At 38.4% G+C, this 72,089-nt stretch overlaps 3 protein-coding genes and 1 long non-coding RNA gene across 4 annotated transcripts; 2 read left to right on the top strand and 2 right to left on the bottom strand.

Annotated features, from left to right (window-relative positions):
• The first annotated feature begins 3,167 nt into the window (after nt 1-3,167).
• LOC108675010 (muskelin) lies at nt 3,168-15,005 on the top strand. Its single transcript, XM_018163002.2, has 19 exons — nt 3,168-3,418; nt 4,954-5,023; nt 5,296-5,438; nt 5,634-5,733; nt 6,049-6,147; nt 6,490-6,682; nt 6,937-7,076; nt 7,372-7,482; nt 7,771-7,884; nt 8,133-8,305; nt 8,718-8,857; nt 8,979-9,190; nt 9,789-9,860; nt 10,412-10,645; nt 11,137-11,213; nt 11,413-11,515; nt 12,298-12,437; nt 13,035-13,128; nt 13,375-15,005. Exons 1-19 carry the CDS (start codon nt 3,333-3,335, stop codon nt 13,807-13,809), a joined length of 2,736 nt encoding a protein of 911 aa, XP_018018491.1. The 5' UTR covers nt 3,168-3,332; the 3' UTR covers nt 13,810-15,005.
• Nucleotides 15,006-46,249: 31,244 nt separating this feature from the next.
• Nucleotides 46,250-62,131, top strand: LOC108675004 (pyrokinin-1 receptor). The gene is made up of 9 exons (XM_047881728.1): nt 46,250-46,383; nt 46,880-47,270; nt 51,489-51,665; nt 51,983-52,249; nt 53,971-54,178; nt 54,958-55,049; nt 55,508-55,621; nt 56,644-56,704; nt 59,353-62,131. The coding sequence occupies exons 2-9, from the start codon at nt 47,196-47,198 to the stop codon at nt 59,397-59,399; spliced, it is 1,041 nt and encodes a 346-aa protein (XP_047737684.1). The 5' UTR covers nt 46,250-46,383; nt 46,880-47,195; the 3' UTR covers nt 59,400-62,131.
• Nucleotides 62,111-65,671, bottom strand: LOC108675002. The gene has a single exon (XM_018162992.1). The coding sequence runs from the start codon at nt 65,669-65,671 to the stop codon at nt 62,111-62,113; it is 3,561 nt and encodes a 1,186-aa protein (XP_018018481.1).
• Nucleotides 65,672-67,803: 2,132 nt separating this feature from the next.
• LOC125178300 lies at nt 67,804-68,421 on the bottom strand. Its single transcript, XR_007156854.1, has 2 exons — nt 68,086-68,421; nt 67,804-67,899 (listed from the first exon to the last, which is right to left on the bottom strand). It is a non-coding gene; the product is annotated as an uncharacterized LOC125178300 (long non-coding RNA).
• Nucleotides 68,422-72,089: the final 3,668 nt, after the last annotated feature.

Below are 72,089 nucleotides of genomic sequence, written 5' to 3' on the forward strand. Positions count from 1 at the left end.
CAGTCAACGATCTCATCGCCGATCATGAATGCCTTTATTTCAAATGGGAGGTATATAGTAGCTCCACTTTATTTTATTCCGTTGAAGGGCAGGCTAAATGTAATTAAAATATAATTATTCACAATAATGTAGTATTTAAAAGTTAAGAACGTGAAGATAAATTTATGTTTCGTGCATTTACTTCCACGCAAAGTCGTACGGAAAAATACATGCACAAGTGTTGACCAGTTTATCAGACGAATCATTATCAACCTAACATTCTAGATAGAAGCTTTTTTTTGGCAATATCAAATTCATGATAATAATGCATTTATTAACGTTTGCCTTAGGATAACGAACCATTAAATCGAGTTTCAACCCTGTTTACGGAAATGTTTCGTGCGAAACACTCGATAAAAAAAAGCCCGCTCAAGCGAGCGTGTGATCATCACATGGAGCCTGCAGCACCAGCCACTAGAGGGCGCTGCGGTGCTGCATGCTCTACAGACACTCGGTCATGCATCAGCACCAAGACAAGCTCAACACGTGCTCATTTGTTTCTTTAATAACCTCCTCTGCTCTCTCTCTATATATATGTATCTATATATGCATGATTATATGATGTATGCATGCGGTTATTAATTATGCATGAGTGCGTGATGTTAAAGTCGATGAACTTATATCGTTGCGAAATATATTCAATGAAGCGCCGGTGATACTTCAATGGGTCAAGTAAATTTCGGATGTTTACGCTTGTGTTTTTACGCTCTTCGTAGACGAAATAAAATATCCGAGATGGAAAAAAGTACCACATACAAGCATAAAAGTTATCAAAACAATACTTAGAAGTTTAAAAAAACAAGGATTTTTACGTGTGAAAATTAAGTCTATGAGGATTCCCGAGAGATAAAAGCATTCCATGAAGAAAAAGCTTTTGTTGAGCATTAACGAATCATTTCGCTACCATTTCAAACGCAACGTAAAATATAAGCTATTGTAATGACACGAATCTTTTTAAAAAACGCTCACAAGATTTTTGTGTTATCGTTTATTATAGAAAATTTGATTTCTTCAGTGGCAAAAAATGACTTTATAGGTCCTAAGTTTCTTTCGTTTTTTCCGATTTTCCACAATAAATGTAGTAATTTAGTATTAATCATGGCAAATACTCGCCTTCTTAGTTGGAAAATGCTCTAATTAATAAGCTCCTTCGAAAATTGTGCTGTCTCGGCAGACTAACTCAACCTTCTAAATATAATTAACTCTCGGTACAAATTTCTCACAATCAAACATCAATGGGAATTTTCAAGAACACAATTTCACCATTGCAAGAAAACTTTTTCATTTAGGTATTTTTTAGCAAATCGTACCTACTATTTCACGCTGCAGCAATAATTATGCTAGAGTCAAATGGTGCGATCTGCATTACAGCATTAGTTTCAAATTGAGTTATTTGAGTGCAATTTGAGTGCATTCAAATTATGTTCATTGCACGAACAGTGCATTCCGTTAAAAATCGGCATTTTATGTAAGAACTTTAAGTACAACTATTCAACAGGATACATCCCTGCAGTGTATATCATATATTGTATAGTTTAATGTATATTATACATTACAACGCTAAACCTCTTTCTCATAAGACTTATAACAACTAGCCGTTATGACTAATACAAATTATCCTCTTTTTGAAATAATTATGACCTTCGCGAAGAGAGCTGATAATTTTTTCTATCAGATTTTAATATACCGACATGTCCTCAGTATGCAATTAATCTGATAGATTCACCAATAAGCTGCGTTGAAAGTATAAGTAAAGAACTTCCGAGATGTTCATACATAATAAATAATTATTTCTGATAATATCTGTAGAAACAAGCACCACAATTTGATGCAAATTTGAGGGAAGGTCACGAAAAGCCTCCTCCATTTGCTGAAGAAGCATACAGGTCTAGACGGGTGACATTAATAAAACACGGTCCTGTGGTTACAGTTCAGAGAACCAAGCTTGAAGTAGAGAGTACCGGTTAAACCCCACCCAGCTCTGTGCGCCAGTTTCTTGTCAGAATCGGCGAGGAGACCGGGCGGTTAAACATAGCAAAATAGTAGCTGTGAGCCGTGTGTTCGAGACCCGCAACAAGCGCAAGTGAATGTTATGCGATGTTAAGAATAGTCGACAGTCCTACCGCTTAATGAACCATGAAATCGCTATTTAGAGCTCGAAAAAGACAGATGCCAAAAACGAAAAAAAAATAGATTTCGGATTAGCTTAGGTTAACCGAAAAGTTGAGAATATTAGAACTGTGAAAATTTTCTGGTCAGAAAACTGTGAAAATTTCGGTCAAAGTCAGCAAGGTAACAAGTAGTTAAGAATTGGCGAAAGGTTGATGCAGATAGATTAAAAAAGGCACCACTTTAATATTATCAGTGGATGATTGTGAGTCCCTTCTGTCGAGGAGTCTTGTTGTGAGGAGCCGAGCAGGCCCATGGCCTGCTCGGCAACAGGCCATGGGCCTATTTCTTCAGGGCCGACACTTCAATTCAAGTCTATTCTAAACATTGGGCACATAAGGACAATTAAAAAAAATTCCATCAAGAAATTTAGATCCAATCAAATTTAGCACGTTCATGAAATGATTATATGAGACATTTGTAAACCTTTACCCTCAAGTTCGTGTCATTTTGTATCACAGAAAATTTTCAAAATTTATGGTACATAGAATCGTCGAAAAACTTACAAGAACCTTAATTGAAAAACAAATTGGATTAATATTCAGCATGGTGTGCATCATTTTTTTCACCTGTTCATAGGCATAATTCATTATGGATTTGGATCATGTTTGTCTGCATTAATATTATATTTATTATGTTTATTTCCAGACGACCATCCAATCTTCAGGGTTTTCGTATATGCGGATAGAGAGCCTTGTTTTGCTTGATCCGGTAACACAATTTCGCTGATTCGCTCTTCCTCTGAGGAGTTGGAAAACGGACTTCGTCGAAGACGGACGTACGTGAGTAGCTCTCTTTAAACTAATCAATCTTGTATCTGATTCGATAGTTTGTAGGTTACTTTCACTTAACTTGGGAATAGGAAGATGGGGAAGGGGAAACGTAGAAAAAAAAGTAATAGCCATTCATCTGGATCGACTGATGACGATGTAGACTCAGACATGTCTCAGAGAGGGACTTCTGGAACAGCCAAATCCCCCTGCAGACGTGGAGCTACATGGATGCGTCTCCAAAGCTCCAATAAGCATCAAACAAACAAACAAACAATCTTCCTCTGAGTGAAATCTGGTGCATTTATGCAAATAACATGTTAATTAACAAAAAATTTCCCAATTTCTACATCAATGGAGCTTCTACATTCTCATTCTACTGTTAAATTGGCATATACCATTCAAAAGTATTCCAGCTTCTCCTCAAAATTTGCCCCTGAGTAAGTAGGAATGGCTTCGCTTTTTCTCAACTCATTTGTAGTTTTTTAGCCCAATTAGTATGTAATAGGACCAACTGCACCAAATTGTGTTGGCTAATAAAATTTGGCAATTTAAGTTCTTATTGTACTAGTATTGTACTCATTCTTCTTGATCCACATCCATTCTGTAATTTCAGGCATAATTTTCTTATTTTCAGGAAGTTGTGGAGAAAAAGAATTGTTTCATATGGGTGATTTAAAAAATCTTTGATAATTATATACCTTTTTCTTAATTTACATAAGAAAAATTAAACAGGGGCCATAGAAATACATTAAATTATCCTCAACCATAAGCATTTTTATTGGATTCATAGGTGGCTTCTGCCTGACATTCCAATTTGCATTTTGGTTATGGATACCCATGATAATAATGCTAAAATTAAAAACTTCCAGAAAACACCTATGAATGAGATAAAAACAGACATGCATACCATTTATTTCACATGGTCCTATAGTATTTGACATTCTTCAGTAAAAATTTAGAAAAATGGCTTATTCAGTACAGTATGCCTTTAATTATCTTTCAATAATATATGATTTTTCTTGATACGGAAATTTGGTGAATAAGAAATCTAGAACTTTATTTTAGAAGAAATTTTCTCCAAAGTCATATGGCAACACTGAACACCTACACCGTCTGTTTACATTTCGTATGTATAATAGCCGCAGTTTACGATTACCGTCCGTTCCGTATCCGACAAGGCGGACAAGCGGAAGAGTCAGAAGTAACCCAGACATGTCTTACATTTTATTATTGTCAGTTCGACTCGCGTAGTCAATATACTCGAGTATATTGTCGACTAAAATAGTAGAACTATTTTAGCTTTCTAAAGTACGGTGCATGGCACATTTTTTTACCAGCATAGTACGGCGCACCGCGCAGGTCGTCAAAATGACAAAATAAATTCCCGCGCACCTGGCACATCTTCCTGACCATGGCATCACACATATAATATACAGTTAAAGCTCTAATCTCATATTCTAAACAAATTAAATCTTCCCACATTGTAAACAAATTAAACATTAGTAGCTTTATTATTGCCTTTGTTTTATCATTACCTAGTCTGCTCAAGTTGCAAGTTCACCAAGTATAAAAAAAGAAAAAAAATTTTTTTTTTGCTCATAAATTCTTGATAAAAAATTCTTGAATGAAATATTATTGGTTATAACTTATAATTCCTGAGCAAAATTAGCAATTCACTAGGATATTATTGATATAAACTCAGCGTTAATAAAAGTGTTCATGACGCAAACAATGTAATTTATGTACGGTATTCAAGAGCTAATAACTTTGTTCGTTATGACTGCAAAATTTATAGATTTTCTTGCTACAAGAATTCAGGTGATGCTTGAAAAGAAGATTTGTTTATCAGTAATCACTCAACTGCTGTAATTTCTTCTCTCAAAAGTCTTGAGCAAAATATTTTTGTATGAATTTACTCCTAGTTTGATTTTTGTTTAGAACCCTCCTTTTTATACATTTTTTTGTTTTCCAGAAATATCTTGGTGGACAATCCCCAGGATCAGACTTCACGATGGTCTTCAGACTCCCATGTTCCGCCACAGGTGCTGAACCCTTACTTCCAACTATGAATAAATGAATTAACTGTGTGATGAATTTCAATGTCTAGAAAACAAAATGACTAGAAATTTATGATGTATAAAATTGCTATGAATACAAACATTGAATTTTGATATTATTTTATTAGTTTTTATTTCTCTGTCTAAATATTGATTTAAGTGAATTTTGTCACTTGCACAATTTTTTGCATCAAAAATTTCTCATTAAAAAGTTGTAATTTTCTCCAAAAAATTTATTAAAATTTAAAAACTTTCAGTTTCTTGTAATGAAGCTGGAGAGCCCTGCAATTGTGACAAGCATTACATTTGGTAAATATGAGAAGAGCCATGTTTGCAATGTGAAAAAGCTTCAAGTATGGGGAGGCCTCACTGAAGATCACATGATGCTTCTCTTTGATGGGCAAGTATTATTAATAACTCCCTTGTTAATGATTTGTGCTTAATATAAATCATTTTTTGGATAAATTTAATATCTATATCATTTTCAGTATATTAGTTACATTTAATGTCAATGAATGTGTCCCTATATATTATGTTCTGAATGTACATATCATGCTTTCCTTAAAAAATTATTTCTAAATCTTTCATCACTCAGTGGCCTGAAGAATGACCCACACCCTGAGACTTTTAGCTTGAAGCACACCGTTGCTGATATGCCCTTCCCAGTTCGTTACATCAAACTCCTACCCCTGCAGGTGAGGTAGTACATGTTATGAAGAATATTGTTGGAAAATTTTGTTGATACTAGAAATTTTTTATTGTCATGTATACAAGCAGTTCTATTAAATATATTTAGGTATTAACAATTTGAGTCTTCAATGTATATTCTCATAAAAAAATAAAGGTTTGTTGAAGCATTCTTCTGAAAAGCGTAGCTGAGCATAGTCCTTAACAATAAAAAATAATTTTTCTTCAACCGTAAACAAAAATCATATCCATTTGTAGTTCTCATTGCAGATGCAATTTGCATTAAATAAATGACCAATACCGTATTTACTACACCTTTTCAGGCCTGGGGATCAACATTCAACTTCAGTATTTGGCACGTGGCTCTCTCAGGCTGTCCAGACCCTGCTTTGGTTCGGCGCTGCATCCACACGTACACGCTTGTGAGCTCAGTTGCCCAGATTTAACTTGCTGCAGTGTTGTCACTCAATAATGAGTGTTTCAATTGCCATTTTGAGTTAAGTTTATCGAAATTGACATCAAATGTAAAATTCAATGCTTCAAACAGATCTCCTAGTCTAATACTGAAACTTAGTCTAATCTTAGTCTAATACTCATGAATGTTTTCATTCAAAATAAATTCACTATTTATTTACTTTCTTTCCTGTCCAAGAGATGCATGCTACTTATTTTAGGCATCATTGCTGCATTGCCAGTGTGTAGTTTGTCTTCCACTAGCATTTAATGAATCACGGTGTTATCAAACTCAATTCTGTTATTGGCAGCACTGCGAGCGTGAAGCCCTGAGAGTGTGCTTGAAACACCTCCGTCACAACCGTTACATAGAAGCCTTCACTGCTCTGTCGAGAGAAGCCAACACCCGCCTAGAGCACCCTGTGCTGACGCGACTGTACCAGGCGTGTACAGAGCATGACGGCACTGAGCTTGTTGAGAACCTTATCTCTAGAGCCCTTCAAAGTAAGTATTACTCTAATTATACAATCATTATTACTACCAGCTAACTTTTTCTTACTCTTCATTAGGCTCTCTACATTCAGAATGAATTTATCAGCTCAGAATCAAAATTTACTTTGAAGTAATTTTGCTTTGTAGGATTGTCATTTCAGCAATTAATTTGCTTTCCAAATTTATGTTACTGAACTGCATATGGTAGCAAAATATATACTCTGTGAAAGAGTGGGAATAATATGGGTGACTAAAACATTCCGCAGGCGGTCTTTTTAATGAATATTTGAGTGGCCAGCCGCTGGCACCTGTGTGGCGCCAGCTCATACCGCCGCCTGGAGCTGCTCCAAACACCTCGCCCGGCATGAGGGGCGGCCACCAGCTCTGCTGTGATACCCAGACTCAGGTGAGGGGCGGCCACTCGCCGGTAGTTGTTTTTCTGATTGGTTTTGTTGGTTTCTCATTTATGGAAAAAAAGGCGCTATTCTGCTCTTCATGTCCGTCCGTCTGTCTGTCTGTCCGTCCGTGACTTCACGTTTTCGTAGACGAGAAAATGCGCTCTCTGTCACTCACTGCAATGAGTACTGAGTTATATTTTTTTAGATTGACTCCTTAAATTGTGACTGGTAACTTCAATCGCAACTTCTCATTTTATAATTTGGTTGTATTCATAGAATAACAAGGTTGTGGTTGTGTTGCAGAGCATTTATCTCTTCGGCGGTTGGGATGGCCAGGAAGACCTCAGCGACTTATGGTGCTATAATATCCCTGCCAACGAGTGGTCCTGCATTTCTCCCGACACTCGGATCCAGGTATTCCAACCCCATTTTTAACTTTTTTTCAAATAATTTTAGTCGTCAGGTACTTTGGTAATCTATTTGTCTTTTGCAACTAAACATTTGCCTGAGCTGGCACTCGTGAATCTGATATCAAGGCAGCTAATTACATCCGGATCTTGTGTTTCGTAAAATCAACATATTAAATGTCAAAAATGAAAGTCCAGTCTGCATTTTTGGTACTTTCGACCTTTTTGTGACTTGTTTCACGTAGAAAAATAATAAAGTGCTTGATTTTCAAATAACCAAACGATTGTACCTCAGGGTGGTCCGAGCCCCCGTTCTTGCCACAAGCTCTGCCTGGACTCAGAGCGTCGTCAGCTCTTCACGCTCGGCCGCTACGTTGACAGCAAAATGCGCACCGCTGACAACCTCAAGGTAAATTTTTCTCTTATTTACCGGCTCAAGTATTCACTTATCTGTCTACATGATCGGCATTGTTGGTAATAACATGCAGACCTCATTAATATGTTAACAGATATTTACTCTCATGAATGTTGCATGGCACTTCCATCAGTCGCAGTGAGAAATTTATGTCTATTAATCTATTTCATTTTCTAGTTGAACTTGGTGTGCACGTAAGAAAATATGGCAGTTTAATTTTTAACAATTTCACTGGTGGGCAGAGCGATTTTTATCTTTACGAGCTGGACAGCGGCCGATGGACCCTAATAACTGAAGATACCGCCGAAGTGGGTGGCCCTCGCCTCGTGTTTGACCACCAGATGGTCATGGACGCCGAGAAAAGAGTTATTTATGTTTTTGGTGGCCGAGTGTTGACGCAGTCGCGTTGGGAAGGGTGAGTTGATCAACTATTTTATTCTATTTTATAAGATATATCTGTAGATAGCTACACTCATTTCTGTTTTCTGAATTGTATGTAATTTGTTAAAGTAGCCCATATAGTTTCACTCGTTTTCAAGTGTTATGTATTCTCGTGCTATGGAAACGTTTTGTTACACGCTAATACCAATTCAATTCAATTCTTCTTTCAATTTCTTTTATATCTTAGTTTCAAGTTTATGCTGCTAGAAATTCTTTGTTTGTTCTTAACATGCAAATATTTTATCAACGGTGTTGGGACTACATTGGTACAATTGTGCCTACATTAGGTACGATTATAAGGATACATTTTTCAGTGTGGCGAATTTTAAAAATACGAGCCGTTGTCGAGTCATTAATGCATGCCTGCTTTGAACGTGTTCGCTCAGCGTGAGCCTGGAGAACGAGCGCTCGGTGAGCAGCAACGGCGGCTTCTCCCCCGCCGAGCTGCAGTTCTCAGGCCTCTACCGCTACGACGTCGCGACCAACACATGGACCTGCCTCAGGGAGGACGACCCTGCCCCTGCCCGTAAACCACGCTTAAATCAATATATTTTTATGAATAATCGCAAAGTGTTGTCAACTGTCTTTTATCATGCTCCCTCAATGAACATTTGCGATCAATTTTAAAACAATTCTTTCCATGTTAGGTTCAAGTACTGGTACTTTTACCGGCCGCGTGTCTGACATCAGCCGAGATGCTCCCGCATCGCCGTCAGTGTCAGCGGCTGTCGCTGCCTCGTCGTCGTCGCGGTCTCTCAACTCGTCTAATATTTCGTCGCCTTCAACGTCTTCGTCGTCATCGTCGTCAGGCAGCTCGTCGCTCAGGTCCCGCGTCGGACATTCAATGCTTTTTCACCCTGTAAGCCAGCTTCTCTTTTTACATCACTTCTCTTTAACTTCACTTCTTGTAGTTTGTTTGTCTGTCTGCTACAAATCTTATAATCGATATTTAAAACACTTCTACCTCTCCAAACGATCTGACATTTTGCACACTTGCGTAAAGTAGGAGACAATGCTTGAATCAATTGAGAGAATAAATAATTTTGAAAATATAATTTTTTTTAATATTTAAAAAATTTAAAATTGGATTTTTTTATCTTTGAAAATAGAATTAGAAATTCATTGTACATGTGTAACATCTAAGACATTAGATTCTTTAGATGGGTTGTCTTCAATAAGTAATTTTCGAACGCATATTATTACTTCAGTAATCGTGAAAACTTACTTTACGTCGGACAATCAATACTTCTTCATTCTTTAGGGCAACTTTTCTTATGACTCTATTACTCAGGACTGGGATTTAGTACGTTGTTTATATTGACTTGCAATATTATTGCAAAAGCTAGCCCCAAGTAGAGCGCCTTACATGTTGCGGTGATTGTGTCTCACTACAATTCAGGTGAATATTTTTTTGATTAGAAAGCATTGCTTGTGGTGACATATATTCTTACGTGCAGATCACTCGACAACTCTTCATATTGGCGGGCCAACGAAACAAGGAATACCTCACTGACTTCTTCACATATCAGGTGAGGCTTTTGCTTCTTGAGCCTAAACAGTTCCTCACATTTGTAGCAGAATTTTAAGCTAAAAAATTAATTGTTTATTATTATTATTATTATTATTATTTTGCATTATCATCTTACTATGTTTTTAATCCACTTGTGATCTAAATTTAGTTTTAACTTATTCTAAATCATTTTTCATTTACGTTGATATTTTCAAGTGATATTTTCATTCTATTTAGAAAATATTACAGATCACGTGCATCAACGTATAACTACTTGACCGTGCCTGAGCTTTAAACGAATGCGATCACATCCACAAATGTACAATTGTACTTGCCCGTGTCTCAGGTGGACACGGATGTAATCACGTGCATCAACGTATTATTTACTTGCCCGTGCCTCAGGTGGACACGGATGTCATCACGTGCATCACCGTATTATTTACTTGCCCGTGTCTCAGGTGGACACGGATGTCATCACGTGCATCACCGTATTATTTACTTGCCCGTGTCTCAGGTGGACACGGATGTCATCACGTGCATCACCGTATTATTTACTTGCTCGTGTCTCAGGTGGACACGGATGTCATCACGTGCATCAACGAGAAGAACTCCCCCCGAGGATGCGCCTCTATCAGCGCAGTGCGGCCCCCAGGCGTCGCGTCCTCAGCCCAGGGCCTGAACATCCTGGAGGGAGGGGCTCTTCTAGGGGCCTCCTTCCCGCCCCGTCACAGCGACGTCCCCCCTGCAGGCTTCACTCAGAAAGCTACCATTGATCCCGTACTTGAGGAAATTCATGTTCTGTCCGTGAGTGCAGGGTAGCAGTTTTTGTTGTAACCCGCGTCGCTTTTAGTGTACTTTTTAGGCGGGTTTGTATTTATATTTGTGTTGTTATTATGATGCTTTATTGTTATGCCCTTTTATGTATTGAAAACTTGTACATTAATAGAGATGGGGAGATGTGTTAAGTAATTATAGAGATGGGGATGTGTTAAGTAATTATAACTATATTAATAGAGATGGGGAGATGTGTTAAGTTACGTAATTGTTTATAAAGATTGATTCTGGGCTAATAGGTGAAATCGTCAGGTTATGTTTAGCGTGCGATAAAAACTAGAAATGCTGTTGAATATTTTCGAGTGTGTAAGAAGGCTTTTACAGCAAAGAATGATATGAAGGTTACTTTAACTTGCTATTTTACTATAAATCAACAATATTTGCCTTGCTACCAACGCATCCACTACAACGGCTGGATATGTTAGCATTTATATCCACCTTCATCTCGAGATTTCTTTCAGGGGCTCAGCAAGGAGAAAGACAAGCAAGATACGGTGTGCAATTCTTTTTGGGTGTACAGCATTCCTCATAACAAATGGTAAGGTCTTTCAAGAAGTAAATTTTTTATAATTTGTTGCCATTAGTCTAGCTAATATCAAGCTTCACTCGTTCAATTTATCGATTGTTATTTCCAACCATTTTAATTAATCATTATTGCTAAATCATTTCCCGTTTGTATACTTGTGCATGAATATGGTCGATGACAACCACAGCTAACAAATTTTATTTTCCGTCAGGTCCTGCATTTACCACAACGAACTTTCCGGCGACGGCCCAGATAACCGAGACGAACCTTGCCCTCGCTTTGCCCACCAGCTCGTGTACGACCACGTCAACAAGGTGAGTCAGGGAGAATATCTGCGAGCTGAAAGTGAGTCAGGAAGAGTATGTGCTAGCCAAAAGTGAGTCAGAGGGAGTAGCACTAGCTGCAGGCTAAAAGTGAGTCTAGGAGAATAGCTGGAAGCTGAAAGTGAGTCAGGGAGAGTAGCTGCTAGCCAAAAGTGAGTCTGAGAGAATAGCTGGAAGCTGAAAATGAGTCAGGGAGAGTAGCTGCTAGCTAAAAGTGAGTCAGAGAGAGTAGGTGCTAGCAAAAAGTGAGTCTGAGAGAGAATAGCTGGAAGCTGAAAGTGAGTCAGAGAGAGTAGCTGCCGGGTAAAAGTGAGTCAGGGAGAGTAGCTGCAGGCTAAAAGTGGAGCAAGAAGAGTAGCTGCGAGCTAAAAGTGAGTCGCGTAAAGTAGCTACAAGTTGAAAGTGAGTCAGGGAGTGTAGCTACAAGCTGAAAGTGAGTCAGGGAGAGTAGCTACAAGTTGAAAGTGAGTCAGGGAGTGTAGCTACAAGCTGAAAGTGAGTCAGGGAGAATACGTTATCAGGTTGGACGTAAATGAAGTATTACATGGGTTCAATGTGCCAGGGAAGAATAACTAAAAATTAGATACGAATGTGAAGAAAACAGCCGAAAATTTAATGTGTCAGAGAAGCATAGCTGCAAGATGAAGCGAATCAGGGCTGCATAGCTGCGAGTGACAATACTCTTGCCTGTGTCAAACCTTTAATCTTCCCGTGATACTTTTGTTGCGAAAGATACAAGTATATTTTGTTGTAGCACCTTTTTATTCGTGCAGATACATTACATGTTCGGCGGCAACCCAGGCCGACATCAGCAACCCAAGATGCGCCTCGATGACTTCTGGTCCCTGCAGCTCAGTCGACCAAGTCCAGAGAAGCTGTTGCAAGAAATCGTCTTCATAATCAGGAAAAGCTGGCAAGTATCAACTGGTTTGAACCGAGTTTATATAAAATCTCTATCAATAAGGAGTTCAAGTTCTTCTTTTTTATCGTTTTTAACTTTTCACATAACTCTTTTTAAAATCTGTTGTGGATACTGGATATCGACAACTATTGTTTCGTATCAATACGTTTGGCATAATTTTTGGGTCTGTCCCTCATTAATTTAAATCATTTTCTACATGCCCAACATTTAATTTTAATTCCATAATTATAGATACACTCGGTAGTCAGTACCGCATTTTCTTTAGATATCTCTGTCGTATACGTGTATCTGTATTTAATTAAGAATTTAAAATCAAAGAAAACCCAAATTAAATTATTAAATCAAACCATTTCTTCATCAAAAACGTTTTCGGTGCAAATATGGTGAATCTACTAGATGTTTTCTTTCTTTTTTAATTCATGGTTATAGTGTGATTTAATACTAATAATAATAGTGCTAATGAAGTGCGTATATATGTATTTGAAATGGCTGGCGGTGATTAGCGTAGTTATATTTGGTAACACATACCTGCAATGTATATATTATATATAATATATATATAGGTATTATATTTATATATCTACGCAGGTACGAAGAGCTCGCAGTTCGTGACTCGTCCGAAGCACTGCGCTACCTTCAGACGGAGCTGCATGAAGCTGTCGACCACAACAACCCTGAACAAGTGAGAGTAGAATTTTATTCCTGTAATTTGAGTAGAAATTAAGTAGCTGACCATAGCGTCGCCTCGACTAATTAGCAAGACTTGAGTTCATCTTGAAATTCAATCAAATTTCTGACATCATCAGCCTTTATTTTGCAAGTCCAAAAACCAAAATTTAAATAATGGGAATAATTTTCTTATTTAATTATTCAGCGAATCATGAATGTAAAAAGTATAATGCACAATGATTAATTGCCTCTTTCGCAGGTGACTGAACTGCAGCGCTTGGCTTGCACGCTCTTCCAGCCACCAGATCCTGAAATTTGTCAGCCGCCGCCTCTAACATCTCTTCCCCAACCTCCTCCCCAGAACCTCCCCCTCTTCTCTGATCTTCTTTCCCCTCAACTTCCTCCCAATCTCGATCTCCTCAATAGCGATGCCAGGGCTTCTGCATCCTCGTCTCCACTACTCATGGACATGAGTGGGAGTAATTCGCTAACGATGCAGGATAATTCATTAATGTTACCCGAAAATTCCTTAACTCTGCCGGAAATTTCGATGCCTGGTTCTCCCTCGTCCACGGAGCAGCTGATCGCCTGGCGTCACCGCCACCGCTCGGAACTCTTTAATGTTCTCACTAAATATTTTCCTGAAAACATGACGCAGCCAAAGACGAATCTGGTCGACCTCGTCACTTTATAACAGTCACTGACCGGTCGAAACTTCGAGTGCTGCCCTAACACCGCACCTTCTATCGCGCCCGGGTATAAAATTAGAAAATTTCTCCAATTGATGGTCATTCTAGTTTATTGGCGACTTTTCTCCGAATAATTTGAAACTATTATGGAAAAATTTATTTTACTTCTTTAATTTGTAAATTTCTTGCTCTGATATTATTATTCGTGTTATGTACATCTTCCAACCTGTTGTTTATTCCGAGCTACTTCATTGCACTCAAAATGTCAATGAATTTTATGCCGACATCCCATCACAGTTACATTGTCCGTCTACAGACCGTTTTTTCTCGATACCATCACCAGATTTAAGAACTCATTCCCCGCATGAGACTCCGCATCACATGGTTTTTAAGAACGTTTCTGAACCCTTGCCGGTATATTACAACCCTCCCATACGAATATCATCCCTCAGTTCATTTTCTCTTGAATCTTCTATGTCGGCACTCCGTTATTTTGCGGAAATTTTTCTAATTCAGGAATAATTTCATTTGCGCTCTCAAGTATACCAGATACGTCGCACGCGCAAAGCTTGCGGCGTGCCAGAATGTAAGAATAATTATTCTTTTGGACCAGAATTTAATATACTCTAATGCACGCGTCAGAATCGAGCGAACTCACTGATCCAATTCATAACAATGACCATATTAAGCGAGTTGTGTTCAAATGTTGGCGGCAGTACGATAACTTAATTCAAAATGTTACTTGGATAACTCAAGACAAAATTACGCTATCTCGGCCGCAAAATTTATTATCGATGTAAAACAATTGATCGTAATTTTTCACGCAAAATATATCATCTTCATTTTTTATTCACTAAAATTTACCGAGGCCATGTACTGATTCTTACTTGATTTGGAAAATAATTTCTGGCGCCGGTATTTAAAAGTTATAATTAAAACTTGGCGCTCTGAATATTTCGTGAGTGTCCTACTCAGTGATTTTTTATTTTGTTGAATTGAACATAAGTATTTTAAGACATCATTTTTATATTGTATAATTTGGCTGGTGCTTTAATCCCTCGTATGGCAGCTCGGTCTCTGAATGCTATTTCTACGTTTCTATTGGAAGCGACAGTTGATGTAAAGGTACACTTTATTTCTGCACAAAATTTTGCTTTGTTCTGAAATATTTTTTTAGCGCATTTTCTCATTTATGGAAAAAAGGCGCTATTTTGCTCGTCATGTCCGTCCGTCTGTCCGTGACCACGTTTTCGTCGACGAGAAAATGCGCTCTCTGTCACTCACTGCAGTGAGTACTGAGTTATATTTTTTTATATTTTGAGGTTCACTTGACTTAATTCAGCTTTATCTCTTATGAAATTCGCTGCTTTCCCTCGGTATTGGAATTTGTTATGAAATATTGTTCAATTTCCAGGATGCTAATCTCGCTCCCTAATCAAAACTGTTAGTTACTCTTGCTGTCCGATTTTATTGTTTACAAAATTTGATTCTAATATTTGACGCTTCAAATCAGAATAGACACACATAATCTGTAGAGCAAAGCCGATTCTTGTTTGTACATCCGATGTATTACTTACCTTATGTTCTTTAAGTAAACGTTATGGCGGCACTTCAGGCTTTACTTAATCCTCTACTCGGCAAATTTTTAAATGCAATCATTTTTTCTCAAATTTATAAATTGTAGTAGTATGTGAAGTATCCGCATTTTCCTGGTACAACAAACATATTCCTTGTAATACCCGTTTTCCGAACGTTCCTGAACATGCCGATGCAAAATACTAGGCAAACGAAGATTCATCTCCGTCGGTCATGGTGCCACACGCTCTTTGCGGTTGCTTCGATGGCCGTCATCTGCGGTGTGAGAATATCTATTAAAACCTGCATTGCGTTCCCATTAAGAAGAAACGCGCGGTGTTTCCGTCTATGATGGCCAGCGATCATTACGACTCTCCTCTCTAAATTGGCATCCGTTCTTCTCTGTCGGGAAAAAGTAGGAAGTGAGCAAGCACTTAGGTGCCCATAGCGTATTTTCCTGTTGCTGTGCTAGAGTATTGCTGTTGCTGTTCTGAAAGATACGCAAGTTTCATTTGGGAATTTGTGTACGAATTTTTCCGTCTGCTACAGTTATTGTTTAGTTGTGTAAAAGGAAAAATAAGCGTGGTCATCTGCGTAAACTGGGATGAGTAAATCAACGAAGTCAATTGATTACAATTTTTGCTATTCTATTGATAAATCGGAAATGTATTCGTAAATGCGTAATTATTAGAATATTTATTGAAAATTTAATGCTTCTGAGATCTCTATCGCTCTACTTTATTCATTAAATTGTTTGGTCCCCATGTTTGTGATCAGTTTAATCCTTTATGCGATACCTATTCCATGCTAATTCTAGATGAAAATTTACTACTGTGAAAATCCCTCAGCTCGATTCAGTTCCATTTTACAACACTTCTCTTTAACTTCATTTCTTGTTTTTCTGTCTGTATGTCTGTCTGTCTGCTACAAATCTTATAATCGAAAATTAGCACACTTCTACTTATCCTATCGATCTGAAATTTTGCACACTTGCGTAAAGTTGGAGGCAATGCAAGAATCAAATGACAAAATAAATGATTTAAAAATTTTAAATTATTATTTTTTCAATATTCCAAAAATTGAAAAAATAATTTTGTCTGCTACAAATCTTATAACTGATATTTGACACACTTTTACCTGTCCAATTAATCTGAAATTTTGCACACTTGTGTGAAGTCGGAGGCAATGCATGAATCAATTGACAGAATAAATAATTTTGAAAAAATTATATATTAAAAAATGTGAAAAAAATTATTTTTTTTTTAATATTCTAAAATAAAATGAGAAAGTCATTGTACATCTTTAATATTGGAGAAACTGTATTCTTAAAAAATGTTGTTTTTAAAAAGTAATTTTTAAACGTATATTATCATAACATAACAACAATAATAGTGATGTCGGCGCTGAAGTGTAGGCCTGATGTCGCCGATTCGTTTCCTTTTCGTACCTTGTTCACAGAAGATCAAAAATCGTGTCATTTGACCGGATCGTTTTAGACTAACCATAGTTTGAAAGAGCTACTAGACTTCCACCGGGTTCGATATGGTGCTTGGCATTTATGTGTTGTGTTAGAGTCAACAATTGGCTACTTGAACGTGCACGTCAGGATAACTTCAGTGTTGTGTTAGAACTATTTGAACAAAATAAGTCAGTTTATTAGAGAGATATTTTGACGTCTTTATCGTTGAGATGAAAGATGATTTTATCTACCACCTTGTTTTCACGAAATTTAATTAGTTTTCTTTATTATAAACGTGCAACGTCTCTTTGAGTCCATCCATCACGGGATAGCTTCTGGCTCATTAAGTTTCTTACGGCCTCCAGGTAACGGAATCCCCGATACAGAGGCTGTTTTAACGACCAAAAGCGAAAAATATTTCTTACAGCCAAGCCTGAAGGGTATAAAAATTCCAATTTCGTATTTTTTTCAGCGAACTAGTAACGGTGTACAGTACAACTCAATACATCACATTTAGAAACCCTTTTAATAATACACGAATTACAGTTAATATCGATAAAGTTCATTCCAAACTGTCTAGAAAAAATATTTATATTAGTACAATTTGGTGAACGATGCCGAAGCGCATAGGATTAATTAATCAAGGCTTCTCGTTTTTTATTCAAATATGCAAAAAGTTTAATCGTAAAACTTTGACGACACCTTATGTAATCTCTTAATTCTCAATTCGAACTCGTTGTTCACTATCATCTAAAACCATACAGAATTTTATTCCAGCGACATTTGTGCGATTTTTTCTGCAAATGTTATTCATTTCTCAATTAAATATCTGAAATTATAAACAAAGTTGTAAAAACAAGCGCAGGGGGAATCTAGTATATCGTAGGACTTTTTTTTGTTTTAGCCTCATACCAAGAAAAAATTAGCGTTGTTTTGTTTCACATCAATTAGACGGGGAATGAGTTGCGGCTGCAAATAACTGTTGTGCACTGTTCGGCATCTGTCTTTCCTGCATCATCTTTTCAATATTTGTACCTTGAATTAAAAAAAAATATGACGCCTAATTTCATCACATCTCCATCGAACGGTTTCGTATACAGTTCCGCTATCGTGTTATGTAAACATCAGTGAATACAACTTAAGTTCATAAAGAAATTTTTGTCTCTAGAAATGTATACAAAGAAATTACGCCGTAATTGCTTACTAAACGGAGTAAGGAACGAAAAATCAATCAACAATCAATCAATATCAATCAACAATTTCAATAACAACTGATAAAGTTGTTAAAGCAACTTCTTTCAATTTCTCGGTTAACTTGAGATTCAAGCAAATTTATGAAGTAAGCATTTGTTGATATCGTCGAGAAATGTTCATCACAGTGCATTACTTATTGCGTACAGGGCTTACATATTATTTTATATCGGCACTGAATGGATGCTAATTAAGGATATCACTTCGGATGGAAAATATGGTGCGATCAAAAGAGTGTTCCGCTAAATTGACAAGATAAAACAAAATGTCACGTGCTATAGCATTATTTTGTTGAGTGGTTATTAGTTTGGACAGAATAAGAAAATGCTTGAAACACTGGATGATATTTTTAACGCATTTTTTCATTTATGGAAAAAATGCACTATTGTGCTCGCCATGTCTGTCTGTCCGTCTGTCCGTCCGTCTGTCCGTCCGTCCGTGACCTCAAGTTTTCGTCGACGAGAAAATGCGCTCTCTGTCACTCACTGCAGTGAGTACTGAGTTACTATATTTTTTTATGTTTTCCACGGCAGAGAGCACCGAGTTTCCTCCTTGCAAAGTTCAGCTTTAATTTCCATGGATTTTAACTTTATTTCCCGGGATTTTAATTTTCTTTTAAAAGATTTTTTACTTTATTTACAAGAATTTAAACTTTATTCCCAGGAATTTAACTTTATTTCCCAGGATTTCAATTTTATTTCAAGGAATTTAATTTCGTTTAAAAGGATTTTCACTTTATTTCGATGGATATTAACTTTATTTCCAAGCATTTTTACTCCATTTTCAATGTTTTTAACTCTACTTCCATAATTATTAACTTCATTTCCTATTATTTTAACTTCATTTCAAAAGACCTTTTACTTTATTTTTAAAGGATTTTTGCTTTATTTTTAAGGAATTTTACCTTATTTCCAAGTTCAAGCTTCATAAAGTTGATGAATTCTGTCGTGCTCATACCGACATTCCTGCGCGCCCCCCAGGCGCCGGCTTAGCAATATTCTTCACAATTCCAGGACACTGCGCGCAGTGCCCACGTTAGTGGCGTTACTCGTAGTAAATCGGATCATTTATGAATTAGTTTCACGATGAAAAAGCGGGACGTTCACATTGTGCGGCTTTCCTTACAGCTTCTCAGAAACAGTTTTTTTAACCACTGTAAAGTATAAAAATTGACAATTGTTAGGCATTTTATTCATTATTGATGGTTAATGATGCTAATACCATACCTAAAATAATCGGACTAAAGAAGGAACGAAAAACGTTCCGAAATCAGTTTAAGCAATCATTTTGTTCAATAGATAAAAATTATTAGGCCGTCTTAAAATTATCAGCTCATAATATAGATAGCGTAACCCTAACTCAAATATTGAATCTAAGAGGTGGCACAAATCATCAGTACAAATCAAGAGCAAATTTATTTAGACTCCGGCGGCAGGGGGTATTGCTCGACTAAATACTCGAGCGGCAGCGAGTATTGATCGACTAAATACTCGAGCTGCAGGCAGTATTGCTCTAAAATACGGTGAGATTTCCTTGTAACGAGATTGCTCAAATGTTGCACGAGTCGTCATGTGTTGAAATCTAACCGTGTTTCTTTGGACCCAAGCTTAGGCATAAAACCTTGGCTCCTCTGGCGCAATTGGGATTGGTTTCGATTCCGGACGCAGAATTTTTGCCAGGTACGATTCCTCCACTACGTTGCATCGGCGGAATCAACAACAATTTTTCATTGTAAACATGGCACGCAGTATTTCTAATTCTAACTAAATAATTTCTTACTCCGCTTGATAAAAATTTAGTGGCTGTACTGAATTAAATTTGTTTATTGCATATTTAAAATTCTGAATAGTTAACATGAAGTCGAATACATTCAAATCACGATATGCCCCAACTTCACAATTTGTCTGAATTAATCGGCTTAAACGCTCGCTCGGCTAACGATATTCTTTTCTGAAAGCTTGCTCGTAAAATATACTCGAGTAACTGCAAGTGCACCTGCAGCTCTCGCCGTCCGACATAAGGTATATCAAGAACGCTAATGAATTAAAAAAATTTTCAAATATTATCTACAGCAATTTGTTACAAGCTACTATGTAACTACGTTTAGGCACTTAGATTTTATATTAATTTAGATAAATGGCACATAAAATTTAATTAATCCTGGGTTATTCTACACGAGAGCTTGAACGTGTGTTTACGCCATTAAATCTTCCTAATGGCCGCGGGAGTTTTTCTGTATTCGCAAATCACCATTCGTTATTTAGAAGGTGGAAGTCTCCTAAGTGTCTTAAAGTGTTATTCTGAGACAAGATTAATTTACGCTCCTTTAAAGTCCATTATAAATGATACCGCATATTTTACAAAAAAATTGAGCGCATTAATTAGCTTGTGGGTATGTTGCTTCCTACAACGTATTGAAAATGTGAGATTTTGTTAGATTATGTAACTTAACAAGAAATCTAGATAGATTGTACAATATTGCACACCAATCCTTCGAGATGCTCTACATGCGAATATGAATAAAATGTTTCTTTTTTAGAAGTCTTCAAATTGACCTTAGTTGTCCATAAGATTGCAGAATTTACACGCGCTAAATAAGCTAAACTGTAGACCGAGCGACACTTCATATTCGCTCGTAAACCTCGTCAATTGCAAAGACTAAACGCATTCAGAAGTAAGCCGCCGCATATCCCGATAAGCCGAGTTAATATCATGCCATCTGAGAAGTTCTCGATAAAACCTCTCAGTTGACGAGATTGGTAAAAGTTTTGATCAGAAGTCGTCTCGTGAGGCTCAGACATGATGCGAGTCATCATGTCGTGTAACGGAAACTTTATTTAGGCAAGCATTCTTCGAATATTTCCAATAAGCTCCATGTATGTGAACGATACAAAACGAAACCGAGACGGTTTCAGGAATGTATCTCAATACTGCCCAATATCTTTACAGATCTATTTATATACATTAGTAATGTCAAACCAAGCTAACTCAGCGCCGGTAAACTGCCAAAGTGTTTATAGCACAATTTTCACTCATTTGAATATTCTCCTAAATTATCTTACTTTATTAAATTCTAATAAACCACTTCCCCGATTACAATTAACCTAACTTGCTCGTTTTTTAATGCTCCCTTACATATAAAATTTCAATTTCGAAGACCAACACGATTTCAACCTAGTCGCAAAATATCGTTAGTCAGCTGGTATCCCAATTTATCATATCAGTAGAGGCGAAAGGGTTGAGTACAATTGATTGCTTATATTTAAATTTAATTTAACGAAGTAGGAACGCATTCTAATGTGGATAATTTTGTCGTTCAGCGTTGAACGGTGATTATAAAGTATCATATAACTAATTTCATTTTTTGGTAAGAATAATCACGAAACTTGGGAGTAAGATAGATATTCATTTCATACCTGTTAACTCACCTAGAGAAATAATATAAAGATTATTAATATAAATAACTCGCACCTCTCTAGACTTGGTTGGCTACAGCAGATCACCCGAGTATAAACTCTGATTTTGCTCGGCCTTATTTAGTTCATTAAAATTATCAGGGACAATAATATTTAGGCACTACAATCAACTTGAGACAAATACTCACTAATTTATAAAAGTGAACACTAATGAATTTGACAGAGACAAGTAGTGGAGCATGATGCGTGAATCCAATTACGTGAACGTTGTTTGATATCACATGCGGACACAGCATGAGCCTTTTCGTCGCTCACTCAAGTTTTTCTGGCAGAGAATAACTCGGTGACAAAAAATGCTTTCGTGACATCGATAAATGCTTAGTTACTCCGCTCCGTCAAATGACTTGAAATTTTGTGACGCCATAAAACACTGTAAATGAAAAATATATCAAAGGAATATTGATATATGTGGAACTTCCCTGAAAATTAAACTTTTGACACCAGGAATACTTTTCAAAATGTTGACTTCTCAACTCGATACGAAATAACTGTTTCGCTAGTCATTTTAGTGTTACTAAAATTCAGATTTTTCAAAATTGTGGCATAGTAAAGAATGGAAAATTAATTGGGTGTGTGCGCTAAATGAAATTGGCTGTGGTTACAAAAACATTTTAAATTTAAAATCGTTCATCAGCTCGTGCAATAAATTTTGGGCTACAATCTTACTCACAACCAGATTCCACAATATGAAGCTTTTAACATGAAGAAATATCAAGAATAGTCGTGTTGCTTCAAGCTTGTTTTAATGAATGAATAATTCTTTTGCGTTTTTCATACAAGCAATTATCCGGCCGAGTGATTGTATGACGATTTCAAATTACTTCAGCATTTTTACTCCTGTCAGAAGTTCATTGTGATTTAATGGCATTCTTATTTATCTTCGGAATATTTCATTACAAATCGTATAAAAGTTATTAACATTTTTAATTTAACCAATTTTAAGCCCGCGTTCGTGGTAAACTGTTATTTAGTTATAATATTTTAGGTTCTGTGCCGATACGCGCACACGAAATTAAAAAATCCGTAAAAACAAACCCCATCTCTGAACAAATATTTGTAAAGGTCAGGGAAATTTTTTATGCGGCCTAATTTTTTTATACGGCGTGAGCAAAATATTTCGTAGTCTCTTCGGGGAATACTGAGCCTTCATAATTTTGCACCGAGATTCCCTAATGGCTAATGGTACATAGCATGACCATTATTGTAGTTATTCGAGGCCGTCTTCTTCAAAAATCCCTCATCTCCTTCCTTGTGCATTACTGAACTGCCGCGCCAGGACACGTAATGACTTACGCTATGATCTGGGCTGAGCAAAATCCATGTATGAATAATCCTGTGAATGTGATAGAATAATCCTTTTACCGTCATATTTATTCGTTACTAATCGATTTTTCTGTTGTATTAATCCTGGGCCGAAATTTTCGAACTATAATTTAAAAGTGTCCGCAGCCATGTTTGTAATATAACAGTCCTTTTAAATGAAAATATTGGAAAATTAATTGACTCGACCATTTCAGGTCGACATAATATTTAACAGTATTTAAGTTCGCGTTTATGTTTTAGTACGAGATAAATTATTTTTAATTGTTCGAACGAGCCATTTTGAATCTCATTTATAATAAAATACACAGATTTTCTCAGGTAAAAATGGGTTATTGAGTAACGAAGCGAAGAGTAATGAAATACCTCGTCCCTCTAGTAAGCCTATAGTTAAGAATGAGCATCCTTACCGGCTCCATTCTCTGTAATAAAATCTACTCGTCCTTTTATTTGCGTCTCAAATATTCATATGTAAACTGCAGACGATGTAATTATTGCATATTTTATTTCAAACCACAAAAATATCCACAGTTGACGGAGAAAATAAGTACCGGAGGTCTAAAGGCCGAGGCCGGCAGTGTCCAAGATAGAGCACGGATCAAAAAGGATTGCTCCGCTGATATTCACGGCTTTATCTCAATTGGAGACGCCGTCTAATGGCTTTGAGCTCATGGTATCGCTGGATGACCTTAAGAGTGTTTTGCCTCGTGCCTTTATTAAGAGTGTTTGACGCCACAGAATGATGAACAACATTACCTACAAGGCAAATACATAGAAACTCTGCGACAATTTTTGCAACGCATCGACGATATAAGACTTGTTCGGTTAGGTCAGTGGTTCCCAAAGTGGGCTATATCGCCCCCTGGGGGGCGGTAAGGAAGAAGAGGGCGGTAGGGGGACGATAGGGGGACGGTAGTCCGAAGTCAATGTCAGAAATTCGAACACTTGTTTGACGATTTGTACACAACACGTGCAGCACATGACTCCCAGCAATGGTTCATCACAAGATGAGACTAAACGAGTAACTAAGCTGCACCTCAAGCAGCTACTGTATTTAAAGTGCTGGACAGCGAATTACCTCCTATCTAATTTGTTAAAGAACTCCCCCACTCTCCTCGATCCCTTTCATGATCTGTCCTGAACTCATAAATCAACATATAGAGATGGTAATAGTACCGTTGGATAGGGCAGAATGTCAGCTTTAAGATGAGTATAAAACCGAAAAACGCAAAATTTTAGACTAGTAGGGTACCGTAGGACCCCCCATTAAGGGCCGGACTCGCGGCCGGTCTCACGGCCAATTTCCAAATTCAATGATCAAGGAATATCTCTCAACCTAATGAACTTAATTAACTCGATGAAATTTGGTACACGTATTCATTAGGACCTAACAATAATGTTTTGCTCGAAAAAATTGTTTGAATTTTGCCATCGTTTGTTTTTTGCCATAGTTATATGGCAGTACGGGCCGAAATTCACAGTGATCAAGTAATTTCTTCGCGAAAAATTCGATTCGCGAGTTTTTTTTTTTTTCATTTCACCTTCATTGTGATTTAAACAGCAATACGTGCCTAAATTTGCTGTAATCAAGAAATTTTTTCCAAACTACTGAATAGATTTGAACGAAACTTAGTATTTAAATACCTACCCTCAGCAACGGTGATGTTTACAATCTTTTCGTTTTGCCTTCGTTTGCGAGTTAAACGGCTGTACGTACAAGAAGGCTCCTGATTAAACCGGCCCGCAGAAAAGCCGGTCGTTCCTCCTATATCTGTATAACTCGAGAACGAAAGCAAAATAGAAAAGAAAAATTGTCACGAGCTAAACATCACCGTTGAGAGGTTAGGTTATTTATACACAAAGTTTCGTTGAAATCTATTCTGTAGTTTAGAAGAAATTTCTTGATCGCCGCGAATTTAAGTGACAAATTACCCGGCGATTTAGGCCGAATATAAGGAAGTGTGAAATCAATAATGACGGTGAAAAAAAAACTCGCAAACGAAGGTAAAATCAAAAAAATGTTATAAGCTAAAAATCACCGTTTGGTAGTTAGGAATGTATATTCAAAATTTCGTTCAAATCTGTTCAATAGTTTGGAAGAAATTCTTTGATCACTGCGAATTTCGGCCTGTTTCGTTTCGCAATATTGTGTACGAATGATGAAGGTGTACGAGCTAAAAAAAATGTACGAGCTAAACATCACCGTTAGGTTCTGATGAATACGTGTTCCAAGTTTCATAGAGCTGCGTTCATTAGTTTGAGATATTACTTGATAATTGAATTAGGAGATTGGTCGTGAGACGGGCCGTCCGAGGCATTTAATTCAACCATGGTCCTAGGTATCTAGTGCTGAAACAGTTAAAACAGCTGAAAATATATTGGTTCACTAAATGGGGTTCTATTTGTGAAATACACATTTGTGTTTAACCTTTATCTTTTAAAATTGCAACGTACTAAATTTCAAGAAAGAGGCGTATGTCTGTGTGTTGGGGCGCTAGAAATTCACTAGGGAGCCAAAATTGGGCGCCAGCCTGAAAAAGTTTGGGAACCACTGGGTTAGGTGGTTGAAGACAGATTAACTAACTACTTGCATAACCTTCTTTCAAATCTCTGAAGTAGTAATAGTGGTCCAAAACATTTTTATAAACATTGCGTGTCTTAGGTAAATTTTATGTTGTAACAAGTTTTAACTAGCATCTATGTTCCAGTTTTTTCGAAATCCCACAAAGGTTTGGGTAGCGGATTTGTGCAGAGTAAAACAGGAAAATGTTTTCCCAGCTATAACGTAATGGCTGGTTGCACACCGGTGAGGTTGAAAACTAATATTGCACTCGGTGTAGCCCGAGCGGCCGAGCCCTGTCAGTCGCGTCAGTTCACCGGCGGCTGCAGTAGAGGGTGTAGCGCGGTGTGCTCAGCCCGCAAAGCCGCCTGAGTAACTTGTAATCGGTGCGTCTCTTCCCGCGCGATGCGCTAGGACTTGACCTTGAATAGAAGTTTTCAAGGTACTCGGATATGTGTTATCGCATAAAAATCAATTGAGTAAATATACTTGTTAACATATACACTATAATATATGTTGTATTACGGCCTGGTTTGCAGCATAAATTAAATAGAAACTGAAAGTTATTATTCTCATTTCTGCTCTAAAGCAATGAGAAAACAAAGCGATAATTAGGTTCGTGAGCTAGGCGTGCTGCAAAGCTTAGACGTGTGTGGCGATGGTAAGCATCACGGCGATATACCTTATGTAGGCGGGCCATCCCATGTAAATGATGTAAACAGTTAGTTCATTTGCAATGATCCCCCAAAAAGTATTCACTATATTACTTCGATGAAAATAAATTGACAAATTCCTAGCTCATTCAAAACAATCTACCAGCTACAACAATCTACCGTTTTAAGATTATGCTTCCTTTAAAATTGTCAGTATTTTAGAACAATTAAGGTATTGGTATATCAACACCCACAGACCGCTCTGTACCTATTTGGATCTCAATGAATACTATAGGAAAACTTCAAAGGTTTTTGTACCTAGATTCACTTGTGTTAAACGTGTTTTCTTATATTAAATCCAAATAATTTCTCCTATAAACAAAATTATTACTTGGCAACTGTACCCTTGTTAAGCAGTTTGACGGTCAAGACCTGTCAAGCTAATCTGTTCATAAAATTCTATCTCACTGATCATGCCTTGAATGCTTATATTTATATTATAGGTGTATTTTATCTTGATTCCTACATTGGTTTTAAGAATTGTCAAAATGGTATAAGAGTATCTCATAGTTCACAAATTATAATTTCGACTTTCAATACAATGTTATTTTCGACGAGATCAACTCAATGCTCGCCGGCATAATAATGAATACGTACACTTGCACTGTTGCTGTACCTGCACATGGCTTAGATAGCTCATGGTTGTACTTGTGTCCTGTGTCACTATGACATCAGCCAGCCACAAGTCTTCAAGAAAGAAATTAATTGAGGAGATGTGGGGCACGTTGGCTCAGGTTTGTGTAATGAGTGCCACAGCACAACAGCGATACAGTCGTGCGCTTCATCTCATACAAGCTCATGAAGGTAAATAAATACGCACCTAGTGATGACCATGACTGTCGCATCTCGCTAATGAACAATGAAGATACTTTCAATAAACATTACCAAAACTTGAGTGTTCGAAGGAACTTTTCTCTAATTTATGAGTTTGAGTTAGGACTTAATTTTAGACTTCATTCACGTTTGTAGATGTGGTTTCCGGTGCAGCATTACGATGGCCGTTCGCATGTAAGATTGGTCGTTCATACGCCTATCTCGTAATCATTCTCAAAGTTATATCGTACAAAATAAATTGATCGTCAATAATTACCTCTTTACGTGCAATATCATATCGTGGCTGTAGAAAACTCATTAACAAGTAAATAAACATCACTACGTGGGCTCGTTTAATTGAATTTCAATTAAAAATTTGATAGGCGCCATTAAACTCGGCCACACAAGCGCAATGCAAATTTTCAATCTTACCTTGCTAAGCGGGTGGCATAGCAATCAACTTCCCATTTGCACTCGGCGTTCGGGCTCCCTTGCCAGTAATTACATTTTTCTAGCAATATCCACCACAGCAGAACAGCTCGAGTTCGAGCTGAAGCAGTCGCACGTATTTGTTGTATCTGTGTCTTCGCTAGCCGCCAAGCCGCATGTGACAGCCACAACGCGTAACTTTTTGGCATGTGCATTTGGGCAACGTTTAAATACTGACGCACTTCACTCCTAACGAAAGACTTTCTGGCTAGTGAGCCTCTAATATTGGGAGCAACTTACGAGTTGAGTCGCACATTCTGTATCTATATTACTGGTTTATTGAACCTTAATTCGTGTGATGGTTTAAGCCAAAGGCACGTCACGCTTACAGAAACGTTTTTTGTGCAATTAATTAAAAATTTAGTGATACAGCGTGCACAAGGTCATTAATTACATTCGTTTCTCTGTTCTTACTTATGTTTTGCCCTTGCTTACATGACGGTATTTTTTTCGATAATACTTTCATATTTGTTACCCGGTTCTTCTCGAATGTTGGTACACATTGAACGCTAAATAACCTAATTATATCTTTAATAACCTTGAGGTTCTTCAAACCTTAATTTGTATGCTTGCTTTATCTGATGCCAAATTTCGCTCACAGCAATGTTTTTTGAAAAATTATAAATGATAAATTTATTGATACAACGTTCACGCGGTCAATAATTAAAATGGTTTTAAATGATTTTCCTTATGTTCATTTTTATCCCTTCTTATATTGGAAGTTCTATTGCCTGCAGTGAAACCGTTCTTATTCATTTTACCGTTTTTCTCGACTGCTGACATTATTGGACGTGTGTTACTTCCTTCCGTAAGATTTTGATTAACGAGTTCCTTTGATAGGACGGCAATTAATGTATTTCTCTCTGCCACTTCCGGCTTCAATAATATTAGTATTATTATTTTTCTTTCGTTTCAGAAGCTTGCGTCAGAATACGCAACCTATGTCATCAGTCAATTGTTTGTCTCTCTTGCAACATCTCCTGAAATGAACTCGACACTCAATACGCTGCTATTAACAAATGGTAATTAGTCATTTGATACTTCGCTCTGCCTCCTCTCAATGCACAGTTCATGACAGCTATATTCTCGATTTAAGAGCTCATCGTTAATGCATAAATTCAAGTTTATTCGCGACTATGAGAGGTTGGATAACCAATCTCTTTGTAGTCCCTGAACAAAAAAAAGCACCGTTTAAACTTCCGGTGTTTTTTGCGATCTGCCTTTTTTTTTTGATGCTTAGAATATAAATTTATTTCTGATCCATTGAAGTGTTAGCATATATTTCCTCGTTTACCACGTTTTTCCAATCTCAAGTTACTGTCAGGGAGAAGCAAACATCCATTAGATGTAAACAGCGATTTTGTGCCGCATCGGAAATAATGATGTTCGGTAAAAAATTTACCCTCGTTAGAGTTTTGCAAAAGTTTCATCCTCCAAACAACCAAACATAAAGCTGTCGCCTCGAACAACTCAACGTCTTATCGAGGGCGAGAGCAAAATGATATACGCGGTAGCTTATGTACGCGAATATTCGCGCAGCCAACGTTTTTTTGCGAGACCGTGCTGAATTCAAGCTCAATGCTGAGATCTGCTTCACAAATTTCATGATGTTTATTTAGTTCTCCACGTAGGACTCTGGGGTTTTGGTTATCTCGAGCAATAAATTTATTGCATTTCCATAATTCTGATGCAATTGAATCGCATGTTTTTGTTTTACAATTTCTGTTTATTTGAAATGGGTCAACATAGGTGGCATACATTCATTATACATTGATTATTTTGATAAAGCGTTAATTTTAAGAAAAGTTATAAACGTCGAGTCGACCAAATTCAATTTCCATAGTCGGAAAGCTATACTAAGTTGTTCGACACAAATTTAATAATTCTGTTAATGTTCAACTAATGGACTTAACGTTAATTCTGTTAATGTTCAACTAATGAAGTTAATGTTAATTCTGTTAATGTTCAACTAATTAAGTTAATGTTAATTCTTACTAATGAAGTTAATGTTAATTCTGTTAATGTTCGACTAATGGAGTTAATGTTAATTCTGCTAATGTTCAACTAATGAAGTTAATGTTAATTCTGTTAATGTTCAACAAAATACTGGAGTTGAACACTCATGCATGCAATGAAGCACACGCAGTTGGGGGCGTGGATGCTGAGTGACTTGGTGCTGCTCGCGATAACGCGCACTGCGCACGTGACGGGCTCCGAGTCCAGTGTTATCTCTCTGCATTTAAAATAATTTTTTTTTAAATGAGCGTCAATGACTGCTTTATTGTACTCTGCAATTTCAATGCTAGAGCCAAAATTGCCTTCACATAGAAATGAACGTAGACAAAGAGCTACTAATATTACATTATTATATAAATGGATAATGCAATCAATGTCAATACCATTTAACCGGAATTATTGTATTGCTGTGAGTGGGAATAATTTTGCTGTACTTGGTTTAAATTCTATAAATTCATGATATCTGTCTGATTTTTTTTGCGTACTGCGACAAAGCTCGTGATTCGTGCTACGATTTACGGCAATCATAAATAAAATTTAACTGATAATAATTCCCAAATCTTGACCTTACAGCAACATTACTCTTTGATTGCACTTCAGCTCGGCTTGCAAAGCATGATGGCCTATTAAAAAAAAGGGAGAGACCGGGTAGAAAACTAAGTTATTGTGGCGACCAGAGGGAAGCCTGACACAGCCCAGCGAGTGATTGAGTATGGCGCGTGCAGCCGCGGCAACGCAGAGGCGTGCATGGAGCTCTCCAGTGATATTATCACGAGCATGGAGCTCTCCAGTGATATTATCACGAGCATGGAGCTCTCCAGTGATATTATCACGAGCATGGAGCTCTCCAGTAATATTATCACCAGATGATGGACATCCATTGCTTGCTAGTCCCAAATTCTGATAGCGAAGCCAAGTCAAATCTCAGCTTGGCTAAACGACGCGCGCGGATATGGAGGATGGCCTAGCGATGTTTACGCTGGTCGCTCCGCTTGTTGGTTCTGGCTAAATCACGTATAATTCTTGCATTTAATCTTATGTTGGTGATATTAGGCAGCGTTGAATGGACTTGGTTGTTGGGCTTGATATCATCATAGATTTTGTCACTATCAAAATTATGTTACATTAAAATTAGCAATCTTTCACTATATTTTTTTAAATGAATATATAATCTTTTTTTACGGTTATACAATATCATAACTTGTCCCTACTTTGTAAGGAGGTAACGTATTTGCTAGGTTCTTAAATTCACTTCGTTCATTTCCTCTGCCACGTTGAACAAAGGAGTCGTTTAATTAACATTATACACGAGCCTCTTCATTTGTGGCGAGGATTTAATTACGAGCTTGAACTTTGACTGGTGTTCCAAGTTGTACCTAATTGCATTTTGTTGGTGACATACGTAAATTATTGCGTATTCATACAATTTATCGTTGCCGAATCAATAGAGCAATTAAATGTCATAGAGAAGAAAAGCATGGATTAAAACATTGATTCGTTATTATTTCTTACTGAGAGTTATTCATATCTTGATTAGTCCAGTATATAGGCCTTGAATATGTTTTTGGATACCGTTTGTAGCCTTGTAAAGTGTAACAGAAACAATCAGGGTTCGATTTTAAAATTTTTGAGCTGCCTACGAAAAATCAGAGATTTGAAGTTCATCCGAGTGAGAAACTCCTTAGTAAGTGAAGCATCTGTTATATGACCCGAAAATAGTATGACAAATATATGAAAAAATTATCAAGCCAATACCGCTAGATTTCAAATTACTTCAGAGATATAACTTACAAACTGAATAGGACTCGGGGCGATAAAGATAAAAAGCCCGGAAAATTTTACAACTACGTTGAGACTTTGTTGAAGACTCATCGTTACTTATTATAGAAAACCAAAAAGACTTAAATTTTTAAACGGCGGCGAACATTTCAACCGCCGCACTTTAGAAAACCCTATACTCAACCCAGGGAGATTAATTTTCTTCTTGAACATTGAAAGAAAATTAATAGGCAAGGTCTTGACTGAGGCCGCCTTATAACATCCAAACGTCGAAACGACATTGAAACTTCTCGACTGGGATCTACAGCTACATAGTGCAGTCGTGTTCTCATTGATCATTAGGATGATACCCGATCAAAGGAGCATGTGAATGCTGATATGTCTCCATGGCATGTGCACATGCTGTCTCTATAACGAACCTGCTCTGCATTACATATACCCTCTCAGTGCAAACGACCTTTGCCCATCTCAGTTGAGAAAAACCTCGACTGCAACCCATGAATTGGCCTAGACATTCATCGCGGTGAATGAAGGCACAATAACAAGCGATTTTTATAAGCTTGGTGGAAATGTGACGAAAATTATAGCTGGTGCTGTTCCAAAGGACGTTAAACAGGAAATTAAAATTTCGATGAATTGAATTAATTAATGTAATTGCACGATAAGGTGCTGTAGTGTGGACAGTTGTTGAGCTTCGAGCTAACTACTAAATTCAATAAAACGTGATTTTTCGGGTGATAAATACTTAGGTTTAGGACCTGCATTGCACAACTGGTAGTAAATTAACATATCTTTTGTTTGATAAGCTTTAAAATTGAATTTAATGAAGAACTACAATATTTTCAGTTTCGCTGTGAGTTACGGTACCGTGAACTTGTACGTCGGGTTCATGGAATACTTAACGTGTATTAACTGAAGGACCAAAAATTAAGCCATTTTTTGACGCGTCACGTCTCATAATTTTTTAACGCTGGGATCTATATTTTTCATTCGTTGTTACCAAAACCTTGAAACCTTGCAGCTTGAAAAGCTGCAATTAGTATTAACTAATAATTAATAAAATATCTATGAAAAATATGAATTATCTTGTTTTAAAAAACCTAAAAGCTTCAGACACGTCGGCCACCTTCTAAATTTCGAGAACATTCAGGGCAAATGAATTTCATCTTAAATGCTATTCATTTTCATGTCAAAACAGAGCGCGCACCGCTGTTGACCTAATAGACGTCAGATTTTCTTGCGTGTATAAATCTTTTAAACTCTCTCGCTTTTTTCTTTGTCAAGCCGTCTTGTTTGAGTCTCTGTCATGCTGTGACAATTTCTGTTTGTCATGCCGCCTTCATCGAGCGGTCTGTCATGCTTCTGTCAGTCATGCCGCTCTTCATCAAGCGCTCCGTCANTGTCATGCTGCTCTCCATGTCACGCTCTTTTTCATGTCATGCTGCTCTCCATGTCACGCTCTTTTTCATGTCATGCTGCTCTCCATGTCACGCTCTTTTTCATGTCATGCTGCTCTCCATGTCACGCTCTTTTTCATGTCATGCTGCTCTCCATGTCACGCTCTTTTTCATGTCATGCTGCTCTCCATGTCACGCTCTTTTTCATGTCATGCTGCTCTCCATGTCACGCTCTTTTTCATGTCATGCTGCTCTCCATGTCACGCTCTTTTTCATGTCATGCTGCTCTCCATGTCATACTGTGTTTAGTCATACTCCGCTCATGCTGCTCAGCTCACCGGGCTGTGGTAGCGTGCTGACTGCTGACGTTCAGCTCGCGTCACTCAGCGCCGCGCTCAAAAATGTCACATTTCTGACACGCGGACATGTTGCCCGTGCATGCCAACATAGCTGCTAGCCCGCACTTTTATTGACGACATGGCTGGTTAGATTTTGAAACAAATAAACTTTCCGATTTGGAAGTGGAAAAGGAGATTTAGTTAACTAATTCTTTCACTTTTTGGGGGCATTTTTACTATAAGTCAGTGTTGAAAATGAGTCACTGCCTTTTTATGTACACTTAGTTACATATTAAATTATGCCGGATATGCGTTTTGAAGATTTTTCATTCTTATGAATTATGGCCAAATATGACATAGTAATGAATAAAAATTCCCGCGTTTTCTCAGGTTTTCTTATTCTGTGAGTAAACAAATACGTCAAACGGTAATGCGTGTTCTCCTTTTAAGCGCCGAGTTTAGCTTCAAGTATGGAGATTATGAGACATGTTGTCCCGGTAATAATTCTAATGTAGGACTTAATTGGCCATTCAAAATAGCTCTGATGGAAGCATCTGCGCCCGTCGGAACTCCTGAGAGCCTCAGGGCTCAATAAGGATGCAGTTCTCTCCGACAATTTCTTCTTATAATGGCTTTTTTATGCGTCATTGGCAAATTTTCGAGTAAAACGTAGAGTATTCATGAATGTATTCAATATTTTTACGTGCGATTGTGTGAACTATTAACTCCTGGATATTGATTTAAACTGACATTCGGACCTGATTTGACAGTCATTAAAAATATCATCAAAAGAATTTATAAAAAATTACCCAAATGAAGTTTATAAATGTACACAATCATTAGACGTAATTGCGCGTTCTCTACCTGTATTAATTGGTGTTAAATTATTAAATTAATTAATATTATTAAATCAATTAAATAAATTAAATTCGATAAATTAAATAAATTAATTAAGTAATTAAATTAATCGTATGTTTGTATATTCTAAAGCTTGAATCAATAAGTAAGCCTTTCTTTTTCCTTATATACTGTTCTTTAAGGAAGCATTTGATTAGTTCCGCAATTATAATCTCTTGAAATGAGCATTATACAAGGTGAATTTATCGAAGAGATAAAGACAAATTTTTCTATTCGATCTTGGAAATATCGCGACATGGTGAGCTTTGAGAAAACTTGAGAATTTATAGGCCATCCAATTAAGAGCGGCGGCGAATTAATTTTTGGTCGTAATTTTTTTAATTTGCCCTGATAAGAAGCGCTTCTCTGTAAAGTCTTGCAAATTATCTTATTTCGGAAATAACGCAGGTTTTTTAACGGAGTTCAAAGAAGTCCATGGATTTGCGTTGCTCTTAAAAATCAATTTTGAAGCGATTTGCTGTTAAAATGTTTAACGTTGCAGAGAAAAAAATTATCATCAAAAAGTATACCTACTTTACTCAAAAGATATTGAAGCCGGCAAAGAATCTATACTGAAATAGATTTTTTCCCTGATGATAATATTCAGAGTGGAATCATTAATTCACTCCTCTATCTTTGCGGAAATGATTGTTTCCGTTAAGGATGCAGTGTTATTTGCAGTTCCCGGAAAAACAAACAGCCTGCAATCCACAATGCCTTCTAATAATAATATAGTAATGAATTCGGCCTTAATTAGTGCGTTAGACCTGTCGCCGATTCTTAACAATTCTGAACGTTCACAGCTTGTTGCAGTCTCGAACCCGCAACTCACTGCTCCGATTTTGCTTGGCTTAACCGCCGCAGATTCTGACCAGACACTGTCGTACAGAGCTGGCGAACCCGAACCTCTCTGCTCCAATCCTTGTACTCGGAACTCATCACCAGACCACGCTGCTCTCACATCAAGAGGCCCGCATCTTGTAAATGGATCAATCGAGTAAATTACACAATCTCCGTTCTTAAGTTTACAGTCACGTCGAACTCTCAAACTAAAATTTGCAAGAAAATTACTGCGTTTGGGCTTTTGTTCCCGTTTTGACTGCAGTCCCTGAAAGAAAAAATTACGAAAACCTTGCATTCATTTGAGAATCGCACTTGAGATTCAGCGTTCGTTCAAATTGTCATAAAATTTTTTAGTAAAGGATGAAAACTTTCATTATTCTTTTGATTCCACGTTTTAGATATTTCGTTATTTAATGCATTTTCTGTTTCTAAATACTAAATTGGAATCATTCGTCGAGAACGACGCCTGTCTGTGCTCGATGGACATTAGTGATTGAAGGTTTTTTCACAACACATGGCGTTGTGCAAGGTTAGGTGTGCGCAGATGTGTGAACCGCGTGGTTTTTTTTTTTTAATCCTGGCCGCTAATACCTATAACGTTGGTGGCGTTTTTAACCAAAACCAAGTAAGTAACTGATTAACTCTGCTGACGCTAATACCTTCGTCGGTGCTGCACCATAATGACCATATAATAACCAACTAAACCAAGTAAGTAAGTTCAGTCCTACGAGCCAAGTAGTCAAGTTCTTATAGTCTCCAAATGGTGGAATGTGGCTGATGCTCTTGTCTCGTCAATTGTGTCGCACTGCTGCCTCTCTTCCGTCAAATTTTTAGAATACGCCATAACCACGTACACGTTAGTTTTCAATTCATTCGCGTCACGGTGTTCTGTCAATGTTTTCAGCTTATTAATTGAAGTAAAACTATGCTTCCATTTCGTTTTAATGGATAATTTATGAAGTTGGTGCATTTGTACGATGGACAATTAAACCAATGGTGAGGAAGTAGATAATCGTGACTGAGAATGTCACAAGCTCTTTGGTTTGAGATTCATAAAGAAAAATAAATGATTTATCGGTAGTTTGCTGCGATTAATTGCTTTACCGTATCAGTTTATAATTTGTTTTTGTTTTAAATCGTTGAGTTTTAATATGTCGAGGCCATCTATCATCAGTTAACCTAGTCCTAATGCAGTGGGCGCTCTGACAACAACGTAAATGAAGTACAGAGAACAAAGCTTTGTTTACAAATGAATTGTCGAATCTCATTGTCATGTATGCTGAAATTGAAGGTGCAGAACTTCATTGGGTCGTACGTAGTCTACGGAAAAGATCCATTATCAGTATTAAACGAACGCGATTATTATTTTAAATAAAATAATTTATTTGTAATTAACACCATAGGAGTTTCCTCGACTTGTGGTAAACTGAAAATGTAGAGATTCTTATCGTAGAATGATATTATTATTCTGGTAGTTAGCTAAATAGGTAAAAATTGATTGAAATTTCTGGATGCATTCTCAGCATAACTGTTATATCTCATGCTGTTTTCATGCGATTAACTTATGCATAACACAACTAACGACAACTTGCACTGTGTATGGCCGGAGACCATAAACGACCATTGTGAACCGAAATGACGTGAATAAATCATGCTGTTTCTAAGTACGAACAAGCTCAATAAATCCGGGAGAATGTAATCTTGCGTGTCACATTTTACGTGTGTAATTTTTTACTATGCTAACTTTTATGTATCCAAACTACACGATAAGTATCACAGCTGGCTGGTCTAGTACAGTGATGAACTGTGCCTCGACTCCCCCGACGTAACCGGCTTGTCAGTAGCTGCATGGCCATTAAATATAAACCGTGACCGAGAGTGAGGCGGCTGCAGACTCTGTGTCATCATTCCTAATTATCGGTGAAGGATAGAGGCGGCTCAGTATTGATGAGGACCGTAAATTGCAGTATCTGTATGCTCTCTTTCTCGCTTTGTATAATGTTACGAGTCCGAAGTATGAGGCTGGCTTCAGTAGAAGTTCTTCACGCGACACATTTATGTTAAATGAAGGAACGGAAAAATTCAACATTGCACAAATAACTTGAAGAAAAAAAATAATTTTTCGTTCAACCAGTCAAGAGCTTGTCTGCACAACTGCCCTGGTTATAATTCATAGATCGAACATTACCAATTATATTTAAGAATTTTGTTTCTTAACCCCTTCCGGGCGAATCTTCTTGTTCAAGATTAATGATTAATTCGCTCATATCGATTTTAGTTCATCCCACGCAACTTGTGACAAGTTAATAATCCGTAAGGTCGATAAATATTATTAATTAAAGCTATAATTTGAATATTTTTAACTTAATTCGTTCTCGGAGCGACGGAGCTCGTTATCGGGTTCATTATTTGCCGTTGTCCTGCATTGTTTCTGCCATTATGAAGACTAATTATTGAGATCCTAATGGGATTACGACCTTTTTTAAATATTCCTAATTTGAGTCAAGCTTGGCGATTTCTGACAATAACTGATGATTTCTGATGGTATACCTGATGATAAATCGCTGATGAATAATTATTATCACTAATGGTCTCTGATGATCTTATGTGATCACGGATTATCGCTGATACTCGTGCAGATTGCGATTCCGTTGGGTCATTTTGCTCTTATTTCATTCATCATTCATCGTGATAAACCTGATGTCGACGCAGGTCAGAAGTTCATATTCATTGATTTTTTAAATATAATTTTCTGCAATCTTTCTTTTTTCTTTGATTTTTGAAGGTAAGTGAATAGTCGTCGTTAAAAGTATCTGAACAAACGTCATTTAACACACATCGAAAAAAGTAGAGAAAAACGTACGTCTTTTGTCGCACATGCACATTGCACAACCGTTAATTTATTTTGGCGTATAATGCCGTGTATGTGAATAGACGCAGATGTGGCCGGGTATGTATACGCGTCCTTTGGTGCATATGGATTGATGTCGATGTGGATAAATAGATATGTATTATTTGGTATATATTTATTGATATAGATGTGGGTATATGGATACGCATCCTTTAGTGCATATGGATAGACATAGATGTGGGTATATGGATACGTGTTTTTTTTTTTGGTCTACAGTGTATGGCTTGACGTCGATGAGCGTATGTAAGAACGTCTTTTGTCATTCGGCGTACAAGGACAGAAGGATTTTTAATGGCCATATTGCACCATTCATGAACTAATGGTCTAATATTGAAATTTAATTAATCCCTGCGAAAATTTTACACTGCAGAGACGAACTTTACGTTAATTATAACGTTTCGAACGATGTGCATGCCCTGCACTGAGACGGGGAACACGCATTCGAGTGAAATTAACTCCAAATTATTTGGAAATAATGATGAAGATCAAATTAGATTGAATTCTAAGCTTTTATAAGCATAGGGAATCATACACGTGCAGGAGGAGTTGTTCGTAAGAAGCTATGGAGGAACAAAGTTCCCTCGATGCTAACAGCGCCCATCAATATGAATGGATATTATATCTTAGAAGTTATGACCAAGTGGCATGCGAGGAGAGATCGGTCGACGAAACTTTGAGGAAGACAAATGATTGTGCAAGGCTTAAACAATAACACGAACATATATAAAAATTACGATTATTGATATCCAAAATAATTCTCGTAACCTATATTTGTTTAAATTGCAGGATTAGCTTTGTTTTCTTTTAATTGAACGAATCAGTATTTAATTTCGAGCCTTGTTAAATTCCAACTTATATTTTTAAATGATTTTGATCTTAAAGCGATGTGCAATAATTGTGCAAATTTGTGTGCACTAATTGTGCAAAATACAATTCGCATTTTGCTGAAAACTGAAACTTTAACAAAGGAAACTGGATACGCGCCTAGCAAACTACTCTCAAAGCATTGAAATTACATTAGAATTACAATATAGAAATTATAATGTAGGAATTAAAATATAAGAATTACATACAGGAATGGCAACACGTGAATTGCAATACATGAATTGAAATTCAGGTATTGCAAACCATGAATTGCAATACTGGAAGCACTGGCCTGAAGTTAATCGAAATGCAATACATGCACGTGACTCTGACGATGCGGCCTGGCAAACTATTTAGCTGCTGTCGACGACATACGGTCTTGTTTTCGGAGATGCCGTACAAGGGACTAGCAATGCTGTCTTGTCGCTCTGTATCATGAATACCTGCCCAGACTTTCTCCTGCAATTAACAGCTCGTTCGTAGGTTCCATATTGCTGCCACTTCCTGCGTTGAACTATCACAACACATTTCGTTCTCATGTGCTCCAATTAAATATGTTTGTAAGGTTTGAATGCGAGTTGTAAAAAGTATGTTTTGAAAAATTTTGTTTTAACATTCCATAGTTTGAATTGCATGTTGAAGACAGGTGTGCGTCAATTTGAAATCTGAGATGCTACAAAGTTTACTACTAAAATGACACATTATTCATATAGCTGAAATGCTACAGTGTTTTACAACTGAAATATTATAAGGTTGGCATCAAAAATGCAATAATATTACAGTACATCATAAATGCTACAACCTTGACGACTGAAATGCTACTTTGTTGACGACTAAAATGCAACAATGTTGAATACTGATCCTCACCTTATCAGTGGCTACGAATAGTAGTTACCTAGAAGTAGGGTGATGATTGGGTCCCAAATGTAATGAAGCAAAGGTGCCAGTGAGAGCGGTAGCTACTCGTTAAATGTCGAAAAAATAAAAACACCTTTGGCAATTTTCCTGTTATGGTTTTTTTCTGTTTTATTCAAAATATTTTTGAACTAATAAATTTTTCGTTTCAGTGATTGCATCTCGATTTTGTCTTTGGACGAACTTTCTTCTCCGTGTGCACAAAACGTTACATACGGTATCTATATGAAAAAAAAAACATATCTTTTCTCAAAATGTTTTATGAGTAAAAAATTCATTTCTTGTCTGAGGGAAAGCCTTTCTTGACCGACGGTAGCCAGCCCTCGAGTCAAGAGCACAGGATCGCTGAGCTTCCCATCTATTGCCTCCCGCCGCCACTTGACCACGTAGCTTAGGAAGCTCGGCCGCGTAGCGATTGAGGTAGTTTGCTAGCGGACTATTTTGAGGCCATAATAGCGTTTCAGATTTATAGTGTTGACTCTGGTCGGTCATGACCTATCAGATGTGAGCTGCTTCCCCCGGGCTGGTGAGTGAGAGGCAGGGCTGCGGCAAATACGTCTGATCGCAACCATCAATGCCAAGCGTCCCTGCTTTTCCGACCACCGCCGTCTGATTTATGACCCACTAATTATTATTATGAGTATATTTGCTGCAGATGCCACCTCAATTATGATGCGGAAACTATGAATAATTTATTTTTTAGTGTTTCTGAGGTGGAAAGTATGATGGTTGTGTGTGTGATGCTACTGATGTTAACATTATGTTCTAAATCTAAGTGTAAGTGCAATGTCTCGCCTTGATGTGACGGTAGAGGTACCTAAGTTCATGATTTTGTGTATGGTTATGAAGCGGAGAAGATATGTCCTCATTTTGAGTCGTGTCATGGTAAAATAATTATAATATTGCTCCTGAAAAACTTTTTAAACTTACTGGCAAGCCTGGAGTTGAACGGAACAATAATTATTAAAATTTAAAAACCCGTAATTCAAAATACCGTCATTCCGAGTTCAGTTGATAATTCTGAAAGTAAATTTTATTAGTTAAAGAATTTCCCGTTCAAACCTCATGCATTTATAGCACAGAATTACCATTAAAGTCATGTTTTTTTTAATTAAACTGCAGTTTAAACTTTTATTTATGAGAGGAATTTGCACTCGCCAAAGTAACAAGGACATTAAAGTTTTGTAATTTAATTCTTTTCTTCAATGACGCATTATTTCAACTCTACAAAAAATTGTATTCATAAGTAATATCCTGACACGAAATGAATCGTGGATACGCGCTTGTCCAGTCCTATATTTACGGTGACAGGTGACTGACGTTGAGAGAAATGTCATGATCATTTATCGATGAATTGATTATTTATTGACATATTAAAATGGAAAGTAACTTTATTAATAGACACCTACCTGCGGTATGAAAAGACTGTGTTAAAACGTGGAACTTTATCGTTGTTTTTTTTTTAAATTCTTGTTTAGTTAATTAAACATTACTCTGTTGATAATAAAAACAATTCTGATCCTTGTTTAGTTGTATGCTTTATTTTTGGGCGGCTTGCTGCCTTGATCGCTCGTCGGTTTTGTGCGGTTTGTGGCATCTCTAGCCATACCTCTCGAGCCCGCTGCAGCAATTGGCTCTCATTGAGAACAAAAGCTTCCCACAAGCGCACGCCATAAGAAGCTACGTGAAAACAACCTAAAACCCACCCATTCTACGCCACTGCTTGTGCTTGTTTACTGATGTTGTGTCTTCGCGGGATCCTTAAACTGAAATATATTCGCAACTACTCGCAAAACATTTCTGAAGACTAATTATTCACATAAATCTCTGCGAGCTACCTCATAAAGGTGAATGTGGAGAGTGTACCTCATAAACGTGTGCACATTTAAGTATGAATTCGGTGTGCCTGTGAGCCTGTTTAGGTAACTACAACTAAGTGGCTATGTACTGGGCATGTTTTAGTATGAATAGCAAGGTTGCTGTGCAGTGAGCATGTTTAGGTATCAATAGCAAGATTGTTATGCAGTGGGCATGTTTAAGTATGAATAGCAATGTTTCTGTGCAGTGAGTATGATCAGGCATGAATAGCAATGTGGCTTTGCCCGTTCAGGTATGTTCCAAATGTTACAGTATTTTGTTACGGATTTACATATTAATAATTACATATGTTGACTGCAGGATTTGGTTAATTCGCACAACAGAAAAATGGATTATAACTCTTCAGAATGATTCAAACTGCACCTCTGCGTTTTTTCTATATATGAAGTTATTCTCCTGCAATATTGGAAAACGTTATCTGTCTTATGAGAACCTTGTGTAAGTTAGAATTGATTAAGTTATATAGTGTTGTGAAACCGTCGCATACTAATTCAAAAGTATCATTCAGAGGAGCTATTGATACTTGCAATAACTTATTCCATCCGTTTGTTTCAATTGATTAAGTTTTATATCTTGAAGAAGCTTGTATCATTGTTAGAATGAACTTTATTGACATTCATGGTCTCTCCTTGGCATATATTTTCGATGTTGTCATTCGTGGATTAAAATTTAGTTTTTCCTAAATTGAAATTTCTGGCGCAAATTATTGCTTGAACTCTCGTCTAATATTTTTTTTCACTCACATTTACACACGCACGTCGTTTTCTACATGAACTAAATTCCTCTCACCTCGCCTTTGATCTCTCCGCAGCAAAGATTTGTATTCATCTGCCAGACCGATACGATGAAACGTTGCTATACAGTAAGATTACCAGTGCTATACAGTAAGATTACCAGGAACGCCTTCCTTGATTGACCCGCATGCTGCTGTCTGCTCAATGGTCTTTTACAGGACGTTCTCATGTTCGGAAGCTTTGATCTTGTCGCAGCCTCTCATCCTGAAACGTGCTTTTTATTCTAATTTTTCTTATTCGATTTTCGTTTGACCTCTATTTAGGGCATCGAGGGAAACACTTTCCGCCCCATCGCTCTTTGTATTGGCCTGCGGGCTTACCCATAAATCAGCACTCTAAATAAATGGACGAGGATTCTATCCTATCTCCGTGTTATCCGCACCTCGGAAGCCTTATCAGGAGTCCAGAAGCATCTTGCTTCAACTGTGAGGGAGGAGAGAAGTTAGCTCAGAGGAAAGTAGCTGCGACGTTACAGGCTACGAGATCGTCAAGGCAAGACCTCTGCTTTATCTTTGGCGACCTCGACAGCCTTGCCACAACTTGCTCCAGCGCATCTCCATTTGATCGACAACCGCTGCCTAACTTCAGAGAGGTATACGCTTTTAACGTGACGTTTATTCAATATGTATAGACATTTCCCTGAAATATTTAATAAGAGACAATTTTCATGTGAATGTCAGATGTTCAATTTTAGATTTTTTATTTGTTACTCGAGAACCAAATAGAAGTCCTTATGTTAAGCTTGGTCGTCAATTAAGCTCTCTGTCGTAAATTCGTAAATTGAGCTCTCAGTTCGACTCAGAGCTCAGACGACATGTATCTCATGTGACGTTTCTCCTTTACACACGGAATCCAAAAATTTACATTGAGTTGCTGAGTGAAACTGCAAACAATATTTTTCAATTTTTTGGGGAAAATGACCCGCAAAAACTTCAGTGCATGCGAAGAGAATTTTTTACATTTCCGCCAAAACCATGTTTTACTGCGGCGTTTTCCGAGACACTGATATAAAAAATGTTTCGTTAATAAAATAATTTGTAATATTCCTCTGAACGATCGCCATTGCATTGTGTCCGAAAAAATATACCTCTATAGGCCTTCGTGATGCCATAAAAGCTAATTGACCGACCCAGCCATGTGCCTCCGGCGTCCGGTTTATCTGCTCCTACACAGCTTAGTTTGGTCGGCTCGACGATCGAAGTTTCAAGGCCCAAGTTAAAGAGCTAATAAATTTGGCGGGCCAGTCAGTGTACCGGCGCTGAGACACAAGGCCAGCCAGGCGCGTGTCCCACCGAGCTATTACTGAGACGCGGCCACGCGCACCCGACACGCAGCCGTGCCAGGCTCGTGTCACACTTAAAACTGAGACGCAACCACGTACGCAGCCGTGCCAGGCTCGTGTCCCGCCTATAGCTAAGACACGACCTTATAACTGAGGCGCGACCACGCGCGCCCGACACGCGGCCGTGCCAGGCTCGTGTCTCACTTATAACTGAGACGCGACCACGCGCGCCCGACACGCGGCCGTGCCACGCTCGTGTCTCACTTATAACTGAGACGCGACCACGCGCGCCCGACACGCGGCCGTGCCACGCTCGTGTCCCACCTATAGCTAAGACACGACTACGCGCACCCGACCCGCAGCCATGCCAGGCTCGTGTCCAGTCTATAGCTGATACGCGACCAAGCGCGTCCGACACGTGGCCGTGCCAGGCGTATTAGCGTCTGCAGGTCAGCGAGACTCCCTGATGAGAGCAGCTGCAAAATTTCAAATATTTCAAAATTTTAGTCCATAGAGTGATCTACCGAACTATTTGTTGTCATTTTATTTGGCCTTTACTCATAGCCTTTATGTAATAAATGTTTTTCTAGGAATGAGAGTCTGGCGTAAATAGTGGTTTCTGCCTCTAGTTAGTTAACATTTATGTATAGTTTTTTTATATTTTTTATATGTATAGTTTTTGTTTATTTTATTTATTTATATATCCAAAACCTTCACATAACGTAGGTCAAAAAACGTCTACATATCACCAGTTTAAAATTTTCAAATTTCTCACAATTTTAAACTCAAAATTTACCTAAGTGAAGCGTGCCTGTTATTTTTAACCATTTCTGTCACCATACTGGTATTTATTCTGCTCTTGATTGAGATTTATGTCTCTTAACTCTGATATCCAAAATTCAATGATCGTCGAGATACAATGTTATTCGCAGATTAATTCACACAAACTTCAAAAAGTGGTTTCATAACAATATCATAAGATACGAAGGTTAGTTCATTTTATGTGAAATTCTCTAATAAAATTACTGACTCACTTATTCGTATTCCCTGAGACGTGCAACGCCTTAGAAATGAGGTGCTTTCGCCATCCTGGGTCCTTTGATAACAATTCATCGATGTCGCCTTGCGCAGTCTCTTTGACTGTTTCTTTTTCACAACCACTTGACTTCATACAAAATTTATCTCATAAATAGACGATGTTATTAAGATGAATTCCTCATTCAGGTTTAATTCCGGCACTTGAAAGAGGTTTTCGTCATGGAGTACTTCACGGTGTCGGAGCAACGTTTCCTTCTTGTTCAATGAGCAATTTATAAATATATTTGGCCTAGTTCCTCATGAACGCTTACTGTTTGATTCAAAGATAGCTCGTCCTGCTTGATTAAGCATTAGACAGCTGGTCCTTTGAATTGGTTCCGCTCTAAACAGGTCCCCTGAATATTATTAAAAACTTCAACAATCTATGAAATGAATCATCACGTTCGTCTGCCTGCATGTGACGATAAATACTAACACAAAGAAATAATTTTAATTCCAATAAGATAACCAATTTCTCACGTTATAATCCCGTTGAAATTTCTCGGGCAAAAATATTCTGCACTTCTGTTATAAGATTTACGTTTCATTATTACTGCAAGTCATGTGACGTTCAATGTTGCAATTATTATAATAGTGTCCATGTTCGCACAAGTTCATTGCTTTTCGGTCACCTAAACTTCGGGAATATGATTGTTCCAAGTCCTTATATAGGCCGGTTTAGGCCACTTGAGTTAGCGTCGAGCGACACCTGTTCGACTTGGGTCACTGCAGTTTTATGCTTTATGCAAATACGATAGGTTACGTCTGAATAAAAGTGCTAATTTTGGTGCGGTTTGGTCGCTCTGCAGTCACTAGTCATGTTTACTGGCGAAGAGAAATTACAATTTCTTTTAAGCCAGTAAAGGTTTCCTGACATAACTTTTCATTACATGACATTGCCAGAAAAAAATACAGCGAGTAGGAAAATTTTTTATTTACATTTTTTTGTATTTTAAGAACACAGTTATTATAGAATACTTCAAACCTCAACATTTCATCTACCTCGATCCTCATAACGTATTTCGTTTGCTGCCAATTTCAAGACATTGAAAACAATTTCACAGATCATGTGCCACTTTTGCCGTAGCTGTCTCCATTTTTCGTCAGATTGGTCAGAGGCAATTTGGTGATACTGTCTCCTAACTCATTTGTCGTCTTGGAAGTTCTTTTGCTGAATCCAATCTACTGACCATGAGGGGTAACCTCCCGAGACCAATTCTGGCTCGGCAGAAAATTATTTCAAATGCTGTTCGCTTCTTTTTGGGAGTTGCGACTGCTGAGAATTGATTTTTAGAAGGGTATGTTGTAATTTTTACCTGTCGAGATTTTTAAAGTCACAAATAAACTGCGCGGCGAAGTTACAAACTTGACACCCGGAAATTGTTCGATTGTCTGGCTGAGCCAGAGTTCCGTGCAGTCAAAGGAATCAGAAAATCTAGTCAAAGGAATCAGAAAGCTGGAAAAAACTTGACTTGTGGATTTATATACGTAGTCTTCAAAGCAAACGTAAGAGGCTCTGATGGCTCATCATTGGAAAAGCTGAGTGTTATTGGGTTGCTTATAAGTTGTTCTATCTAAGATCCAGGTATTGTAAGCAGTTTATATTCCCTTCCGGTCGCTACCAAATAATTCAAGATGTTTGAAATTGCAGCGTTTCAAACTCAATTATATTTTCATCATCGCAATTCAAAAGAAATTTATTTTGCGTTCCAATTCATTTCTACGACAAAGGTGTATGCACATTCTGACTTCCATCTGACAGAGGAGGATTCTTCTTTACTGTGGTCTGCATCATCAATCTGCGGACGATGGAGAATAGCAGAAGCTTTACTGGATATACCAAAAAAAACATTTGCAGATGCAATGAATTGTTATCGAAAACAATTTAGTACAATGAGTGATGTGCATGGAATTCATCATGCCTTCAAGGATGTGAGTATTAAAAAAACACGCTGGTCACATTTGTAAACAATTTATAATTTTGACTTTTATTTTTAATTGCTCATTATTTGCTTTGGATTTCATCAATTAAATTATATCTAAAACTGAAGGTACTGAATTGAAGGCATCTAATTAGCAGGTATTTGCACCGGTAACGCCAGCTTGCGATTCTATATAATCAATATTTTGTCCGACTGCCTACTTTCTGCCAAAATAGCGCCTTTTCGTATCTCTCGAGCTTCTCTTTGAGAAAATTTTCCTTTGTCTGTTTTCTTTTCCAATTTATGAACCTGTATGATTACATCAGGAACTTGTTTATTCGAATTACTATACATAATTGCATGTACAATAAATTTCTGTTGGAGGTCGGAATTTCTGGGCGTGGTTTGGGAATTTCTGGCTTGGGTTGTCGCATAAAATGTTCTTACTTAGTTGTCAGACTCGGCCATTGTGAAAATCAGAGATCGATTTGAATTTATTTCGGCAGATTAAATTCGTATTGAAAACAAAGGAAATGACGTAATTTCAAGTTAGCCTATCACTTGAACTGAGGTTTTATTTGGAATTTAAAATAAATAACATAAAACTTCCCATCTCAATGTGAAGCTCTCGGAGCAAAATAGTTTCAACACTCATGACAAACAAAAATCAGCATGTTACGTTTGAATGGCTCAAGTTACAACAACGTTGAAGCTGGAAAAATCTGAGGCATAAGTTGGAAAAGCTCGGGCTTTTGCACCTCCACGATGAAGTAGCTTGTTCGCAAGTTCTAACTTCTTGGACACTTCTCTCCTGTACTCGGGATGACGGAGTGCAGTAACCATACCGGAGGCGATCCTCACGGAGAGGATGAAGATTCCTACGCACTACAGATTCAAGTAAGTGAACTCTTGTATTTTTTATGATTAAATTTCAATAATTATCTTATTGAGATTAAAACTAATAATTTAGGTTATTATTTTTCTTATGGTTGTTACACACATTGCTACAACAGACGAAAACAGGAGGTCGGTGTACCGGATCAATCGGTAAAGCTCACAGCTTAATGCAGGGACTGCGCTACTTTATTTGCCGTCTTGAGATCCACTTCAGCCACATTCCTGCATCACATTGCTTATATTTCCTTCGAGGTTTAGAATGAAACGACATTTTCTCGAGAGCAGATAGCTCCTCTCAAATTCTTGTCTTAAATTATTTTAACATACTCTCGCCAATGACCGACGACTACGCGGTTACCTCTTGCCTTTCAGCAGACTGCATGTAATGAAGTACTTCTATAGTGTATTTTTTCGGGTCAATTTATTTTTTTTAATATTATCGTTAACTACATCTTCAACTATTCATAAGGTTGCGGATGAGAAAACATCAAGTTCTTACACAAAAATGCTAACTTTTGTAACATTTTTTAAAGTACACATTCCTGAATCGGTTCGCGAACAAAAGCAGTTTCTGCAATTAAAACGAAAAAAACTTGTTGATTGATTGCTACTACAAGTTATTCTGCGTTCACACTGAGCCAATTGTGACAGCCACCAGTTAACCGGACACCGCTTTAGCTCTTATTTTTGAGGTTTATTCGGAAAGTAGCGAAGCATTGACATCAATCTGTATATACATTGATTTAGAGGCCAGGAACTAAAATTGAAATTAAAAGTAATCATATTGCTCGTAAACACACTTCACCCAACGCTAGTGTAATTTTTTTGTAAGCATTTCTTGAGCGCTGTTTAGAGACAGGTGGACATGGTCAGCCGCTTCGTCGCATTCCGCATGATGTCAACGCTAGTATCAAATCTTGTCACTTTCTATGGTATATTGAGCTTCAGCCAAATGTTACTCAGAGCCATGTTGGGTGAGTATATGAAGCCTGCTAAACCTCTGGAATGCGATGGATTAGAAAAACTTGATTTGCCTGTGCAGAATGGGCGAAGGCATTGTCCTGCTAGAGCTGCCAAGCTCTGTCGCAGATTGACTCGATTATTTTTGTCGCACAGCGTCGCTTACGAGGCGAAGGACCTATTAATAGTACTTCTTTGGAATGGTTGACATAATATTACAATATTACACATCTTTCGACCTTGGTATTGGTCGAATTTACGTGTTTTTATTTTGCTTCAATGTTAGGCTAAATACAGGGCCGGTCACTGTAACTCGTCTTAACACTTGCCGACTGTCAGCAACACAGCACAAAAAATTCACGGGTAAAATGAGTGCTAAAAAAATCTTAAATTTTTGTCGGGAATTAAAATAGACGGTTAATTTGATCCAATGGAAAAATGATCCTGTTCAAATCTTAGCAGTCTTCGTTCTTTGCCAGTCAGTCAAATCACGTGAGTAGCTACTAGCCGGCTCACCAGCCATTAAACTTGTATTTTTTAGTTTACCGGCCTCAACTCGCTACTAGATCAGCAGCACGATAGTTAATGGTGGCTAATGTCGGTCAGTTAGTGGTGGTCAATGTTGATTAGTTAGTGGTGACCAACGTTGGTCAGTTACAGTGGCCACCACTACTAACCGCACGGGCAATGGTACTTACAGTTTTACTGGACGTGGACGGTCGGCCTGAGACGGGAGTGCCGGCTTGAGTGTTATCAGCTACACCAGCAGGTACAAAAAAGGCTCACTCTGGAGGAACATCACCAGAGAATTTTGTGGGCGCGAAGACAAGTTTTAGTTCTCAACTTCACTCCTGTTGAGTACTTGACCAAAGAATCAGCCTCCAAGCATCTTCGTCTTTTGCAAGGAATTTGTATCGATAGCTCCCAAGATCTCGTAACAAAGCATTCAATCTGATTAAAGTAAGACTCACTTCGTCGAAATTTTCTTCACCATTGTTGTTAAATAAAAAGCTTTTTCTATTGTAACTCATATTTATACGTGTTGGTCAACTAACTTTCATTGTTATCTTTCGATAACTGTTGAAAAATTCTTTCGCTCTCTTCGATCGAATGTTCACTGTATTTTTTATGTATTCTTTAGTTTCATGAGACCAACATTGAACTTCTCTACTCATGTTCGAAGTTTTATATTGTAATGAAATGACGATTGGCTCAAGAAGATACAGTGTGTGGTTAACATTCATTTTGTTGAAAAGTCGGCCAATTGATCCATAAAATGGTTTGCAATCGATCGACTGCCATGATATTACGTCAAATGAAGAGATTAATAACTAGGATCTTCAATTTTCTAGACATTGTTTCAGTCATTGTACTTAGCGCTGCAGACATTGACATTCTTTGAACATTGTATTTGGCTTTTCCTTTGCTTTTAAATTCTTAATCTATAAGTATTAAGATAATTATTACCGAATTGGCTTGCTTGGAATTGAGTCGTTGTAAAGTTCAGTAGCTCAAACATGATATGCTTGTTGAAGTTTTACTGAAGAATCGTAAATGAAAAAAATGCTTCCTGTCAGTACGTGGTGTAATGTGTCGCAACATTTTACCGAAGAATCTCGAATGACACAAGTGCTTCCTGTCAGTAGTATAGTATAGTATAGTATAGTATAGTATCTTCGGGAATTAAAGAATAGGCCTGGATAGGCCTGTCGCCGATTCTTGTACTTTTCTTGACTAGACTGGCCTTTTGATCAGATCTTTTCAACGGACGGTAGATTTAAAATAGCTTCTAGATATCCGTTGTTCCGTAGGGTACGAGGCATTTTAAGATTAAACATATGCTCCTGCATGGCCTTGTCTAGTCTGTTCTTGAACGCGTTCATACTCGGAGCGTCAACAATATCTTCAGGGAGGCTGTTCCACATGTCAGTGACTCGAAGTGAGAGTACGTGGTGTAATGTGTGGCTACATTTTACTGAAGAATCTTGAATGAAATAAATGCTTCCTGTCAGTACGTGGTGTAATTATATCTGAAAAGGTAGTCTAGCTGTAGGACCTCCTCATTATTGTAATCCGCTCCTACAAGGATCCTTGGCTCTAATCCTGCCGTATCGGCTTTCACTAACAAATGACTACTGTTACGTCGGTATCCTTGCACTGCCGTCCATTTCCGACACGTGTGCTTCATTCTTCCGGCGAAAAACAATCGTTTTTTATTATTTGTTCAATTAAATAACGGAAAAAGTTCAGTTCAAAATTGGTATATCATTATTAACGTTATTCTCACTAAGGTGTTTTGTTATTTATCAGCCTTTTTCTTCACTTTTTGATTAATTCTTCATCTATACATTGAATTACTCCGGTTTTTCATGGAGTGAGGTTAAAAATACTTCACCTCACCACGAAATGGAAAAATTTAAAATAGCGCAGTGTCAAATGTGCTCATAAATTTACGTGGGCGCAGAGCGGCGCCATGTGGCCTGCGATCGTCCATCAATCTTTGTCAAGGACCGCGTTGATGGTCGTACGATGGATGAGCGGCCGACTGTCCATCCCTTCTAATAATCTCAATCCATTCATTCTTATAGCCCCTTATCGTCTATGTAATTTCGTCAAATAAGCTATGATAACAGTCAAAACTTTAATTGAAAAATTATACTTTGCCTTATAAGTAAACCTCCGAATGAAATCCGTTATGCAGTAATGAAATACTGAGAGTTCAGCATGTTTCTTCGTCAATCCAACGACCCGCAAAAAAACTTTCTCAAAAGGGAACTCGAGTGTCCATTAAAACAAAAACTCCAAACAACGCTGAGCCTCCGGATCAGCCGGGCTTAGCAAGTGCGGAGTTACCAAGTGAAGTTAGTACGGGAAAACTTGAGCTGCTCCATTATAGACGCTTTAGATGACGAAAAACTTGCTTGAGAAGGTTGACTTTCTCAATTCTGGGAAACTGTAGCAAATTTCTTGGATTTACCAATTCAATAGATTTAAGAAAGCCTTGTCATGTTCACGTGTCTCGCTCAACAACCCTTAACATTATTTATTATCCTAGAGAATTGCTCATTATACTCTACTGTCCTTCTAACATGTATTAGAAAATAGTAAAAATAGTCTTAACATATTATTATTAAGCAAACAATATGTATGTGCTTAAATGTCTGTAACAAAACATTAAGCTTCTTAAATATTATTACAGGGAATAGTTCCAATATTAAAACGATATAATAATTCTTCTAATAGATTTCTTAATTTCAGGTGACGATGACATGTGTGTATTCTCTCATCACAATATGCGGGATATTGGGCAACGTTCTGACGTGTGTGGTGATCGCAAGCAACCGCATCATGTACACGGCCACCAACTACTACCTCTTCAACATGGCCGTCAGCGACCTGCTGCTTCTCGTCATGGGCATGCCGCATGAAATGCAGGTATCGTCATTGTTTTTATTTCTTTCAGTTGTAGGTGCAATCGGGTCATATTTCGAGTGAACAGATAATATTATCACTTATGTGCATCAAGTTCTTTCAATAATTTCATATCTCTTTTCCCTCCTCATATCTTTCTAGTTTCATGTCTCTCTTCCCTCGCAAAGTAAGAGTATTGACTTCGCTAGTTAGAAGTTTTTCCTCCGCTTTGCCTGGTGTTCTTATGTTAAATCTTCATTTGGAGCATCTGGCCTCTCCGACGCCGATAAAATAATTATTATGGTTTGATCTACAGCTATGAATTAATATTCTTTCTGCAGATTCTATGGTCGCCATGCCCGTACGTTTTGGGTGGCGTGTTCTGCGTGGCACGAGGCTTGGCCGCGGAGACATCCACGAACACGTCGGTGTTGACGATCGCGTCGTTCACAGTGGAGCGCTACATCGGCATCTGCCACCCCATCAGGAGCCACACTCTGGCGCGCCTCAGCCGCGTCATGAAGATCATCGCCATGCTCTGGGTCGTGGGGTGTCTGGGCGCCGTGCCACAAGCCATCCAGTACGGCATAGAGGACGGCGAGTGCAAAGTGAGGCAATGTTGGTAAACTTGAGTTTGGTCTTCATTTGTACATAATTCAGAGTGAGGCGGAGAGTGCAAAGTGAGGCAATGTTGATAAACTTGAGTTTGGTCTTCCATTTGTACATAATAGAGAGTGAGGCGGAGAGTGCAAAGGGAGGCACTGTTGGTAAACTTGAGTTTGGTCTTCCATTTGTACATAATTCAGAGTGAGGCGGAGAGTGCAAAGTGAGGCAATGTTGATAAACTTCAGTTTGGTCTTCCATTTGTACATAATACAGAGTGAAGCGGAGCGTGTAAAGTGAGGCACTGTTGATGAACTTTAATTCATTTTTGTCATAAGGCGTATAGTTAGGCGGAGAGTGTAAAGGGAGGCATTATATTATTGATGAGCTAAAATTTGGTCTGCATTTGTAACAAATATAGAGTGTATCTGTGTAATACGGTGTGATAAGAACGGAGAGAGTAATTGTACCCTCTCCAGTTAATTGTAGCTTTACTGAGCCTAAGCACCGTATTACAAAGATACACACTCTATATTAGTTACAAATGCAGAACAAATTTTAACTCATCAATAATACAATGCTTCACTCTACACTCTCCACCCCACTATGTTTTATGTACAAATGAAGACACAAACTATACACGACACACACTATACACACTATACACGACACAAAGAACGCAGAACGCTGACTGCTGAGTTTCATGTGTTTGGTGAACTGAAAAAGCAGGAATTGAGGAATATTTTCTTGCTAAATAAAAAATTTCTAAAGAAGAATTTAGAGTAAAGAATAAACATTAAATTAGAGATCTTTTCATATATCAATGTAGATCGGTAATTAAATTAATTATATTTTACTGTTAAGATTTAACCATTGATTATTGAGGTAAATTGTCAGTAATGTTTAAGAGTAGAAAATCAAAGTAGGCACATGATTCGCCCATAGTTAATGATGCTTATGTGTTTATGCAGCATTATTTTAATGCTGTAGCTAATGAATGCAAACCTTAATTGGTCTTCACTACGCTTTAGATTTATTAAAGTTTAGTATGTTTTTTAACGACTTTTTATGTCCATAAATCATGGCCACCATGAATGGTTCGTTCCAATGTACTGTGCGTCAACGAAACATTCTGGTCGTTTGATTCAGCCAGCTGCGTTGGTTAAAGCTTATTCATTAGCTCGTAAGCGTCAAGTCTATAATCAACTTAGGGGAATATGCATAAATTATCTCTCGAAATATGTCAGATAAACCGCATATTAACATGCAAATATCATTCTTCGGACTCAACGCTTATGATTTTATTCTCATCACTGAAGCAAGTAGGTAAAAAAAATGTTCCATTTTTTGCGAATGATTTCATCCGCTCACAAGTTCAGTCGACAACCAAAGAGCATGTTGCTTGTACATTTTGAGTTTTGACCAAGTTTGGTGCTCTCTTTGCTCATCATCAGTGGTTGAAGTTCTTTAATTAAAATATTGCGTATGTAAATTGTATGAATCTTTAACTTCTGCATAATAGCCTCGTTGACACCCGCGGCAGATGGCTAAAATTATTTGTTAATTAATTATTTTTAATCTTGCTTTCATCACCGTACAATGAAACAGCTTGTTGACTCTCACGGCAGATGGTAAACACTATCAACTACAAGTTTTCATTATATGAATAGTTTTATTATAGGTATCATCATCACATAATAAAACCGCTTATTGACTCTCATGGCAGGTGGTGAACGCTATTAACTACACGTTTGAGGTCTCAACATTCCTGTTCTTCGTGACGCCCATGACTCTGATCACGGTGGTCTATGTCAAGATCGGTCTGGAGCTCTACGGAGGACAGAGACCGCGAGCCTCTCACAGAGGCTCTCTGAGCCACAGCAGCTCTGCAGCTCTAGACCGCAGCCGCAGCAGAGGCGTTATAAAGATGCTGGGTGGGTGTCAGGGTCTAATTAGTGCTATCTCTGTAGCTTACATAAGGCGATAGGCTGCCACACCAGACTGTCTCTTCAAGACTAAGAAAGATAATTTAAAGAATCAAGTCTGCCTCGGTACGTGCTAGTTTGCACGTGCGATCGTTCGAGTGTGTGGCGTAACCTCAACGTTCATGCTGAACTGTTATTTTTTCGATTTTCGAAGAGTGTATGTCACCGAATAATCGTTTGTGCAATAGTTAGGCGGTTACAGCTAATACTTTCTTTGATTTTTAATACTTAACGATAAAGTATTTTGGTTGTTACGAATCAAATGCTGCTGGTTCACCTCTCCGGTTATTTCCGAATTCATTCTCATGGTTAAGTTGACAGTACTTGTTGATCATTCGTTCAAGTTGTTGCTTTAAAATCATTTTTTCGTTCTTGTAAAAAGATAGCATGTATATTAAAAACTTTGACACTATTTACTCGAGTAACATATATAATGTGCTATTCATACCACTACATCCATAAATTTACCGCTACTGACTAGTTATTTAGCAGCAAGTAATGCTGAAACTTGTTACAAAGTAACAAGTTAGTATAATAGTGAACGACAACTTTAATCATAAACAACATATCCAATTAAATGGTAAACAGCAAATTTGACTAGTTACTAAGTAACATGTTAGTATAATATTGAACGACAACAGTAATCATAAACAAAATAGTCAGTTAAATCATAAAAAGTAAATTTTGTGCATATTTTGGCAAAAGTTAGCCCAAGCTTTGCCCCGCAGTTGCGGTGGTGGTGGCTTTCTTCGTCTGCTTTGCCCCGCACCACGCGCAGCGCCTGCTTGCCTTCTACGGCGACAGCAGCAACCACGTTCAGGTCTGATGACGTTCATCGTAACTGTTAAATTATTAGTGCTTTTATCATTAGTGTAATTAAATATAAAGTTAACCAATAATTTTAAGCAAAGAAAAAATCTAAATAAATTCATCCTATTATCATCGTATGAAGATATGTGTCTAAAATTTTTAATTTTTCAATGAAGAAATGATGAATCTGCAGTGCATTTTTATTTATTTTAAATTTTTAGTTAAACTATGGTAGCGAAATTTTTTTATTATCTTGGAAGACACACGATAAAATTAGTGCAGATAGACGAATGCCTGATGTCTGATCTTGCCATTGCTAGATTGACATGTAATATGATCCAAATTTCCTATTATTATTATTATTAATTAGTAATAATAATTCGATTCAATCAGTATCATTAATAATAATGTTAGTAAATTAATAATTAAGTAACAAAATATCTAAATTTACTTTTTATTTGTGTGCAGGTTATTGTGTACAAGTTCCTGACGCACATTTCCGGAGTTTTTTTCTACATGTCGACGTGCATCAACCCCATCCTATACCACATCATGAGCAAGCGTTTCAGGCAGGCCTTTAAGGTGATCGTTGTGGGGCATACGAACGACAATCTCTTATTTTATTCAGTATATTCTAACAATCATTCTGTAATTTTTTTTCATAGCCTTATAATTACAAATATTAGCGTAAACTATAATCCTGGTCATAATTAGCATTCATAAATCGCGTTCCAAAATGAAATCGTTGTGATGAACCCTGATAGACTAGATTTTTCTTTTAATAAATTTCGAATTTTAAACTGACATCATAAAAAGGATACGGATTATTGGCTTAGATTCGCTTCATTTAAGCTGCTTTAGTTTATTAATAACGTCACTCAATCGATCAATGGCACATGATCGTCGGTTTGAATTTTAAGTTTTTTTTAGAGTTCAAAATTGTGTAGTAACCAGGGCCTAATTTCGTCAGGGGCTTTTACTGAACATGAAAATTATTTCCATTTGTAATACAGTATATAAAATTTATCTTATGCATAATGTAACTATATAGCCACCACCATCACTGGCGAATTTATACCTACCGTCAAGACAATTAATTTGAGTTCTAGCTTCATGAATAATAATGAATATGAGTTAATCGAGTTAATAAAAATCGACATTTTTAAAATGAAATTCCTGTAAAATTATGCGAGACGTGAACTGTATATCACCACAACAAATACCGAGGACGAAGTATGTGCGTGGCTAATCGTTCATAAATAAAAATTTTTGCACAATAAGTAAAAAGCACTACTTATGTCACGTTGGACCATGAATTTTTACTATCTTGACTTAAGAAATTTCGTGAGATAGTATTTTTCCTCTTACATCAACGGTGACAAATAACAATAATGATAATATTTATTATTATTAAAACAGTTCTGTCCGTGTTGTAGAACGTCTTTTCTTTTTTTGTTTCGTATGAGCTACAAATTATTAAATTATTTCACGTCCATCGCAAAAATATTTGCAGATTTCCCTTATGTCCTCAGCATTTAATGTTAGCGTTACTCAGCGTTATGTTACTTATCAATTATTAATTCATATAGTTTCTTTATTTACAGGAGACAATGCGGCGCTGCTGCGGCTATGGCCGGTCTCAGCTACAATATCAGCTGAGCGTTGGTGAGCATAGCAAACCGACGACAGCGACGCTTCTCGATGATGCTCGTGTGTAGATTGTTAGGCATCACAACAGCTCGTGTGTAGATCTTAGCGCATCACCGCGTGGGCGACGCATCTGTGTTCGTGTGTAGATTTTGGATGCACTTTAAAGCCACGCCTGTTCCTTTCCAGCCATCCGTTCTGATTTTTACGCGTGGGAGCAATCTCGGCTTTTTCCAGTGCCGGGCTGTCACTGCGAAAATATTCTCATGAAACGTGGTCAAGATTTTCAAAATTTGGAAAGGGAAAGAATTTTCATTCAAATTGATGTCCCCATTCCGATTTGGTTGGGGTTACATTAAAATAGGCAAAATTTATGTCGAGATAACGTCTAATTTTTGTAATTTAGGTAAGCTATTCAACCACGTTTATTGTAATTTTTCACTCATAAAACTTTTCTGAAAACGAAAATGTTTGGCGCATTTTATCAATTTTATTTTGAAAATTTGGTGCTTCATTTTTTCAAGCTTGCAAATTTTTCTCATATTCAAAGACAATTTTCCTATCAATATTTTTCTCGAAGGTTTGCACTTAAATAGGCTTATTCCTTCATGTAATTTCGGTCTCTTCGTCTCATTTTCGAATATCTTAGGAACCAAACAGTTAGGAATTTGTTTTGTTGAAAATCGTACTTTGTTACATCTTATTCTACCCGGCGCCCAGTACTTTTTTTGCCGCCATTTTAGGTGCCAGGTTTTACCGTCTTAGGTGACAGAACGCAGCACAAAATCTAGGTGGGCATTTCGACTGTCGCGAGAACTTATGACGGCACTCATTGCTGGGCAAGCCAGAAATATGAGGGCGAAGGGGACCCTGAAATGAAGTTGAAGGGAAAATAAGATGATCTTAATATTTATAAATAGACTGTGGCCCAGATTTCCCTATCACTAACGCTGCAAACGATGATGTTGCCTCATATTTGTAGGGTAGTTTTCTTGCAAAAATTCATGCGTTAGTGGTTTCTTTTCGCTGTGTTTGTAATGTGATGTCAGTAGTTCGAACCCTGTTGCTTGTCATAGACAAACGTTCTTACATGCTTGGAATGTTTTATTTATGCTCATCATTGTCGTTTGGTAAATGTTAGATTTATGAATGTAATCCGTAAGTGTCTATACCATGTGCTTGTCATTTGCGCTTAATTCTGGCACGAGTTTATTCGATTTTTGTGCTAATTATTTCAATTATTCCAGTATTAGATTGTCTAACAAATGTGTCAATGTAACAAAAATGTGTTATTCCATAATTCAGTCAAGAGATCGAGAAAGAAAACTATTTTTATACCCTACCTCAGACACAATTGCTTTGGTAAAGTAGTTATTTGCTGCTACCTCTTTTTTCACGAAGATGTTAAAAACGAACCATTCAGGTTTGTTTTTTTTATTGACTCTGGTATTATATCGTAATCTTCTGAATCCATGACATTTATATGTACATTAAAAGAAATTTCTCCTTGTAGTATCACAAGCATTCTTGTACCCAAGCGTTGCAAAAAATTTCTGTTGCTTTGGTCTGAATTTTCAGTAGAAGTGCGTATTTTTCATCTTGCAATGCAATCACGCGTTGAATCAAAACCCCTGTGCATTGACGGTTGTCAGAGCATCGATCATTGCCATAGAATTATTAATCGAATTAACGGAATTATACCGCTGATGAGTATCACTCGATTTTTGTACATATAAGCCGCACCTCAGCTGCCGTATATTCAACCGATTATAGAATAGGGCCATAAGAGTATAATAATTCTATTACGATAATACATTCTGATTTGAAAAGTGGTCATTCATAGCTGAAATCATTACATTTTTACCGTGTTACATTTTTTGTTGTTAACTTCTTTCTAAACCGTGAGATTATAATTTGCTGTATAATTAAAGTTCAATTTCTTGTTAAAACAAAATGTTTGTGATTCCAGGAAACAGTTTTTTTTCTGAACAGGCTCACGCTGTCAGAGTCACAAACATAATTTAGTTGGGAATTAAGTAAGCTTAACTCAATACATGGCACTGCGAAGATCCTGATTACGTCGTTTGCTAGGCAACCAAATTAGAGTTACGCTACGTGTTATAGCTTCCGCTGAATTTAAACTGAATGCGCCCTCCTGGCCAAAACATCGTTGTGGAGTTGCGTAACGAGCAATTATAGAAGTGTTTTTCATGTCCTATATCATACTGTTTATCGTCGAAACAGAATCTGTATGCTATGCATGTAACTGTACCTAGCTGATACGTGAACTTTTATTTCGATGATATGAAATCAGATGCCGGTTTCTGACCGGATTACAATTGCAGCGGATATTCAAGTAAATGTTAAATTTTCAAGATATTATAGATTTTTCAAAATTATGATGATGAATTTTTCAAGATACTTCACAATTGTTTAACATGATGCGACACATTAATCGATCATGATTTAAATATGGTAGGAACTGTTCGCAATGTCATGTGTGATTTTTATTTATACTACATTTCCATTTTAAAAGTAAAAATTGTATAAACTGTAGCAATGATTGAATGATCCAGTAGCAAGCGATATAATCAGAGACAACGCTGATGCCTAATCGATCAAACTAACGAAGCTCATTATGCTCTAAGGGTTTCCTGAAATTCCAGGAGACAATTTGGTGAAACCAAAGAGCCTGCTGCCAAATAAAGCTTAAGAATCTTCCGGACGAGACTTTCTCTTGAGACTCTACGCCGTCGGACAAGACGAGGTGATGACTAAGTGAACGACTCCCGAAGTGAACGACTTCGAGGTCATTACCAGGTGAACAACTCCGAGGTCATTACCAGGTGAATAACTCCGAGGTCATTACCAGGAGAACAACTCCAAGCTATGAACCTCCGACGTCTTCTTGGCTTAACTCAACCCTACCACTAAATCGGTCTTCTCCCCAGCCCCTGCGTTCGCACCAACGTCTGCAACGCCAACACTCAACATCGCAGAGAAGCAGCTGCAATCAACAATTACATTCCACAGATCTTAATAAAACAACACTTCTATGCACCGCTTGTCCCTGAATCGTGTGAAGATAATTTTACCCAACACCACAACTTTTTACAATTTCCAGTACTCATGCTGTTCGCAGCCCATGTTGCGAAGTAAGAAAAATCAGCCTATGCTTCTAGTGGACTTCCGTACTACCTGTTTGACTCCCAACGGAAATACTCATCTCCAGAATAACTTACAAGGCTGCCATGTCTAACTCCCACTCCATTGTCAATTGACTGGCATTGAGTCGAGTTTCAACCCTTCTACAATGGATGAAGCAAATGCATGAGTTCTTCTAGATAGACATAAGTAAATTATCCAGGCTCATGTTCTCTTTTTATGTTCGCATTAAGTGCGCAATTCCTAGTCTAACTTTTAACTTTTAGAGGTGTATGTTAATACAAAATTCTAACATAATACATAGCTGACTGATAAAAAATTTAACTAATCAAACTATGTTCGTTTCAAAACTAAAACTTGCTCGTATTTAAGCTCGATGTAAAGAAAGTATGTTTAAACAGACACATTAGCTAAAAATATTTAGGATCTATAGTAACTTTAAATAAAATATCGTTGCACCATTGTATAATAGTTGAGTATGCGTGAGTAGACTGATGCAAAATAATTAAGAAAATGTTGAACAATGAAGAGCAATAACTAACAATGATGGGAGGGGATTTCTCCGGTGATTAAGTCCTAGCGGCTGAAGTAATGGGTTCGTAAGCATCTCAAAATTACACGAAGAATATTTAAAGATGAATTCTCAAACAAGTTTATGTGAAATTGCGTTACTGAATTACGAAAATTCGGTCTTTATATTTTGCAGTAATTGATCAGAGGCCTTTCGACGTAAATTAGTTTGAGTATCTAAACCAAAATCCGTATAAATTCGTTATTGTAACACAATAAATGACAAATGAATGATTTAAAAATCTTACTGATGACTTATTTCTTCTTTACTTATAATCACAATTCGCACAGCATTTTTTTACCTCTTAGGATAAAGATTTATGTATATACCTATTTATATGGAACAAATGGTGAACACTCTCGGACACTAAAATGTTCTGCGTTGATCTCGGGAGTATCGATGGTTCTTGCTGCTTAATTGAAACTTCAATGTGGTGTAAGATCGTTTTAGATATACGATCGTTATTTTGACTTTATCTTTCTATAACCATTACTTTAAAATTCTCTTTACTGAATCATCACTTTTTAAATGAAAAATTCCGAACGTTATTTTTTTCTTCTGGTTTTATTTATGAGTTAGGTTCACAAATTTGATGTTTCGCACCATTCCCGCAATCTTCTGCCTATCATTTGGTATTAAAGTCTGAGACTGTACAGAAAATGGATTTAAATGGCCAAATTTAGTCATCATCTGGCGTACATATCATTCGGTATCAGTGCGGTGCAGTCCTTGCAAGCATATCAACAAATTTACGCAAGTTCAATCAAAATTTCTATTTTTTACAAATAGTGCAAGCTTATATGGGAAATCTACCCATTAGCTTCTCTGAATTCCTCGAAATGAGGATTTTTTCTATCGCTTTTATGACCGGAACGCCTTCTGTTGAATAAATCCACAATTATGCGGTCAACTTCGTCAATGTAACGAAATGCAAGTAAATTGAAAATTTCGTACTAAAAATATCAGCAATTTCTTCACCTACTCATGTACGTAAGTAAGGTCAAGCCTAGCCCTCGAGCTCATTTCTAATATCGGCAGAAAGTACATGATCTCGCATAGAATTATTTCTCGGTTATCTCAATATACAAAGGCGTTGTCATCGAACTGATTTAATCATGGGGTTAAAATTCTCTGCTGTTGAGATACATAATATTATGGAACCTTTGAGCATGTGATGCCACCATAGCTGCGCTCTGGACAATGGTTATCCGCGGAAAGGGACTATGTATATTTCTGCAGCTTTTACCACGCTTTACCTGCGTCATGCTGTAACGTGATATGTGTAATTACATTGGTTTATTCTGTTTACATTGGTTTATACTATTACATTGGTTTATACTATATTAGAATTACATTGGTTTATAGTAGTACATTGGTTTTTACTCTAGTGTTACATTGGTTTATGCTATATTTTTCCCTCCGAATGACTCAATTTAAAAGAAATGCCATTAGTTTAGACGAACTCGATCAAGTTCAGTTCTGCATTTATTGTATCTTGAAGATGCTTCCGTTTTTTTTTTAGCTTAGGCTGATGTTTATAAATTTGTTCAAACATATGTAGATACACATCATTGCGTGGATGTCATGGTTCCTCCCAATGATTAGGAGACAATTAATATGTTACTGGCTTAGATGTCTGGCTCAACGGGAGTGAAATAAAAATCCGTGGGATTTTTCTTCGCTTTATTTCATATGGGTGACGTGGAATACTGCACAAAGTTTTCTATGCGATCGGATGGTAGGTCTGACATTATTTGAGTCATTGGTTCCGCTCGTAGTTTGCGACAAGTGACACAGTCGCGGATCATCTTTCGGATCAGTTGGCGACCGTGTTCGATGTGGAAACCAGCTTGTATCAGCGTGCCGTGTGTGATGTGGCCTCCTTGGTGTTTCGATTCTTCGTGGAAGTGAGAGGCGATGATCGTTGAGAGGGGATGTTCGCGCGGAAGCAGAGCGGGGTGCTTCACGCAGAAGGGTAGGTTCGCGTTTTTTAGGCGGCCGCCGACTCTGAGGATGCCGTCTGAATCGAGGCGAGGGGTTAGCTCGGTAGTTTTGCAGTTTTCGGGAAGTCTCTTACGATTTTCAAGTAAGGCTAGTATCGTTCCGTATGGTCCTTTCTGGGCTTCTTTGATCAAAATTTTGAGTGCGTCGTTACGGCTTATCTTTGCCGGCCTAGGTGCTAAGGTGATTCCCCGCTTTTGGCGAACCAGGTCGATGTGATGTTTGAACTTGGTTACGTTTCTGGTAATGTTTATGAGTGTATTGAGTTTGTTCGTTCTATTCCATACGCTTGCGAGTGGAGACGTTTCTTGAGTAATTGCGGTTAGCAAGATTGAAGCAGTCTTGGTTTCTTCAGGTAAAGAGACTTCTTCTTGGGGGAGTTTGTCTGGGCAATAAGAAGGGTTCCATAGGGTAGCCGGTCCGTTAAACCAGGGCGTTGACGTCAGTGTATCGGGGTATGTTGGACGCGACGCGTAGTCTGCAGGGTTTTCCTTCGAAGAAATGTAGTGCCAGTTAGATTGGAGCGTGTGATCTAAGATGATGCTTACGCGTCTCTCCACGTATTTTGAGAAGCGCCGTTGTTTGTTTGCGAGGTAGCCCAGAACTATCTTGCTATCGCTGTGCATCAGTACGTTGTCTGGCTTCCGTTCGAGTTCTGTCACGGTTGAGGTCGCTCCTTTGGCGGCCTCCAGGGCGGCACATAGCTCTAGTCGGGGTATGCTAGTGGCGCATCTAGGAGCAACTCTGGATGCGCTTGAGACGAAAGCGACGTGGGTGTCGCCTTCGTCAGAAAGAGATCTCAAGTACATGACGTAGCCGATGGCTTTGTCTGATGCGTCGCAGTAGACGTGGAGCTCTTGTTTTTGGGGCCTGAAGTTTAGGGGGTAGAAGTTCCTTGGTACTTGGATGAGTTTCAAGAGGCGCAGTGATTCGATCCATCGATCCCACCCCACTTTGTACTGGTCGGGTAGAAGGTCGTCCCATCCGAAGTTTTGGAGAAGGTTGACCGAGTCCTTTGGGGGAAGAACATCTCTCTGAATGAGGCGTCCCATGAGGGTTACTGGGCTCACTAGCCCTAGGGGGTCGTAGATTGTGTTAACGACAGAGATGATTCCGCGTTTGGTGAAGGACCGCTGAGGTATCGTTACGTTTATCATGAAGGCATCATTTAGTGTACTCCAAGCTACTCCTAAAGTACGTTGGACCGAGGTGGGTTGCATTTCAAGGTGTAATGGTTCTCCGGCGCGTTCCGTTGCTGGGAAGTGGTTAACCACTTCGGGAGAGTTGCTGACAATTTTGTGCAGTCTTATATTATGTCTGAATAGCATTTCTCGAGCCTTGGTAAGAACTTGAATGGCGCATTCTGGGGAAGTAACTGATCGCAGACCGTCGTCGACGTAGAAGGATTCGTTGATGTACCTCCGAGCCAGGTCGTAGTCTTTGGGGAACGGTTGTGAGGCGCAATGTTTGAGGCCGAAATTGGCCACTGCCGGGCTGCTAGTACAGCCGAATATGTGACTGGTGGACCGGTACTGTACAATAGGTTTGTTGCAGTCATTCTGATCGAACCAAAAGAATCTGAGTAGGTCTCTCTGCTCGGCCGGCACCTTGAAGTTCGAGAACATGGCCTCGATGTCGGCTCCGAAGGCGATGGGGTGCTCCCGGAACCTCAGAAGGACTCCTCGCAGATGATTCGTAAGGTCTGGGCCTTGGTATAGCGCGTCGTTAAGGCTGGTCCCGTTATACTTGGCTGATGCGTCGTAGACGAGCCTGACCTTCGATTTCTTAGGCTGGTCGACGCAGAAGATTGGTAGGTACCAGGATCTTCCTGACGGAGGGTCTAGTTGGGTGGGGGGAACCTTTTCGACAAATCCGGCTTCGATATTTTTTCTCATCGCCTCCAGGCAGCTTTTCAGTTTTGAGTCTTGGCTCTTCAATTTGTTCAAAGTGTTTTTGCTGCGATGGAATACAGCTATCTTGTTGTCGGGCAGGTTTTGATCTCGAATTGGGAGAGGGAGTTCGATATGTCCTTCTGGTGTAGTGCGCACGTTTTCAGCCATCAGACTGAGGAAGGTTCGGTCGTCACGCGACAAACCCTGAAGATCGTCTTCCGCATTGCGAGCGAAACTATCTGCTAGCGAGCCGTCGGGTAGTTTGGAGGGGAATCGATATTTCACAGATACGGAATTTGAGTTTCGGGTATCAACTCGGGTGGCGAGTACGGTAAAGGCAGGCGTTGGCAATTGTTCTTTGATGCAGGTATGTCCGACCAGGGCATACCCAAGGGGCGTCTTATGTACGTAAGGTTCACAGCCGGGGGTGAGTGATTCGGTGGACATGGCGCGTCCGCAGTTGCGCCCTATCAGGAGTAGAACCTCCGCTTCCGGGTGTCTCGGTGGGAACAAGTGGGCGAGGTGAGCGGTGTGAGGGTGGAGTTTCGCGATTTGTGGGGTGGCAGCTTCGTGTCTGGTATCTGACAGGCTCGGGGTGGAAAGTGCTTCGGGGATGTTGATGACCTCGCTTGCATTTATTCCTCTCACCATGAGGCCAGTGACTACTTGTCCGGTAGCTGCCAAGGTGCAGTCGGGTCGCGCGAAGCTGAGGGAATATTCCTGTAACGGGAATGATTGATTGAAGAATGCGGGGACGCGATCGTCTACGAGAGAAGTAGTGGCTTGTTCGTCGATGATGCAGTAGGCTACTAGTCTTTTATCGGGTGCGCTCTTCATGGTGAGTTCCACCAGAAGAGTCTTGGAGCAGTTCTTTGCGTTATCACCTTGGTCGTTGAGCTGCGTATACATGACATGAGCACCCAGCGTGTGTTGTTTTGAGGACGTGTCTCGGTAGATGTTTCCGGGTGCGTTGTTGCTGAGGTGAGGTGTGTTCTCGGGTGTGATGTTCGAGGTAGACCGAGGCGTAGGGTCGGTAGTAGGACGGTGCATCAGAGTGTGGTGTTGTCGGTGACAGACGTCGCATTTGAAGTTTGATGCGCAGTCAGCGGCCCGGTGAGTCCCTAGGCAGCGAAAGCAGAGTACGTTGTTGATCGCGATGATTCTTCGTTCGGAGTACTGGAGTTGGCTGAAAGCCTTGCAGTCTAGTATCGAGTGGCTCGCAGATTGGTGAATCGGACACGTCTGCCGGGGGCTAGTGTTGGACGAGACGGTCGTTTGCAAGATTCTTGCGGCGGGTTTCTTGTCGCTTTCGATTGAGGGTTCCTTCACTTTTACAGCATAGTTGTCGTCCGACATTTCTCGTGTGATCTCAATACAGCCATCAGCATCTTTACCCACATTATTATATTTTTCCTTCTTCTCAGCATTTTCTGTTGAAATGTTTCCTGTATGAGATGCGACCAGGAAAATACTCGAACTGGTTTACTTGATGTCGTCGAGCAATTATTCTTATCACTACGACACTTTTTTTCTCGTGGGCAGCAAGTTATTTTCCTTTTTCTTACTGATCTAATAAAAATAATTTTCATACTGATCTCGGGGCAGTGTTCCATATGTTGTAATATGACCTCACAGTGGTCAAGTAGCTCTTGCAGTTGCTCCGCTTGGTTTGACCCTCGAATTACAGGGAATTTGTCAACCCTGGCGATCAGGTCATCGGCGATCCTTCCTGTGGCTCCATAGAGGCGTTGTAGCTTGTCTCCGACGGCGTGAAGATCTTCTGAGGTAATTCTCCTACCAGAGGTGCGTCTCGTTTTTATAATTGCGCGCGGACGTCCCGACGAGTGGGTTTCCCACAATTGGAGAGTTTCGCGCGGGGAAAGCCGCAGGGTTTCCGCGTATTCGCGTAGGGTGGCCGCCCACGGTCAGAACTGAGTAGGTGTGCCATTGAAGCTGTCTATCGTTTTTTTAATCAGGTTTTGTTGTAACATATAGTTCGCGAACATTGTCAAGATGTCTTGGGTGTTGGGGTTCGAGGGCGATGCATGGTTGTTCTGGAGGAATGGGTTATTTGGGGAACATTCAGTGGGCGGGGGGTTTCGTCTGCTGTTGTGGTGATATGTTAGTGTGGGGAGTTGCCAAGATGTTTGGATTCGGGGGCGATGTCGGGTAGGTGTGGGAGAATGAGTTATGCGAGGTGCATTCAGTAAGGGTGGATTTAGTCTGGTGTTGCATGGTGTGACATGTTGGTGTGGTGAGTTGCCTGGATATTAGGGTTCGGATGAGATGTCGGGTTGGCCTGGAAGGATGGGTTATGCGGAGGACATTCAGTTGGGAAAAGTTTCGTCTGGTGTTGGTGTGATGGTGTGATATGTCGGTGTGGTGAGTTGCCTGGATGTTAGGGTTCGGGTGCGATGTCGAGTTGGCTTGGAAGAATGGGTTATGCGGAGGGCATTCAGTTGGGAAGGGTTTCGTCTGGTGTTGGTGTGAGGAGTTGCCTGGATGGGAAGAGCATTACGTGGGTTTAGGTCGGGATGCGGAGGCGTGTACGATCCGAGTGAGGGTGACGGTCCGTTTAGGTGTTGGGGAATTATGATCGAAGAGTAAGAAGGCAAAAGTGAGAGGTTTGGGCCGTAGTTAGGGAGTTTCGAAGCTGTAGATGGGGTGGCAGCCGGATGGACAGTGGGGGAGTCTTTCGAGCTAGAGAGTGGTGCAGAACTGGGGTGCGGGTGGAATCGGTCTAGAGGGGCTAGTGTGGAATGGATGGGGTTTGTTCGTAGTAAGGTGTCTAAGGAGGAGGTAGGTGTGGGAAGGTGACTGGGTTCACGCGGAGCGTAGGCTGTGGGCTCGACGACTGCAGGGTAATCTGGCCGTGCGGCTGAGACTGTTGGGGGTATCGACTCGTCGAGTTGCGAAGAGAGGGAGTAGCCTGATCGAACGGATGAAGTGTCGAAATGGAAGGATGAGACCCCATCGTGGTTAAGTTGTTTTAGGCGCTCGTTAATGAAAGCTAGGCTCTGCGCGCAGCCTTCCTGAAGACCGCGCTTATTATCTTTGGCAAGTTGCAGATCGGCGCTGCAGCCCTGCCGAAGTAGTGTCGACTTCAGAAGCTTACAGCAACGGTTGTACGAAATCATCTTATCTTTCAGGTTTCTGGACCACTGGATCAGCTGCTCTGGTTCGTATCTCGCGTTTTCCTCATCTAGGTTCATCGACGTTAAGGTGTCGATTTCGTCCTTTATAGTTTCTAGTAGCCTTTCTAGTTCGCTGCGGGGCAGCTGTCGTTCTCTTTTTGATGGTTCCGCGCTCGCCATCCTCTTCTCCTCCTTGAGCCTTTTGATATATTCCACTGGCACAACTGTATGGCTCAACATATACAAAAATAATGAATATTGAATTTAAATTTTAATAGAAGATGACTGAATTTCCGACTTCAGTTATTAACCATAACCAATTTCAACGAATCAGGAAAATAAGAAATGATTTGCTACTAGAAACTGAACAGGCTTTATTTAAGTTCAAAGGATGGATCAACGGCTGGCTCGGTCATCCATGGCTGGCCATGAACATCACACGGTACACGCCTGCAAGTAAACAAACCCAAGCTTGAGAATTAGTTGAATACAGTACATGGCTAATTAATATCAGTGTTCAACAAAAAATCGGTGGAATTCACAAATTAATAACGGTCCAATCCCAAAGGATCATCCAATTTTGAACAATTGGCTAGGAGCGAGGTAAGCAGGTTCTGGCCAAGAATCAAGCCTCACCTCTGACGTCTCCGAAGCTTCAAGGAGTGTAGCTTCCAGGAGTGTAGCACCACCGTGACCACAGCTGCTGAGCAGGAGAACGTCTGAGCTCCAGGTAGGGGAACCACGCTCTCGTCGAGCCACCAAAACGTCAGATCAAGAGGAGAGCAGGACCGCGGCCGAGGTCAGATGCTGCAGGTATGCCTTCCAAAAAAACTGCTAGGCAAACACAGGTGAAGCGGGAGCACCGTACGGTTAGGCTGGTGTGGGAAATCTGATTGTTCTTGCTGCTATTATTCTTCTTCGGGTTCGGCTTGACACCGGCCAGAAAAGCGGATTATTTACCACTAATAAATTTAATGAATTCCACCAGATTTTTGTACACAACAGGAGTGAAAGAAAAGTCCGGTAGATATTTTTCTCCGCTTTATTTCATATGGGTGACGTGGAATACTGCACAAAAGGGTTAGGATTAGGTACTGGCCTGGGAACGGGTCTTTAGACCATGATAATAAGAAACTACACAAAAGGGTTAAGATTAGGTACTGGCTTGAGAACGGGTCTTTAGACCATTGAAAAGTGTGCGGGATCCGCCATGTTTAACGATGCTATAGTCGCCGTCTTGGCTTCTAGCGGGAAGCGCCTCAAAAATTTCTTAGGTTTTTTACGTTGTTAGGGACGTCATGAAAGATTACAGTAGCTTAGGCTAAGAAATAATCACTACTACGCCTTAAATCTACTACGCCGTTGAAATAATTAGGAATTACTACAAAGGCACACGAACTGAAAGTTTGTCTCTGATCCGCCATGTCTGGCCACGCTATAGTCGCCATCTTGGCTCTTAGCGAGAAGCGCTTCAGAAGTTTCTTAGGTTTTTTTTACGTTATTAGGGGCGTTACGAATGGTTACAACATTTTATCAGTCTGCGGTTGCGCACAATTCATATAGGTAAGAGGGAAAGCACTTAAGGTTACTTATCACTAGAAGAAAATCCACGTCGGTCCGGGTAAAATCAGCACGGGTGTTTGCGCTATCTCACTGCAAGGCAGACTGAAGCTTGGGGTGTTTGTAGAGCAACCCAAGCGGGCCTGTTTGTCCCAAAGAAAACGGAGTGTCATTTAAGGGGGACTATGACAAAGTTCTGCCGGGTATAGATGATGTAGCTGAAGGGTGTGTTTGAAGCTGACGAGCGTCTCAGAGCGACGTCACAGTTACCGTTGTATTAATTTATATGGATGAAAATTTATTATCGCCTAATTTTATTGATAGAGTCTAATATGTTCATCTCAGTTTTAAAAATAGCAAATTGGAGATGTAGTCTATTTGAATTTGTGTGCGATATTTATAATAAAGATGCCGTCTAGTTATTACGCATTGAGACTCGCACCGCTTCAATAAAGCAGAAATTCTTGCGCTGCATAGGAACAGCATATGACTTTTGGTTGAAAAAACCTCACAAATAAGCAGCAATAACCATGAATCGCCAACGTTGGACTCTAAAAAATTTACCATGAATTTTCAACAGAATTTTGAGATTAGTTTGCTGCTTGTTTTAGACCATTTGATAATTCGATCATTTATGAAATTACTTATTATAAACTCAAATGCTGGCTGACTAGTATTGAATATTTTAAATTGTAAAGACAGTATTGAATTAGTTAACGTGATTGGTCGAACTTAAATCAATTATTTTGTATATTCAATTCACATGCGCGTTTAGTCTCTAACAGCCAAATAAATTTAATGACTTTTTGCATTGATTGTGGGTATGCATATAGGCTAATCAATTCCAGGGTATGCATATAGGCTAATATTCTTGCCACACATGCAAATATGAAACGGGACGTTAAACTTAAAAATTCGTGATCACCCAGCATTTTACAGGATTTTAATCGTTCATTTAAAATTTAGTTAGCGTTTTTGATCTTCCAGCATATATTTTTGCTGGTTCCTTAATTTCTTGTCTAGTGTTAATTATGAAGAGATTATATACATGCTATTAAACATAAATTTAAATTGCGGATTCTGTATTGCTAAGTATACCCGGAAATTAAGTTATATATAAGTATATTCTGTTCTAATAATAAATCTTACACAGTTAGATTTATTATTTTTACAGATTTAAACATGCTTCTGTGCAGTGTTCTTTACAACAGGCGATTTTCTTGTTAGTGTTAAACTGGCACACTGTTACGAATAGGTCCCATTGACTGAAAAATTCATCAATTGTAAACGTAATAAATGTATTATTATAATGAACAAAGTTCCAATTTCGTATATATTCTAAGTAATCGTTAGATAAAAAAGCAATTTTTTGGGGGTAAGGATGTGCACCACCGTAATAATGATATGAATTATAAATGTATTTACAGTTGTAGGCGATTGAGCGACTGTTCAGTTGACACGGGAAGAAACAACTAATGATATAGCTTTAAGTTTAAAATATTAATTGAAAACCAACATACCTGTACATTATTCATTATTGGGGCATGGGTTTTCAGTCATTGTATGGCCATCGTTTGCATGATTGTGTATGTTGAATTGTCTTAAAATAATTACTGGCATTAATGTTCAGATGTTGACCTCTTACGGTGCTCTCGATCCCGTTTTCATATAATTTATTTTTTATTTCTGAGCAGACTGATGTTGCTGTCTAATATCTGATCATCTGATGAAATATTAATTGTAAAATATTAGAATTAAAAATAAGTAAACAATGTTGATTTGTGCGTGGTGCTTATAACTAACTTTAAATTTCACATTTAACTCATTAATTTTAAAGCATGTCGTAAATTAAGTTTAATCTAGAAATTCAACAACGTATCGTTTATCATTCAGTTTTATTGGATCTTTTTTCTATTATTTTTCTCCGGCTATTATTATTTTTTCTCCGACTTTTCTATTATTTTTCTTCGAAGTGTTCATTTTAAAACTAAGATTTACCATAATGTTCCACCGTTATTTCTGTTCAAATGAATGCACAAAAAAACTTAGCATACTATTTTAAAAACGTGTAAATGTAACTAAATTTACAACTGAGGATTTTTTGTGAACTTTTCGATAATATATATTCAGCTGGAGGTAGAAATTAGTAGAATATACGACTTGATGTTCCAACAAAGCTGAAAAACTATTTCATTCTATAGGTATTGGTGGTTGTAGAACAAATATTTATAACCCACCATTTTCCATGTTTTCGTTTTGAAATTCCTAGTATGGTTTAATTACATTTATTTAGTTATTGTTAGGTTTGATGAGTGAAATTTGGCAGCTATTTTGGCCAGTGGTTACAGTCCACAGAGTGCCAAGATTACAGCCGTGCGGTGCGGGTTTGGTCCCAGCTACCTGCGACAATTTCTGGTTAGAATCGGCGAGGAGGCCGGGCGGTAAGCAAAGCAAAATTGGAGCCCGAGCAGCGAGTTGCGTGTTCGAAACCGCAAATAGCTGTGAACGTTCTGCGATGTTAAGAATTTCCGACCGGCCTACGGCCTGATAAATGCTGAAACTAACGCTGAACTATGCTTAAAATGAAATTCGGGCAAAAAATATTCGAAAGGAGCAGATGCATTACACATTTAATTTTTCATATTAAAACCGGTACGATAAGAATTAAGTACCGTGCAGATGTACAAAGCTCGTGATATCGTAAGTAGTTGCTGTACTAAAAATCAAATAAGCATCAAATATACTAAAGTTACGTGTGTATGCCAGATGTTATTCATTATTCGGTACCAAGAGCATTAACGATTCCTTGCTGTTAACAAATGTTAGATAAGTTATTTTTTAGATTAATTATGACACATGCAGTGCATATATAAGCACATAGGAATCTCTATTACTCGTACAATGTACCAACAATGTAATATACATTGTTGGTACATACATAACATACATTATACATAATACAACTACATGTTAACTTAAATGTAGTATTCATTTCCATCCTTCTACTGCGAACCGCTCCACTATGATCATGCGTGATAGACTTTTGTCCAATTTCTCAATGCTAATTGAAAGTTACGCAA

This window comes from Hyalella azteca, unplaced genomic scaffold (genome assembly GCF_000764305.2).
Source record: "Hyalella azteca isolate HAZT.00-mixed unplaced genomic scaffold, Hazt_2.0.2 contig8729, whole genome shotgun sequence".
NCBI lineage: Eukaryota > Metazoa > Arthropoda > Malacostraca > Amphipoda > Hyalellidae > Hyalella > Hyalella azteca.

Bases quoted from the DNA above. Each gene is read 5' to 3' on its own strand.
- LOC108675004 (XM_047881728.1), top strand. From the start codon at position 47,196: ATGACGGAGTGCAGTAACCATACCGGAGGCGATCCTCACGGAGAGGAT. The intron at 51,666-51,982 runs GTATCGTCATTG...TTCTTTCTGCAG, and splicing joins GCATGCCGCATGAAATGCAG to ATTCTATGGTCGCCATGCCC. The intron at 55,622-56,643 runs GTGATCGTTGTG...CTTTATTTACAG, and splicing joins GTTTCAGGCAGGCCTTTAAG to GAGACAATGCGGCGCTGCTG.
- LOC108675010 (XM_018163002.2), top strand. From the start codon at position 3,333: ATGGAGCTTCTACATTCTCATTCTACTGTTAAATTGGCATATACCATT. The intron at 5,734-6,048 runs GTGAGGTAGTAC...ACACCTTTTCAG, and splicing joins TCAAACTCCTACCCCTGCAG to GCCTGGGGATCAACATTCAA. The intron at 10,646-11,136 runs GTGAGTGCAGGG...GATTTCTTTCAG, and splicing joins AGGAAATTCATGTTCTGTCC to GGGCTCAGCAAGGAGAAAGA.
- LOC108675002 (XM_018162992.1), bottom strand. From the start codon at position 65,671: ATGTCGGACGACAACTATGCTGTAAAAGTGAAGGAACCCTCAATCGAA.